Below are 72,089 nucleotides of genomic sequence, written 5' to 3' on the forward strand. Positions count from 1 at the left end.
CCCACACAAGCCAACTGACCTGCACCCAAAAAACGAGATGAATTTAATCTAATGGTTTGGATTTGGGATTGTGTCAAAATAGACCAAAACGATGTAACATCAATGTTATCATTCAACTCTTTTGACGACGTTGCAAGTTAAAATGACTTTGACAAAGTTATTTTGACATCAACTGGTGAACTAGCTCTTACCTTTTTTTTTGGGAAGGGGTCAAATCTTCTCGTTTTGAACCACTATTTTAAATGAACCAAAAATTGAAGAAAGAAATGGACACAGAATAAGGTATGCAACTGATTTGTAAGTATAGCATTTGGAAATGAAAAAAATGATTTAACAATTTCAGCCTTCCAAAACACTCGACAGACTATTACTGCTCCCACAAAGAACACTATTATCCAACTTGTAATCAAGTTCAGAAAAAAGAAGACTAAAATAAACCCTCAATGTTGCCTTTCTTCATGCTGATTTCAGTTTCCGACTATGTCTAGTTTCTATCCTTTCGAAGAAAGATACAGAGAAAAGAGCGCCCAACAGAGCAAAGAAGAGGAACAAAAAACTACGTAAAAAGCAAGTAAGAACACATTATCCCTTCCATACACTGCAAGGAATCGAAAGACTCGGCCGATATAGAAAGACTCGGCTGATAAAGAAGCTCAGCTCAAATGTCTAATTGAATTGTCTGATGTTAAGGTGTCTTTAGCTTATTCAAGATCGACTTGTCCGATAAATTGTTACTAGATGTTAAGGTGTATTTGGCTCATTCAAGATTGACTCGTTTGATAAAGAAGCTCAGATCAAATGTAAGTTTAGCCCATATCAAATTCAAACTAAGCTTGAAATTTTCATTAGGTCAATTCATTATCAACTTATAAATGCTGGAGATAAAGAGATGCAAAATGACAAAGTTCATGTACCGTGGAGCTTGTAAACTTCAACCATATGTAGTAATCATGGGCCAAGGGTCCTTCAATAACCAAAATAAGCCAGCTAGTAAATTCACAGGAATGGCCTAATTACAGTTATGGTGTTTTGGTTACGCTCTCAACTTGGCTTAGGCTACTGTAAATTTCAGCTCGGCAGCTTTTCCTAAAATACACAATACATTCCACTCAATTGCATGACAAAGCAAAAACATTTCAACATTTACACTATACAGAAAGAGGAGCGTCCGCGAATCAGTGGCTAATAATGGGTCCTCTGGTCGCCATTAAAATGCAGGCCTTCGATACCCTTCAGAGCTGACTCCCAGTTCTTTATATTAGAGGTGATTCTACAAGAAGCACTGTGCTTGGGATCAGATGATAGAACTGAGCTTCTTTGTGCCGCACTGGAGATTTTCCTGTAGCGCTTCTGGGCTCACATCTGTGGTGCGAATGCAGGAGCGGTCAGAATCACTTCCAGCTATGACTGGGTCACGAATACTGGAAACAGCCCGGTCGCCTTGAAGATCCACTCGACCGCAAAAAGTTAGAACTAGATAACTGCACAAGCCCAACAATTATTTCAAAAATCCAGGACAATTGCATTAGTATGGTATAAAGACCGGAGAGGTCTGAACCAGTTCTACTTCAAACCGTGTCTACTTGAAGCAGTTCACTTGGGCTGATCACCAGAAAAGAAACAACTCAAGTGCATAGTGATAATTTGTTATACTGGATTGTTGGCACCATCCCGGTCCATGAGTGAAACTCCACTTGTTGTGCTATAAATACAATTTCGAAAGTGTAGAACCCCATTGCGCATACCCTGGGCAATGCAGAGAAGGGGCAGCCATTTGTTTCTAAAATAACATGGCATCATCATGGAGAGAGAGAGAGAGAGATAGGACATCACAAATGCTGCAACAAACAAAATGTAAAGAGAGGGCTATGGTCAAGCCCAACCATTACTTCAAAATCCAGGACAATTGCATTAGTATGGTATAAAGACTGGACACAATTGCATTATTTCAGAATCCCTGTTCCAACAGAGTGGAGGAGAAAAAGTGGACGAGGCATCTTGTCACGACCCAAAACCTACCTTGGAAGTCATGACCGGCCAAGCGGGTGTTAAGCCGCCGAAGGCCTACTCATAATCTAGTTTAGGGATTTCTCACATCATCGTCATTTTAAACCGTATAAGCAACGTATGCGGAACCGTAAAATAAATAACATAATCCCAGAGCTTCTAAGTGTACAAGTATAAAAATTACAAACCATTAGACTACACATGATTCCCCATGGTTTTTCTAGTACCTCATTTAGTCCACAACTTGCTATCTACCTTAACCTGAAAAATTGGAAAAGGTTTTCATAAGCCGAAGCTCGGGTGAGAAACGTATACTAAAGTTGCAAGTTTGACCATGAAAATACCCCATATTATAAAACAGTTCAAAGCAACAATCCAAATATTTCGTTTAACATCCAGTACATGCATTTTAGCCCGCAAGCTCATTTCTTTGGTCCAAGAGATGGACCTTTTCATTTCATTTTTCTTTCAACTTTTGCACTTTTGAGTGATAATATCATTCAACGGTATTTTTGCCAATCGGTTGGGGAGCGACCCCATTGAAGAGTGGTAAAATATCGTTATCCGGTGATGCCTGGCTGCATCTCCTGCCTTATTACTTCACGCCACTAGTTTCTTTACATGTCCCCTAGTGCTCGAGACACCGTTCGAATGATTCATATTATCACCAGCATGTACTAACAAGAAGTGAAATTCAAGTTCCCAAAACATATTGCCACGGTCTAGATTAACTGTAACACCAAAGATTTAATAAACAAGCCATCACATGTATTTTACTCAACATCACCAATTAAATCAAGTAAGAGGATCGAATTTCACATTTTTCAGCAAAAACAAGCAATGGCATCTCATTCCAAAATTTCAGAAAATACATGTAACTAAGGCATGCGCAACTCACCAAAAAGGATGCGTCTAACTCGGCGTGGCATCAAACTAACCCAGGGCACTGGTACCTATACAAAATGTACCACAAATTACCACCTGGTACAGTTAAACTTAGAGGTAAACTAATTTTTAAATTAGGCCACCAGTCGGCATATGAACTGTTTTTTTTTTTTTTATAGTTCTAAATTAACAGTATTATAAACTTAACCTATTACCTATTGTGAAGTTACGGGAAATACGCAGGAATTAATTAGCAGAGTCTTTTATTAGTTTAATCAAATTGCTATTCCAATCTCTTAAATCAATTTACGATGGCGAGTTTCGGAACTAAACTCTTTACCGAAAGGGGTTTCGCTTGTGTGAAAATTTCAAGGGTTCAAGTATAGTGAGTCCGAGAAGAGAGAGTTATAAGAACTTTTGCCTCAAATTTATTCCTCTATTATGAACAGTATACATATCTCTTATTACTAACTGTAGAATAGAGTAATAGGTGAGAAAGATTAGCAATAAGAGTTGTAGAAATCCTTCGGAAAACAAACGGAATCGATCGAAATCGAAAGCGGTGGGTCGATCTCGATAAAATGGAATAGGCAGTAGTCTCACTCTCGTTTTTGTTTTGTTCCTTAATTTAATATTTACCCAATATATGTATATATATATATATACTTCGGTGGAACGTTGAAGTAAACATGCAAGAGGACACCTGCCATAATCCTCATGACTCATCAAATTTCACGTCCCATTAACGCGAACTTTGATCAAACGAATTCGGATTTCAGTCTCCAAAAAATTCCAAAAATTCAACACAGACTAGTAATAATTTAAGGGTCAACGTGGCGGTGTCGGATTTTTAAGGAAAAATTCCATCGTTGCGTAACTCATACAGTGAGTGGGGTTTCTATTCGGACCACGTGATTAAACTACTACTTTTTTTTTCCTTTTAAAAAAAAGCAGGATTTTACACATCTAGTCAGCACAGAAAGGAATGTAGAACACGGGACACAACCAGAAATAATGCAAACTCCTCAGTAGATGAACATAGGGCTATTAGAGATTATCCCGCACTGATTATTTAATAACTCCAAAACTAGTATACGAATCTGGCGGTCTCTGCCCTCATTGCCTATTGTTTTTGAGTAAGATGTTTTAACTGGTACTAGAGCTAAGACTTTCAGAGGCTTTTGGAAAATTAGAATCCCTTGATTACCTCTTCAACTTTTAAATCTAGTCCGCATACGAGGGGGAGTCTAGAGCATGTCCCGCGTTGATTATTTATTAATTCCAAAACTATTTCCTGGGCCTGACCACGTTTCACAGTTTCAAGGTCCAAATCAAACATACCAACTCATTTTGTATAAAGCCATACATAGCTAATTTATTTTGGCAGTTCGGCGGCTTGAACAATGTTGAAATAAAATAAAGAAGGGAGAAAATGTGTATTGAATTCAATAATAAACTATACAATGAGGTCCCTATTTATACAAGGTGAGGAAACCTAACTATGGAAGGAAAATCAAACTAATTACAATCAAATCATAATCAATTACAATAATAAGAGATTAAGAGAATCATATAATATCATAATCATATCATATCAGGATATGATTACGATATTATATGTTTTGATATTCTAACATCCCCCCTCAAACTCAAGGTGGTAGTACAGACACCAGCTTGAGTTTGGACACCAAGTCATGAAAATGTCCAAGAGGATGAGCCTTTGTGAAGATGTCCGCAGTTTGATCGGATGAGGAAACTGAGAGAAGGCAAATGCTATCCCGAACAACATGTTGTCGAATAAAGTGGCAGTCGATCTCAATATGTTTGGTGCGATCGTGGAACACATCATTGCGGGCAATCTGAACAACACTCTGATTATCACAACAAAGTGTAATAGCAGTGGAATGAATAACACCCATATCACTGAGGAGCCAGCGAAGCCATATCAACTCTTGAGTAGTGTCAGCAATAGCAAGATACTTCGCCTCAGTACTAGAACGAGAAACAAGAGATTGCTTCTTACTTCGCCAAGAGATGAAAGAGTCACCAAAAAAGAAGCAGTAAACTGTGGTAGAGCGACGATCAGTGGGGTCACCAGCCCAATCAGCATCGGAATATGCACATAACTCAACGGAGGAATGTGCTGAAGAGTAGAGGCCATGAAATAGCGTGCCTTTGACATAGCGAAGAATTCGAAGAACAGCCTAAAAATGAGTCGATCGAGGAGCAGACATGAACTGGCTAACTATGTGAACGGCATAGGCAATGTCAGGCCTGGTGACAGTAAGATACACAAGACTACCAACCAATTGGCGATAAAGAGTGGCATCAGGGAGTGGTGCGCCATCCAGAGGAGTGAGTCGAGTGGTTGGCTCAAGTGGTGTAGATGCAGTCTTGTTGTCAGTGATACCAGCACGACTAAGAAGATTTGAGGCATACGTAGCTTGAGTGAGATAGTAGCCATCGGATGTAGATGAGATCTCAAGACCTAAGAAATAGCTCATATTACCCAGATCCTTCATCTGAAATAGCTTGCTGAGGAATGCTTTGAGATCAGAAATACCAACATTTTCATCGCCAGTAATAATCATGTCATCAACATAGAGAAGAAGAAAAATAATACCACGTGCAGACTTTCGGATAAAAAGTGCAAAATCATACTAGCTAGAAGAGAATCCAAAATTTTGAATAGTGGTGCTGAATTTGGCAAACCAAGCACGTGGAGCTTGCTTGAGACCATAAAGTGCGCGATTAAGTTTACACACTTTGTTCGGAGGATGATTATACCCAGGTGGAGGCCACATATAGACTTCTTCGGTAAGATCACCATTGAGAAAGGCATTCTTGACGTCCATCTGATTTAGATTCCACTTGCATACGGCAGCAACTGCAAGTAAACTCCGAACAGAAGTGAGACGAGCAACTGGCGCAAAAGTTTCCTCATAGTCAATACCATACTCTTGAGAAAAACCCTTTGCAACCAGACGAGCTTTGTAACGCTCTATAGAACCATCAGAGCGAGTTTTTATCTTGTAAACCCACTTAGAACCAATAGGAGTCTTGCCAGGAGGAAGGTCAACGATATCCCAAGTGTGTGTTTTATTCAAAGCTTGTAATTCTTCTACCATTGCTTGCTGCCAAAGAGGGTTAGAACTTGCCTCACGGTAGGAATGAGGTTCATGCTGAGAAAGAATAGTAGAGAAACAATGATAATCACGAAGATGAACAGGTACTTCCCTTACCCGAGTAGAGCGATGTGAAGGCTCGGGAGGAGAGGTGTAGGAGTAGGGCCAGGAGGAGCAAGAGTAGGATCATCAGACAGAATCGGTGCCTCGGGATAGACCGTAGAAGAAAGCTCGGAAGAACCTCTATCAACATCATCAAGAAATATATCTACAGAAGGGTCAGTGAAGAACGATGAAGTAGACACAGGGGGTAAGTGAAACTTGGACATAGAAGAGAACATTTTGTGTTCCCAAAATATGACATGCCGAGAAATGCGAAGGTGTTGAGAAGAGGGATCCCAACATTTGTATCCTTTATGCTCAATCGAATACCCTAAGAAGCAACAAAGATGAGCACGAGGTTCCAATTTTGTGCGCTCATAGGGTTGTAAGAGAACAAAACAAGCACATCAAAAAACCTTAAGAAGATCATAGGCGGGCAATATACCATATAATCGTTCATAAGGCGACTGATTTCAATGGTAGGGGATGGAACACGATTAATGGTATAGACAGCAGTGAGAGCAACCTCCCCCCAAAGTCGCTCAGGACAAGAGGCATCTATAAGAAAGGCACGAACAGTATCCAAAATGTGTCTATGCTTATGCTCAGCGCGACCATTTTGTTGAAATGTGCCAGAACATGACCTATGTGGCAAGGTTCCATTTTGGCGAAGATATTTTAAACCTTCTGTCTCTTTATATTCCATGGCATTATCAGCACGAAAAACTTTGATTGGGTGAGAAAATTGAGTTTGAACCATTTTGGAAAAATCATAATAAATCTGTTGTACTTCAGATCTATTCTTCATGAGATATAACCATGTAAAACGAGAATAATTATCTATGAAAACAACAAAATATTTGGAACCGCCCATGGTAGTGTTCGGTGAAGGTCCCCAAATATCAAAGTGAACTAAATCAAAGGGAGCAGAGGAGAAAGAGTCACTCGAATGAAATGGCAATGCTGGTTGTTTAGCAAGTTGACAAGAAAGACAATCCACATGTTCATCTTTTACATGTCCTAAATGTCCACTTGAAACTAGGGTACGTATTCGACCAAAAGACGCATGACCCAATCGAGAATGCCAAATACCAAGAGAATTAGAAGAATTAGACGTAACGGAACATTTTGATTGACTCACTGAATGAGTGGGAGGTGCAATGGACTAGGATGGAATATGAAGATTGATGAGCTCATACAGGCGTCCAACCTTAAGGCCTATCCCAAGAGTTTTACCTGTCCGAGGATCCTGCACATGACAACCAGTAGCAGAAAAGATTACGGTAAGCCCAAGTTCACACAATTGACCAACAGAGATTAAATTCAATATAAGTTTAGGGATCATATATGTATCAGATAGAGATATCGTGGAAGCAGAGATATGACCAACATGACTAGCATGCATGTGAGAACCATCAGCTGTTTGGATGGCTAGAGTGTGAGAGGCATGTGACTTGGAGGAAAAAATGGTTGGATCAAATGTCATATGGTTACAACAAGCTGAATCAAAGAACCATGAGAATGTACCTATGGCAGCAGACAATGCAATAGAATTCTTACCAGAGTCGGATAAAATACCACATTGTGAGAGAATGTCCACAAAAACATATGGCAGTTCACTTTTGGTAAACTGAGTTGATGGAGGGTATTGTTTGAGAGCTTCCAAGATGACCCGAAAGTATGGCGCCATGACAGATTGCTCCATAATTAGAGAGCACAAAGTGAATCAACACACCGAAGATCTGATGCAAAATACCGGAGAATAACCGGAAAAGGAGGTAGAGAACAAGTCAAAAAATAATAATAATAATAATAATAAAGGGTGCAGGGTCAGTTTGATGTTAAACCGAGACAGTAATTGGAGGTCATGAATAAATATGGGAAGCCAAAATGGAAAGCTGAAATTAGGGAACGAATCTGTAGTGATGGAGGCTGATATTTGGTTGGACAATAAAAAGAAAATGAAAAAGGACAATTGAAGGTGGTATATATATGGTGTTGATATATAGGTGACTGGTTGCACGTGGATGGTAGTAGCTGATGGTAAGGCGATGACAAAAAAAAAAGATGACAAATTATGACTTGGTTTTGGCGTGAAGGCTAGGCTTGGAAAAATTTCTGGCGGTGGATTTGAGTGGTGGTCGGCAGTGGAGATTGAAAGGAGATTATGATATTGAATTTCTAGCCGTGGATATGATATTAAAGATGAACTGATTGTGCAGAAGCCCACAGCGGAAGCTAGGTTAAGAACCGTAGCTCTGATACCATGTTGAAATAAAATAAAGAAGGGAGAAAATGTGTATTAAATTCAATAATAAACTGCACAATGAAGTCCATATTTATACAAGGTGAGAAAACCTAACTATGGAAGGAAAATCAACCTAATTACAATCAAATCATAATCAATTACAATAATAAGAGATTAAGAGAATCATATAATATCATAATCATATCACATTAGGATATGATTACGATATTATATGTTTTGATATTCTAACAAACAGGTTTGTTAACACTATATCTGCTGCAAGTCAAACCATAAGCACGCCCCAGAACAAGTAATTTCACAGAAAAATTAAAATAACAGAGAATTTGGAAATAACCATAGGGTCTTTGGTTGTCTGTGAAACATTTGAGACTGGACTTTTTTTGTTTATACAAGCCTCCAACATCTGCAGGTAGCCCAGTGTTCAATAACTCGCAAAATTTGAGGATCATTGATTATTGGGAGCCTACAAAATCCTCCGTATTATAAAAAAGTTGTCACTGTAGAAGACATACTAGAGACTTTTGTACTGAGTTGGATGAAGAAATATCAAATTTTAACCAAATTTGACAGGGCATAACACGTTGAATAATTTTCTTCAGAATTAGAAAACACGTGACTGATTGGACTCAATAGATTTAAATCTAACAATGAAAGACAAAATATGTACAACTAAATATTGAGTGACGAAGTAAACAAATTTGGAATAGTTAGGCTTTTTTTTTTTTTTGACAAACAAAATCATCGCCAAATTTTTATAGATACCAAATAAAACAGTACAGTCGATTATACACTATACAAAATAGCCCATACATCAACCGAAACAAGTTAGGCATTTAAAGTGAGGAATCCTTTGTCTAATTTAACCTTTTGTTATCCTCTCCTGTTTTGATTTAATCGTAATTAGATTGGTTGAAACAACATTTCAAAAAAAAAAAAGATTGGTTGAAACAACGTTATGCTGAAGACTTGTGCGCGAAAAGGAATTTTATGCTCATGGAACAATCTAATCAACTCCAACATTTGTTTTTGATCTTGTTCCAATCGAAGGGTTGTTTTTCTCAATGGACAAATCGGCCATCAGCTTGGTCATGAATGCGTACATACCACTTTATTTTTATTTTTTACACCGTAAGTTAAGTTGTTCAACTCATACAAGAAGGAGATGTAGCAAGTGTGTCATCAATCATGGGCACATAAACATAAAAAGCTTTGCAGGGGTTGACAGAATTCCAGAAAACATATTGTACAAGGAGAGAAAGTAGGTTAATCAATATGAACAATTTCCATAAGCTATAATGAGATCATGCTATATAGGAGTAATTTTTATTTTTTTTTGGTATATAGGATTAATTACATACAACAGCATCACACTTCATGTATAATGAATGGGACCTCAACACACCCCCACTAAAACAAATAACACAACCCTTAAGAAAACAGATTAAGCTCAGAAAAAAGGTAGCAACAAAATCTAGAAACGTCCAGAAAATCTAAATTTATAAACGAGAATAGGGCCAAAAAGAAAAAAAATCCCAGGAAATGTTACGATGGAGGCATTATGACTCGTGGAGGTAGCGATGAATGCTTCTTTGTTAGTCTCCCTTTCAATTGCCTGATCTTTGCATCTACCCTCGCAGTAAACCCAATTTTCGTCTCTTGTCTTGCTTTGGACCGCTCTCTAGTCCACATATGTTGATCCTCAACATCTTTCTTGAGGTACTTTATCTCTTGGATGATGTGATGATCCATTGGATGGAAACACCTTTGGAATGATATATGAGCCAAATATGGAAGGTTGCAAGCGATGGTTACTAAAAGAGTGGCGCACCAGTACATAGGAGCAGGAGTGAGGGCTTCAACAAGGAGTTGGAAGGCATTCTTAGAATAGACCGGTGGCATTATTCCGTAGCCTAAGAGGAATAGGTACCATGTGGCGACGCTGCCCCATATTAAGAGGTGTTGGATCCAGGTGAAGTGACTCATAGTGAGTGCAATCTGGTAGTTGACTGCCCAAACGATGCACGTGAACATGGTGGTCCTTATGGCTGACATGTCAGCAGTTTGGCCTTCAGATCGGAAGGGTTGGTCATAGAAGATGATTAAGTTGAGGAAGAGTATCATGACGGAAGAATAAAGTCCATTCCCCATCCACCCAAATATTCGGTACCAATCGAAGAACAAGTTTTTTGGGCCTTGTTGATAAAGGGCTGGGAACTACAAAAGTGCAAGGGGAATGTGTTCATGGGATAATACTTGAAAACAAGACAAAGAATGTTTAAAATAAGGGTGTTCTTGTTGAACTACCTGTAAGCAGATCTCAGATGAAACATCTTGTTCGAATACTCCAAGTGAAATGACAGGTAGTGAGGTCAGAATGACATTGAATAGCAACATGTACCAATCGTCATAAATTGATTGCCCAGAAAAGCTGGCGAACGCCTCGAAGTAGAAGAGTGTGAGGCCGAAGGCTATGTTCTTGTAGAAGAAATAACATATCTGAATGCAAAGGATTAAAGTTTGTAAACAGTAGCATCAAGGCACCTAACTATGCAATGCATGTAGAACATGCAAGGGCAGAAACAGGAAATTTTTATTGGAGTGGTTATGTTGTAAAACTTCTTAGGAAACATTAACAGAATAGCATTACATGGCCAATTAAAAAAACAAAAACAGAATAGCATTACGTTTTTCCCTAACAAGCCATTGAAAAGAAAAACGAAGACAATAGTCCCCAAACATTTACCGACGTAATTTCTCTGTTCAATTAACAAAAGTCTATTGTATTGGTTTTGCTTCTCTATGAGTTTCGGTGCTCACGGAAATTAACGAAGAAGTAATATGACCCCATTATAAAGTCAATTCATTTTTCTTATTTCCTATCCAATGTCAGAATTGAATTAGGGAAGAAAAATAATCATCTTTAACATGTCACACCAATATCATTCTCTTGAATTATTACCATTTGAGCAATTCTTTTGTAACACCAGTGTCCATGGACAACCAGAAGTCTTTCCAGAAATCGAAACTGAGCAATAGCAAAGTCACTAGCCATCACAGCCTGCAAACGAGCTATGAATTTTGTAAGGCTTACTATAAAAAGGAAAACAAAGCACAAAAGTTAATCACCCAAACATGGTTAATGGTCCAATTCATTATTCATACTATTGCTATTGTAGAAAGCTAATGGAAAACTAAAGTGGTCCATTGAAAAAATATGTGGTAATGTCTGCTAACAGTTTCATGTGGGCAGTATGGTTAAGATATGGTCAAAGATTTATAACCATTGATATCATCACATGGCAACATCTGGGGTTTGCAGGACTAAACAACTACTATTTTTTTTACATGATAGAAAATAAATGACAGTGCCGGACCATAACAAAGAAGTTGAATGGTGAAAAAAAGACCTACTTGATTGAAAACAACAAAGGTTCCCATGGTAGTTATAGGTGGAGCTATTTCGCTATGAGTGATTTAGAGGTACCCCATTGAAAAGTCCTCCAGAAAAGTCCATGTTAAGTATAAAATCTTTAGACATGATAAGCAACCTACAAAGCTAGTACATTGCTTACCTTTCTCTTTTCACACCATTTTCTCATATAAAATAGATGACATTTTCAAGGCACCAAACAAAAAACTTCTTGATGCCCACACCTCAGACCAAGCCACAAGACAAGTCCCAGATAAAATTTACTCCAAGTTGGACTAAATGATATGTTATCTCTTGCCTTCATAAAACAAAACCGTTTCAAAAGCACCAACAACATTAAAACTCTACTAGACTCATTTTACCAACCATTTCACATATACATTATCCAAGAAGAGTCTAATAGATGCTAGGGACCTGCATTCCTTCGACACCACTGATGCCAACACCAATATCTGCTTCTTGAATCATTCCAACGTCATTTGCACCATCCCCAATTGCTAAGGTGATTTTGCCAGTTCCTTGTTTTACCAATCTTGTCACTTGGTGATGTGACCAAACAAATTAAAACAAGGCAAGCACTAAGAACACATAACGAAGAGATGGAAGTAACCTAGCAGGAAATATAAAGTCTAGTGGGCAAGCAAATCTGTTGATAAGAGAAAAAAACAGTACCATGGCTTTCTGCTTAGGAGAGACACGACAACATATGACAGATGCACAATCTACTGCTAAGTTCAAGAATTGATGCTTCAGTTCATCCTCTAAAGCATATGAAAGGGTCTTCCCATCGATAATTAATGCAAATGAGGCATGAGGATCCTTTTCGAGCTTGATCATTTGAGAGGCATTTGTAATTTGAATCACAATGTTATCTTTCACGGCCTGATGCGTTACAAAGAGCAACAAATTCTAAAATGAAAGTGTATAAAATTCCGAATATTATCCACATCCCTTAATTAAATATACCTTTCTAGAATCTTGTGCTAACGTGTCTATATTCAGGCTTGTTATGCAAATTTGCCTCATGCCATGTCGAAGCAGATTACAGGAAAATCTGCATAACGCAAACAGTAGTTTTAATTTAGTTGCAAGTTATGATGGATTATGCGGAGTTCTCTGTTTCTTAATTTGGTTATGAGTTTGATTAATAGAATACTGACCCTATGTTGATTGCTGTTTCCAACTTATCTCCTATCAGAACCCAGATTTTGAGACCTGCTTGAGCCAGTTTATCAATACATTGAGGCACCTATTGAAAATGCAGTGTTAAGTTTGGAGAGGAACACAAGAATGCAAAAAATATTATTCTTTTCTAGCAATGACTTAGAAGTACCCCTTTCTGCAGTTTGTCTTCAACAGCAGTTGCACCGACAAGGATTAAATCCTTTTCCATCAGATCAGATACCCTTTCAAGCATTGCCTCCCGATCACCACCAATGGAAGTCTTCGCTTTGATAAACTCATTGTTCCAAGCAGAATACTCTACCTTTTCAAGTTTTCGGTAAGCAAGAGCTAATGTGTGCAAACCACCTTCCCCATAGTCCTTTAGGTGTTTTGTAGTAGCTTCCTCGTACATTCTTCCATTCTTTGATAACCGATCAAAGATGATGCTGCATAACCCAAGCATAGGGGAACAATGCATCAAATTACCATGTCAACATAGCTTAAAGTCAATTAAGCAAAACGATGACCTTGAAACGTCAAAGGCAATAAGAAAAGCTCAAAGTTTATCCAAATGACATCATTATACAGCTCTAACTTCCTCCAATAATGAATATTAGGGGAAAAAATTGAAAGTTAGAAAAAGGATTTCATAAGCCAAACCTATCTGCGCCTTTACAAAAGAGAAAAAGCTGGCCATCCTCGTCCTGAGCGATAACAGACATTCTCTTCCTTTTGCTAGTAAAGTCCAACAAATTGAGAATTTTGTACCCCCTGCAAATTCTCCAGATGACACATAAGATGTGGAAAAAAATGCCCCACTAATTAACAATCTCCGATCCATGAAAGCAAATTATTCATTTGATGATCTAACCTTTCAATTGGTTCTTTAGAAGAAGGATATCTTTCACGAACAAATACATTGGATTGAGTTCTTTTACAGAACTCAAACCCAAATTCTCTTGCTGCAACAAGAAAAGGACCTTCATCTGGGGATTCTGCTTCATAAGTAAATCCACCAGTCTCTTCATTTGCTTCTGGAATTGCAGTGTGACAAATAGCTAGTATGCGAAAAAACAACAAGATGACATCTGCATTTGGCTCTTTCAACCAATTTCCATGCATGAGGCGGCTGTCCTCAAAGCTAAATCCCTTTATTGGAGGTTTCTTATACTTCTCATCTGTATAAGTAATAACAGTCTCTAGCTCAATTTTTGATACATGCATACCACTTTTAGGGGTTCATTCAGAGACTTGACCATCAACATTTATAGCCATCTGCCTTGTAGCAGCAAGTTCAACTTCACTAGAACGAGTCCCATAAGCCATACCAGCAATGGAACACTTGAGGAAATCCATCTGATTGTATGTCAAAGTGCCAGTTTTATCAGAAAGGATCGTGTCAACCTGACCCAACTCCTCATTTAGATTCGATGTCCTTGCTTGAGCAGGAGTTCCGCTTTCTTCGTCATACATATGGATGTCCTTATTAATGAACATTGCTTGGAGGACATTCACCGCTTCGATAGAAACATAGAGAGAGATGGGTATCAAATACCCATATAGAATAAGGGTAGTAATCCAATGCAAAAAGCCTGACAAGAGAGGTTTACTAGGCTTATAGAGCTCTGATGGTTTATCTCGTCGCATATACCACCATTGTGGCATTTGGAACCTTGTCTTCACACCAAATCCAAATGAGCTGATCAAGGAGATCAATACAAGAAGGCTAAAAAGAATGTAAATGATTTTGTCCATTTGTTTTTCAACCCTGCTCCTTTTCGAAGGAGATTGTGTTCCATTTTGTATGACTTTGCTATCATGACCAGTGAATATCACCACTCCATAAACATACGCCGTATTCTTAAGCTTTGAATCTCTGAGGAGAATCTGACTAGGATCTAACGAATAAACCTGACGATCATACTCGAGATTACCCACAAAAGTATAAAGGTTGGGATTTGGGTCTTCGCATGAAATTTTTCCCGTAAAATCCTTGAAAGTCATGTCGTCGTCCAATGGCAAAGTTACCTCCAAAGCTCTCTTGATTTTCAAGTTTGTCTCTCCATCTAAGTTCATAGTTTCCACGTAACAAATTCCATCCTCATAACTAGACGACACAAGTAGTAAATCCGCAGGGAAAAATTTGTCCTTCTCTGTAGGGGGATGAAAACAATTGACGCTTCGGATCAACTGGATTGCAACGGCTTATTCGTGCCTCTTCACCGGAACCCTAGCTCGACGTCTGAACCCTAATCTGCAAAATAGACAGGGGGTGAGTGCACCTTTGCCTCTCGTGGCAAAGGCCCTCCGATGCTTTTGTTAGTATCACGTACTAGAAAACTCAGCCCTAATTATCAGTAGGAAAGCAATAATAATGCAGTATTGCGTACCTCTCACCTCTAGGTTTTCCTCATATTTATAGATTTATGGATGCTTGCTGTCCAAGCATCCTTATTGCCATAGGATTCCTAACTCGTATAGGAAACCCAGGATATCAAGGAGTCTCGTTTCCTTTATCAGTTTATGGAAAAGAGTCCTTTTAGGATTCTTTTCCTTTAAGAGCCGAACATCCCATACTCGTTGGGTATCTTTCTCAGATCCTATATTCTTGGGATCTTTATCCCTATATGAGACATGACTATTCTGGAATCTTCCAGAGTATTCTCTCTGCTCCTACTCTCGATTGGAGTTCCATCTTTGTTCGGCCGTCTCATAGCCGAACAGACGTCTTGGACCAGTTAACTCACATGTAACTGGTCCTTGAGCCCGTACAACCTTCCTGGACCATTGACTTCTCATGTCACTGGTCCATATTGCCGAACACTTGTTTAGCATGATGACTGTCCTGTCTATATTCAAACTATGGTCCCACGTACCATTTATTCGGATATCGATTGCATTGCTTTCAACCCGTGATCACTCGTATCACGTGCTAGGTTCTTTACATCATCTGTTCGGCTGTATCATAACCGAACAGTCTATTTATAGCCATGACTTCTCATATCACTGGTCCATATCGCTGTTCACCGAACTACTCGGCGGTAAGTCTAGTCGTATTTACCACGTGTTCCTAGACATCACGTGTTCGATAACTAAATGTACCTGCTCGGGAATACCTCCCTACAATTGCTCCCCAGCTTCATATATTTACCACTGTTCGGGGGCAATATATGATGCTTAGAAACAGAATTCTATCTAGACCAAACTCTTTTGATCCCGTGCAGTAATAATTTCGATATCTTATTGATGCCTTTTGGCGCCTATGTCATTATACCATTTCGGGGTAAACGACTCCACGTGGCACGTTTCATATGCCTAGCATTAACTTCGAACTGGCGTTCTATGAAACGGCGTCAGAACGGTTTCTGCTTTCCGTTACTTTTTCCTGTAACGGCGTGAGAGGAGACGTTTCGTCTCCGTCTCTTACCCTTAAACCCCTGAAAGGGCTCTCTTTGGTTTTTCATCCAAAACATTCAAACTTTCAGTTTTTCTCCGTAAAGCTTTCCGCCATTGCCGCCGCCTGCAAACTCGATTGGATTCCAGGGAATCGTCACAATATTCTCGTAAGATTCTTGCTCTCATTCCCCTTCTTCTTCTTAGGTTTCTATCTGAGATCTCATTCTCAGATTTGGTGGGTCATTTCTTAGGGTTTCAATTCGTACCCATTTCCATCTTTTCTTCTTTTCTGAATATACTCATGGCGGACGACAACCCTCCTAGACCCAGCAAGTTTAGGAAACTTTGTGATACCCCTGCTGCCATGGCGGCATTTAGAGAGAAATACAATATCCCTGAAAACGTAGGGCTTGAACTCGCTCCATTAGGAGCGGATAGGGATGCTGGATCGTGGGATAGAATGTGTATCCCAATCGTGTCCATTGTCGAAGGCGGGGTCCGTTTCCCCCTTCATCCACTCCTCCGCCAGATTTTAAGCTGGTACCGTCTTACACCCATGCAAGTTTCTACGAACGTTTTTAGACTGATAATGGGGACTATAGCCCTAAATGGGATTCTAGAAACCAATTTAGGAATCTGGGACATCCAGTGGTGGTATAGTATAGTACTAAACCCTGAGTACAATACTTACTACTTCAAAGTTAGGAGGGCAGAGAAGCGCTTCGTGCTCAATCTGCCAGATTCTGCTCGTGACCATGAGATCGACTTCCTCTATGTAACTGGAGCATTCGAGCCTTTAGGGGAAGATGGCCAAGTGCTGGGGCTCCATTGCCCCCACATATGGGGCTATCCACGTATGCTCTTGATTTTCCTCTTTTACAATTCTTCATTTACCGCTTTCTCGTAGCTTTTCGCATGGACTAAATTTGGTTTTTCAATTTGAATTTTGCAGCTGAAAACGTTAATCATCGTCCCAGACGTATACCAAGCAACATCCGAACAGAGGACATTAACAAAGTTCTGAAATATAAAGGCGTGCCTGGTACCCGAACAGCTGGTCGGGGTCGTGACGCTGACGTACTTCTGGGATACGATCCTGCATACAGAGGTGTCATCGACAGGAGGCTCGCTCATCCTAGCACCAGCGCTGCCTCTACATCGACTGCTCCTCAGCTTAGGAGCACAAGAGCTAACGCAGGAGTAACTGTAGCTGGTCAATTGGGTGAAATCCCTATTTCCGAAGGTGTTCCATTACCTCGAGTTAGAGTTCGAAGATCCAGACAGGTCATTCCTCTTCAACCCGAACAGCCAGTATTGAATCTTGACACCAGTCAATCATCCTCTTCAGGTTATTCTCAATTTTCTCCTAACTCAAGCACCATGACACGTCAGCCTTTAAACCTCAGCTCCCTCCTCACCGTCTCTTCTCGGGGACGGGGATCTGGTCGGGTAGCTTCCACAGGGAACGCCCCCCCTGCACCCCGTCGCAACGGAGGAGGTTCGAACCGCTCCACTTCATCTCGTGAAGTGGAGACTACCATAGAGGCCAGTGATGCTCACAGAGACAAACGGCCTAGATCAGAAGACCCTACTGGTACTGCGTCTCAAGCAGATACCGAAACACATCACCCCGTTTCACCAACTACCCAAGTACTTCCTCAAACATGGACTCCTCTATTCACTAGAGGAGATCGTCCCGTTCACGTCGGGGACAGTGCTAGTTCGTCTGAAACAGCACTTGCTCTGGCCCAAGGATTGTTACTCCCTGTTGACTTACAGAAAGAGTCTTCGTCTCCCCCTGATCGGCTTGTGTCCACTGGTCTCGTCAGTGGAATCAAGGTAATAGAAACTTCTCTTCTTTAAAGCTTCATCTTTATAAGTTTTAAGAAAAAAGTTACTCACGTTCTGGTATTTGCTATAGTTTATCCAAAAAATGGTCGTACTGGGCCAAAAATTCCAGGAAGCTGAAGCCGAGAGGATCAGGCTTTTAAATGACAACACCAGGTTGATCCGAACAGTCACGAGATTAGAGAGAGAGAGAGATAAAGCTAAAGCTGATTTGTCTGAGACAAAGGGCAAGCTTGTGACCACGGAGGAGAGTCTGCATCAAGTTTTGGCCGAGATGGACAGCACCAAAAAGGCATCCTTTGAAGATGGTTATCAGAAGGGGTTTGACGCCACAACATCAAGTTATGTCGAGCAGATGCCTGATATTCAAGACCAAATCTGGGTTGCTTGCTGGGAGGCGTGCCTTACAAAGGCAGGAGTTGCTGAGGATTCTCCCCTATGGGTTGAGAATGATCTGCCAAGTCGCCAAGTTGCAGCTCCAGCAGACGACGTTGATCAACAGATTGATGATTTTGCAGATGTTGATGAAGAAATACAAGTTGAAGCACAAAATGACGTTGTGCGATCATCTGTTCTGGAAGTGACCACTGAGATCGTTATCCCAGAGGTACAAACTGCTACTGCTGTTGCTGAGGCTGATGTCCCTTCTGAGGTTCAGAACTTTTAAAACAGGTATTCGGCCCTTCGTGGCATAACTTTTATGTTTTGCTCGGCGTCCATGTTTGCTGCATCTGTTCGTATGCAATTTTCAATCTAAGTAGTTCGTACTGTTTAAGCATCATTTGATTGCATAAGTATTTCGTACTTTTAGCAAATCTTTCACACAAGATTTGCTGTTCTGAATTCTAAGTTTCACGTACTAAAAAGCGTTCCACCTTGAATGGTTTTTAAGGCATATAAGTGTGCTCGCACTTAATCACACAAGTGTTTCATACTTGTGTTTAAGTGTCACGTACTCAACCGTTTGGAAATCACACAAGTGTTTCATACTTGTGTTTAAGTATCACGTACTTAATGTTTTTAAGTTTCTCGTACTTGAACATAAAGGTTTTCCTCAAGTTTCACATACTTAGGAACATCAGTTTCACGTACTTAAATGTGGCTTACATATAAGTCAAGCCAATATAGTTTCTCAAGTATCACGTACTTAAAATACCATATAAGTATCTCGTACTTTGAACGTCCATACAAGTATTTCGTACTTGTACTTTTTAAAAGAAAACATACAAGTGTTTTCATACTTGTGTTTAAATGTATACCCAAGTTTCACATACTTGAAATTCTATACAAGTGTTTCGTACTTGTATTCGTTAAGTGTCACGTACTTAAAAATGTATAATGCTTTTAAGTTTCACATACTCAAAAGGTATACCCTGCTCCCCAATACGAATAAGGAGAACCAAACTCGTAGTTCGTATTTAAATACCACAACAGTTTTTCGAAAGAAGTGATTGTATTCATAATCTGTAAAACGCAAGAGAGCGTTACTCGTACCCTTTGCAAAAACAATCAAAACTAGAACAAAGGAATTATATTCGTAATTCCCACACAATCACGTAGTGTAAATCCAAAACAGAATTTAATACTTCTAAACAAAGAACTTTCGTAAATTATGAACATTCCAAGGCCTCGGAATTGGATCACCATCCAGATCAGCCAATCGATAGGCTCCGATGCCCACGATCTCAGTTACTCTATACGGGCCTTCCCAGTTGGCCCCCAGTTTGCCCTCGTTAGCCACCTTGGTGTTGCCGAGCACTTTTCGTAGCACGAGGTCCCCAACACCAAATTCTCGAGGGTGAACATGCTTGTTGTAGCTTTTCATCAGCTGTTCTTGGTAAGAAGCAAGATGTACCAAGGCCTTTTCTCGCTTCTCCTCGGCAAGATCAAGCTCGATTTCAAGGGCCCTATCATTGCCTCCACTTTCAACCAAAGCTGTCCTGTTGGTCGGCAGACCCACTTCCAGAGGTATGACAGCCTCTGTTCCAAATGCCAACGAATAGGGGGTCTCTCCCGTAGACCTCCTGGGCGTTGTTCGGTGAGCCCACAAAACTAACGGTAACTCATCAGGCCATTTTCCCTTTGCTTTGTCCAACCTCTTCTTTATCCCATCTAGGATAGTTTTATTGGATGCCTCTGCTTGCCCATTACTCTGCGGGTAGGCTGGGGTGGAATAAAAATTTCTTATTCCATATTGGGCACAAAAAGTCTTGAATTTCTTCTGAAATTGGGATCCATTGTCTGTAATCAATGAATAAGGGACCCCAAAACGAGTGATGATGCTTTTCCACACGAACCTTTCAATCATTGGCTCAGTGATTTTGGCCAGTGGTTCTGCCTCAATCCACTTTGTAAAATAATCAGTTGCAACAAGCAGGAATTTTCGATTCCCAGTTGCTTTGTGCAATGGACCCACGATATCCATCCCCCATTGAGCAAAAGGCCAGGGACTTGTCAAAGGCACCAGATCTTCGGCTGGTGTTCGAATCATTGGTGAGAATTTTTGACACTTCTCACAAATCTTTACATACATCTTTGCATCTTCTTGCATGTGTGGCCACCAATAGCCTTGAGTAATTGCTCGGTGGGCAATAGATCTGCCTCCAGCATGGCTCCCACATGTTCCCTCGTGGATTTCATGAAGGAACTTCTGTACCATCTCAGGATGTACACATAGCAAATAGGGACCCGTAAAGGATTTCCTATACAACTTACCCTCTGGGGACAGCCAAAACCTAGCAGATTTGACTCTTATCTTGTGGGCCTCCTTTTTATCAGAAGGGAGTATCTCATCTCGTAAGAACTCCATTATTGGGTCCATCCAACTTGGTCCTTGGTTCACGTCCAAGACCAAGTCTACACTCCTCCCAATGCTCGGCTCGTTGAGGTATTCTACTGCCACCCTTCTTTTAAACTCTGTTGGTACTGCTGCAGCCAACCAAGCTAAAGAATCTGCATGAGCATTCTGTCCAGAACTTATTTGCTCAATATATACCCTCTCGAAGGTATCAAGAAGGTCCTTGGCTGCCTGCACGTAGGCCACCATCTTTTCATTTCGAGTCTCGTACTCGCCGGACAGTTGATTCACAACAAGCTGGGAATCACAATACACCCTTACCCGCTCTGCTTTAAGGTTTTTCGCACTTCTCAGTCCTGCCAAGAGTGCTTCATATTCAGCCACATTATTGGATGCACTAAATCCAAGCCGAACAGAGAGTTCAATCAGAACTCCTTGAGGAGGAAAAAGGACAATTCCAATTCCAGAACCAGTATTACATGCTGATCCATCAACGAATAGCTTCCATTCTTTAGGATCCTGTTCGGCAAAAGGTTGATCCTTCAAGGATGATGTGTTAGCCGCCTGCTCCTTTCTCGTAGGAGGCAAGGGAGCTACAGTGGGGGAAAACTCTGCCACAAAATCAGCCAACACTTGGCCTTTAATTGCTGTTCGTGGCTGATATTCGAGATCATACTGGCTCAGCTCCACAGACCATGTCGAGATCCTTCCCGAGAAATCTGCCTTTCGAAGCAGTGATTTTAATGGATACTCGGTATGAATCACAACCTTATGGCTTTGGAAGTAGTGTGGCAATTTCCTAGTTGCTGTCCTAAGTGCCAGGACAAGTTTTTCTAATGGCAGATATCTCGTCTCTGCATCCAATAATGTCTTGCTAACATAATAAATGGGGATTTGCTCGATCCCCAAATCCCTCAATAAGACTGCACTAACTGCGTGCTCGGAAACAGCCAAATACAGAATTAAGGACTCACCTGGCTGTGGAGTTGACAATAATGGGGGTTCGGCCAGGTACTTCTTCAGGTCCTGGAAAGCTTGTTCACATTCTGCTCCCCATTCAAATCCCTCCCTTTTTTTCAATAACTGAAAAAAGGGTCTGCATTTGTCGCTTGACCTGCTGATGAATCTGTTAAGTGCTGCTGCCATCCCAGTCAGCCTTTGGACTTCCTTGGTAGTTTTGGGACTCTGCAATCTTTGTAAGGCATCAATCTGATCGGGATTTGCCTCTATCCCTCTCAAAGTTACCAAATGACCCAGGAATTTTCCTGAGCCAACTCCAAACGCACACTTCGAGGCGTTGAGCTTTAATTTATACTTCCTCAGGATTTCGAACACTTCCTTTAGATCAGAAATATGCCCTCCCTTTTCTCGACTCTTTACCACAACAGTGTTGGATAACCACTCTGGGTAATAGACTTCACGTATTGCCTTGGCCTCTAATAAACGATCGACCTCTTCAATCACTGCATCTACATGCTGCGCGGCAGCCCTTCGTTTTTTCTGAATGATCGGCTTGTGTTGAGGGTCAATGTTTAAATGATGACAGATCACGTCTGCATCCACCCCTGGCATTTCCTCTGGCACCCATGCAAAAACATCAATATATTCCTTTAGAAATCTTATTGACTCAGCCTTTTCGTTTGCTGATAATGATTTCCCAATCAAAAAATATCTTTCAGGATCAATCTCGTTGATCTGAATCTTCTCTAGGCACTCAACCACTTTTTCAGCCGGGCTTCTCCCAACATCCTCGATGATTGGTTGATCTGGTACTTCTAGTGTGTGAACATGGTGGACCTTCGGGGCTGTTTTGATGATGGAAATCAAGCATTGCTGTGCCACCTTCTGGTTTCCTTTAAGGACTTCAATCCCATTTGATCCTGGAAATTTCACCATCTGGTGATAAGTCGAGGAGACTGCTCTCATTTTGTGCAACCACGTCCTCCCTATAATCGCGTTATAGGAAGATGGGACATCGACTACCAAAAAGTCTGTTCTTAACACTACTGATCCAGCCCGAACAGGTAGAGTCACCCTTCCCAGGGGCCAAACTGCTCCTGCACCGAACCCAATTAGAGGTGTTGTTGATTGTTCCAAGTCCGATTGGGCCAGGCCCAGCTTCTTGAATGCATCATAGTACAACACCTCTGTACAGCTCCCCGAGTCCACTAGAATTCTTTCGATGTCGTATTCCCCAACTCGTAGGGTTACGACCAATGCATCATTGTGGGGTATTTGGACCTCCGCCAAGTCATCGTCACTGAATGCCATGCTCTCGTTGCATGCATTAGTCTCTCGCCCTCTCTTGTTTCCCAACCGCATCACGTGCTGATCATGCTTGACTTGTCTTTGCAACAGCCTCACCTCACTCCTCGTATAAGGTGCAGCCAACCCATGTATCATATGGATCACGCCTTTAGGGTGTTGCTCGTAACCCAGTTCCATGACCTTCCCTTTCTCTTTAGGGTCCTCCTGGATAAACTCCTTGAGATAGCCTCGAGAGACCAAATCATCAAGGTGCCTCTTGTATACCTCACAATCCTCGGTCATATGGCCCCAATCCTTGTGATAACTGCAGTGCTGATTCGTAGCACGTTTTGCATCTTTATCTCCACCTAGACTTGGGGGCCATTTAAAATATGGCTGATTCTTTATTCGATAAAGAATCCTGTATATTGGCTCCTTCCAAACCGTAGTGATAGAGAAGAAGGACTTGGGGTCAGGAGCTTGCTTGTCTTTGTATGGCTCTTTCTTAGCCTGTCCGTACTCCCTTCTGTCTTTGTAAGAATTGGGTTCAGGCTTATCCACCTTTTTGGCAGGTGTCTGCTGCTGTTCGGCAACCGTCCTGCCATCCTCACGGAGTATGTCATCCTCCATTCTGGCGTGTTGCTCTATCCGTTCCATCAATTTAGCCAAGGTGGCTACTGGATGTTTATTCAATGAACGGCGCAGCTCTCCCCGAACAGGCAAACCAGTTTTGAACGTAGCAATTGCATACTCTTCACTGCAACTTTCAATCTCGTTGAAAGTTTCCCAGTACTTCTTTGCATAATCCCTGATCTGCTCGTTCTCCTCCTGCTTCATGGTAGAAAGACTCTCAAAAGTCTTTGGGGCCTTTCTGCTTGTTAAAAACCGAGCAGTGAATTCCTCCGCCAACTGCCTCCATCCTCGTATGGATCGTGGGGCCAACTTATGAAACCAGGATAAAGCCACCTTGCCAAGACTGGAGGGAAACATCTTGCACAAGATGGAATCATCCCCCTCATGCATAAACATGGCCTGTTGGTAATGTTGTATGTGAGCTACGGGATCCGTATTTGTCTCGTAAAGTACGAATGCACCGTGCTTCACTCTGCTCGGCAACCTTGCTTCTTGTAGCCTCCTTGTAAAGGGGGAGGCTGCAATATTACTCAGGGCCTTGCGTGCTGCTTCTCGTGCAGTTACTGTCCCATCCTCTTGCTCCTTTGACTTATGGGCCGAGGTCTTGACCCAATCAGCATCAGGTCTCTCGTACCTGTCTCGATGATGCTTTCTCGTGTCCTCTTCCTCGGGGGTAGAACTCCGGTCTCTGCTCTTCCTTTTTCGTGAAGAAGTCCTTCTCTCCGGTGTTCGGCTTCTACTTTTTCTTCCCCTTTTTCGTGGAGAAACTTCATGACGCCCTCTAACAGGACTTCTGCTCCCGCTTCTGCTCCTTCTTCCTCGTGAAGGAGCTTTTCTGTATGGTACCACAGCATACCTATTGCCTCTAGAATTTCTTCGAGACAGGCCAGAATCCTCCGGATGATCCCTAATTCTTTCCAATTCTCTGATCTCATGCTCTCGTTTTTTAATCAGACGAGCATACTCCTCGACTTCTTGCCTCTTCCTATCAAGAACGTCGTCACTATGGTGCACACTCCTGGAGTGCGCGATCGATTCATCCCTTTGATGGGATTTACTCCTTCTCGTGGATCTCGAAGCCGTCTCTCCATCTCCTCTATTTTTGGAGTTATGATGCACGGTAAGGGGGCGGTCCTTACTCGTGTTCCTTCTGTGCCCACCCTGGGGCTTTCTCGGAGCCCCAGGTGGTGATTTGTCCCTTCCCTCATCTAACACATCTTTTGGTTCATGCGGCGTTGCTGGAGTTACTTCCACCATGGTCGTATTTCAAAAGGGAATTCTTTCGTTTCCCACAGACGGCGCCAATTGTAGGGGGATGAAAACAATTGACGCTTCGGATCAACTGGATTGCAACGGCTTATTCGTGCCTCTTCACCGGAACCCTAGCTCGACGTCTGAACCCTAATCTGCAAAATAGACAGGGGGTGAGTGCACCTTTGCCTCTCGTGGCAAAGGCCCTCCGATGCTTTTGTTAGTATCACGTACTAGAAAACTCAGCCCTAATTATCAGTAGGAAAGCAATAATAATGCAGTATTGCGTACCTCTCACCTCTAGGTTTTCCTCATATTTATAGATTTATGGATGCTTGCTGTCCAAGCATCCTTATTGCCATAGGATTCCTAACTCGTATAGGAAACCCAGGATATCAAGGAGTCTCGTTTCCTTTATCAGTTTATGGAAAAGAGTCCTTTTAGGATTCTTTTCCTTTAAGAGCCGAACATCCCATACTCGTTGGGTATCTTTCTCAGATCCTATATTCTTGGGATCTTTATCCCTATATGAGACATGACTATTCTGGAATCTTCCAGAGTATTCTCTCTGCTCCTACTCTCGATTGGAGTTCCATCTTTGTTCGGCCGTCTCATAGCCGAACAGACGTCTTGGACCAGTTAACTCACATGTAACTGGTCCTTGAGCCCGTACAACCTTCCTGGACCATTGACTTCTCATGTCACTGGTCCATATTGCCGAACACTTGTTTAGCATGATGACTGTCCTGTCTATATTCAAACTATGGTCCCACGTACCATTTATTCGGATATCGATTGCATTGCTTTCAACCCGTGATCACTCGTATCACGTGCTAGGTTCTTTACATCATCTGTTCGGCTGTATCATAACCGAACAGTCTATTTATAGCCATGACTTCTCATATCACTGGTCCATATCGCTGTTCACCGAACTACTCGGCGGTAAGTCTAGTCGTATTTACCACGTGTTCCTAGACATCACGTGTTCGATAACTAAATGTACCTGCTCGGGAATACCTCCCTACATTCTCCACTTTCACCACATCTCCAACTCGAAGTTTCATCCATGGCTTGGGACCAAATACTCCATCCCCTTTATGCACCCTAGCTTTCCGCAATTTACTTTCATATCTTGAATAAACCTTCACCAATCTTCCATAGCCTCCTTTGCCATACTAAGACCAATCACGAAGGCTAGAGGAGCAATCATACTCACAGTTGAGAACGGAGAAACCTTTGTGATCGACAGACATGCAGCTAGTAGGAAATACAAGTTGGCAACACGACGGAATTGCTCAAAAATGGCCTTGGGTAGGAACGTGATGACGTTGTACTTTGTGGTTGAAATGTAGTTAGAGCAATATTTAAGAGGTTTCTGTACATGGCGACGTGGTTCATTGCATAATACAATTCGTGAGAATCCAGGGCCTTGGAATTGATGTGGCTCCTCTCTTTCACCGTCCTGTCGGCGAATGCATGCAAATGTGTATAGATTGCTCCGGCAGAACCTCGCTCTTATCCTTCCTCGTGTCATTTGTTTTAGGGGCTCAACTTGTTATAATTGTATTACCACGTAACCACCTCTCAGGAAATAATAACAAAAGCCCCAAAACTCTAGCCTTCATGCACCCTTGTAGCTAAAGGAGCCTCTTGTGCAATGTATCCTCCTCCAAGAATTCAACAAGCCCAGAGGAATGTTTGGTCATAAGAGAATTCACATTCTGCAAGAATGCCTAACCTGACAGACCATCAAACCCACAAATAGATACAAATTAAATTTTCTGCCAGTACATGACATCTGCATTTATAGATTGCCAACAATGACTCTAGAAGATTAACAACAATATGGGTTACTAAAGGAAAACCTACAAATCACCATTCCTAAATTCAAATTCAGGATTTCAACCCTATTCTTGATTCCTAGATTCTGGGAACAAGATAAAAAAAAAGACAAAACGGCAACCAAGAAACAATGACCCTATTTTGATTGATAAGCTGTCCAAAACAATAGAAAAACAAATTGGAGAAAAATAATGTCAAAAAAAAAAAGAACAAAAAAAGATCACCAGGCCTTTCCCAATTGAACCCACGATAAAGAATTGCTGACAATTTAAAGAATGTGCACCAAAAGCTATAATCATATTACCCAAAATCATATAGAAATTATAAGAGAAACAAATATAAATAAAAGAAAGATAACACCACCACAACATTCCCTACTAAACCCATTATAAAATGAATTTCTAACAATGTGTACCTGAAGCTAAAATCAAATTACCCAAAATAATTAATAAAACCAAAAAGAAAAAATTGAATCCGCGGTCTACAATTGACCACAATAAACAAAAATGAGGAGAGAGAAAATGAGGTTACTTGAAAACACAAGCCTCATAAATCCATTTCTAAATGGAAAAATAAAAAGACAAACCCATCAAGAAAACAATGAGATTGGAGAGAGAAATTGCAAAGATCGCAATGAGAGAGAGAGAGAGAGGTGGTTTTAGGCCAAAGAAGAAAGCCCTCTCCCTCCATTCAAACCAATGATAGGAATTTACGAGGGCGCTTTCTCTCTCTTTGTATTTATGTTTCTCTCTGGTGAATTTTGGGAATTTATTGCATTTTTCGTCTTTTTGTTAAGAAAAAAAGTATCACGCAAGGAAAATGATATGGAAAGAAAAGTGAGAAGTTTTGACTGCAATTTTGTTCGGTGAACATTACCCTCTTTTATTGGTTGAAATGATGTAAGTCTCACTCTTACAATATACTTTTTAGTAAGCATGATATCACTTTGTGATGAAATCCACACTATTTCAACCAATAGAAATGAGGATAATGTTTACTCTCTTTAAGTGTTTTTAGGTGCCGGACGGGTACCACACACGCGGTACCCTATCGGCGATTGAACAGTCCAAATTTTAATGAGGGAAAGGAGAAAAAGTGATCAAGTGAGGGAAGAGATAGGGGGAATAAATCGGATCATCAACGGTTACCGCCACAATACAGATCTGACACTAAAAATTTCTCCAGAAAAGCTGTTACTATAAATAGCCAGCTGAGCGGAGAACCAGTAGTTGCATCACCTGGAAGATGAGGGTGTGGGTCCCTTATTATCTACGTGGGCATGCCAAGGGACAAATAGGATGATTTTTTGCTGAGGGATAAATAGGATGATTTTTGTTGCTGAAATCGTGGACCCACCTCATTTCTTTGTGGGCGCCGCTATTCGCAGCCCTCTATTTACTCCCGTAGCCCACTAAATTTTGGTAAATGATTGTTGAAAATCATAAATAACATTTCGGTAAATTGCTGTTAAAAACAAGATTATATTTCGGTAACTACATGTCGAAAATATGTTCAACTTTCGATAAACAACTGCCGAACATGCATTTTCGGTAAACATCTGTTGAAAAAAATATTATATTTCGGTAATTGGACGCTGAAAATATATCTCAATTTCGGTAACTAACTGTCGAGTATAATTGAAAATTTTTAACGGGCTATGGGAGTAAATAGAGGGCTGCGAATAGCAGCGCCCTTCTTTGTCTTTGTTTTTTTTGGAAATTTCACTGATACCCCTTGAGATTTGTCTTAATGACAGACACTTTCCTTATGTATGAGAAATAACTATAAAATCTCTTTGAATTCAATGTTCATCCCACCGACAATAAACAACCAACCGTTCGACCAAATACGTAATAGAATCAGTTGAAAGTGTCTTATACGTATTAATATATTCACCTTTTTTAATAATAGAATAAACAATAAAAAAAACTCTAAATTCTTCATTTTTTTATCAAAAATAATTTTTTTTGTAATTTATGACAAAATAGTTTTTTCCGAGTAGTTAAAAAACAATAGTTATTCACAAATATTACCCTTTTGATCAAATCAGTTCCTCCAATGGATAAAAAATCATCTTGATTCAAAATACTAAATGAGAGTTAATAGTTTTTTATTGTTCCTTTTCTATTAGAAATGGTGGATTTGTCAATACAAGTCACTTTTGGCTTATTTCATCACATGTTTGGACAAATTATTATTGGTTGGGATTGGGGGATTTGGTGAAATGCACATTGAAATCACATGAAATTTGTTGTTATTTCTCACACAGAAGAGGAATATCCGTCATTAAAAAAAACTTGAGAGATATTAATGAAATCTACCTTCAATTTTTATTTTATTTTATTTAAACTGACCCACTCCACTTCATTATTACTACTACTATCCATCCTGGATGGTTGGGTGGACTATTTTTGTGGGGACACGCTCCCTCCCTATTCTATTACTTACCACTTTATATGAGAGATTGTTCAGGGAGTGTTCATTTTTCATTTTTTTGCACTCCTCAAATTACTAATCACACTTCTTAATTAGTAACTTGGGGAGTGAATCAATTTTCTAGATTAAAATGAGGTGATTTCGGATTAATGTATGATGGTGGTGGAGCTCGTAGCATCCCGTGACTGTACTCTAAAAGCATCAAATAATTTTGCTACTTTTATATTCCTCCTACCTTTGAACGGTTTTTTTTTTTTTTTTATCATCACCTTTGAACGGTTACAATTGGCCCAAACGGCTTTTTTTTTTTTCAAGCCTATAAATCTGAAAGTGTAGAGAAAAAAAATTACACCAGTTTCTTCCCTTCTCCACAAATTCCCCAAAAAAATAAAAAATTAGTGTAGTTGAAAATAATTAGGACGAAAGTTAAAAATAAAAGATTGTTTTTTTCATTTTTTAAAATTCCTCATTTGGCAGGCATTTAATTAATATTATTTTTTAATGAAAGTAGTAATTGAATTAATTTAGGAGAAAATAGGGTGGATGAAAAGTTAGTTAACTATAGGACTCTTTGCAGGGCCAGTCCAAGAGTTTTTAGTGCTCAAGGCCTAATAAAAAAAAAGTGTGCCCTTAAAGAGTTAATACTTAAAAAAATTTATAGCAACAATCACAATACAAGAAAATCAAACTAATATAAAGTTCTACTAATCATTACATACGAACACAACATACAAAGTCTCCAAATTGGCAAATACGTATTATCTCAAGAACGCATGTGTATCACTTGAATATTACTCATGTTGCATTTGTAGAAGCACTAAAAGTATCAATTGGGCATTTTTTTTTATTCTATTGCGCTTAAAAAGAGTCATATTCAAACCCAAGTAGTAATAATATTGGCGTGCCCCTAAAATTTGAAATTTTTGGGATGCCCAAGGCCCAGCCTTTTGGGCCTTATGCTTGGGCCAGCCCTGACTCTTTGGTTCTATTAGAGCATGTCAAAGCTAAGATGGACAAGTTAACGGTAATTTTTGACATCAACTTTCAATCCAACCCATCTACCTTCACTCATGCCAAAACTGATATGACTTTGATATCTCTCACTCCCATGCCTATTTTGACATCTTCCTCTCTACATGCCAAATTCAAAACTACCTTTGGAAGTTCAAAAAAAATTCTGCCATTTGAGGATTTTTTTTTTTTCCCTTTTAAGTTTGAGCTCTATTTTTTTGACACAAAAGGGTTGGAGAGAGAGAACTTGATGTCAAATTGGAAATATCAAAATGCCACATAAGCCTTCAAAAAAAATTGGCATCAACAATTTGACATCTCCAACAGAAGATGTCAAAGTTTAGGTAGACAAATTAACGGTCATTTTTGACATCAACTCACCTTCCAACTCATATGTCTTCCCTCTTGCCAAAGCTGACATGGCTTTGGCATGAACCTCCCCACCTGCCAAAATTGGTAGCTTCCTCTCCCTCTGCCAAATTTCAAAAATAACCGTGAGAAGTTTAAAAACTTCCGTTGAAAAGTAAAGAGCAACTGTTGTGAAGTTCAAACCTTTGGCAAAAGGGTTGGAGAGGAGCCTCTAATGTCAAATAGGAGATGCCAAAATGCCACATATGCCTTAAAAAAAATTTGACATCTCCGATTTGAAGTCAAGTGTTGGAGATGCTATAGAAGTCACCATTGGAGAGCGGAGAATCCTATTATTCATCCAACTAACTTTTAACCACTTTTTTTCATACTATAATAACTATCCATCTCATAATTTTCCATCCCACCATTGGACTTGTTCTTAAATGCTATCAATTTCTTTAAGATCAGAGAGCTTTGCTTCAACTTTAATTAGGCTCTTGGCAAGCGGGTGGCAGAATTGAGCCTTTAGTCGATGTGCGCGTAAGCTGGTCCAGACATCTATATATTATAAAAAAAAAGGGGTATAATTCATTGGATTGATGTGGAGCCCACTTTAAGATACTCCACTCCACATTGGGGCTAGCCAGCAACTAAATTAAACACATTTTTTTAGTACCACTTGATTTTCTTTCGATCTTCTACAATAATACTTCATCTGTCCCGATTTATTTGTCCTCTTTTTGACTTATACATGTCTCAAATTGATTGTTCAATTTCAAAATCAATGGCTCAAATTATGTAACTTCTCAAATCAATGGATTTGATTTGGTTTCCTTAATAAATTGAAAATTCGAGATTGGACAAACAAATCGGGACGGAGGCAAGAGTGTAATTAAGCTTGTCTTCTATACTTTATTCCTCTTGAGTTCTTTTAACACTTCAATCAGTGAAGAGCAAGAGTGTAATGGCATGGCAAATGGAAAACGAGATTTGAGAAATTATCTTGCCCCTGAAATGCGGCAAGGAACAAATTGTGTTAACGTCTATAAATATATATTTTTTCGTACCTAAATGTTAGTCCATATTTGAAAGTCAATGAACAAATTGTGTCACTTTTACTCTTTTACCCTTATAATCAAATATTAATTTTACAAATCAAAAGCAATCTTGATGTTTGCCATTTATCATTTAAAAATTGGAATGCTCAATTTTGAGAGGGATGGGGAGTGGCTGCAAATTGAAAAACAAATTACTTTAAGTATTTGAAGGGTAAAATTGACAAGATAAATTATTCAAAGCAATTATGATGTCTCCAAAAAGAAGTTACTAACAAACATGGACGGAGGGAGAATATTTTTTGATAAACTGAGGATAATGTCCATTAATAGTACGGACTCCCGAAGCAATGCGGCAGATCACATCTTTTCAATTACGGTCTTTACAATAAGCACACAAGAAGATAAGAAAGACTCATATTTTTTTGTACTTTTTTACACATTTTCATACATATTCACACTTTTTATTATCAGCCCATTAGGCTAATTTTAGAATTTTCCTTTCAACTATAAGATCCATTGTTATGCAAGAGAATAAGTTATTCAATGCTCATAGAGTAACGTTATGTGGTGCTCTAAGCTCCCGTTCAGCTTAACTTTTAGCACTTTTGTCTTTATTCAAATTTTTTTCGTATTTGTTAATTTAATTTTTTTTACTTAAAAGTAGTTATTTTCCAAAATATTTGGGTAAAAGTAAATCTTTTTACTTTTTTGATTCCTCTCGTAGACGAATCAATAAATCACAAATATTTGGTACAAAATTAACAAATGCGAAAAAAAAATTTAGATAAGGACAAAACCAACTCTTTTTTTCTCTTAAAAGACAAGGGGAACGGGCACTAAGAATCTAAGATTGTGCTCCGTTGGTAACAGGGGGCCTGTTGTGCCCAATAATTTTTGTTCCCAAACCATTGAGGATAATTTGCAATAGTCCAACTATCGAAGCAATGATGTCGAATCCTTCAAATGATCCGATATCTACCTAATAAACAAAAAGGTGTGGCGACCACATAAACACAAGTTGAAATAAATGCTGAGATTCATTTGATCCAAGGGTTGATGTATGCTCTCCAATTCTCTTAAAAAAAACACCCACACTCTTACAAATATATTACAAAAATGCCATTGGTTCTTTTTACCCACTGCTCGGCATTTGGCGTTGGCATAAAAAAACAAAAATATATTACAAAAATATCTGTGCCTACTGCACTACTGGGGTGCGTAGTGCCATAGGCACGGGTAGAGATGGCAAATGGACAGCTCTGGGCGTGTTTGGGCAAGTTGAAACGGAGCATGGGTCAAATATGGGTCAAAAAGTAAAGGAGTTGAAACGGGTCGGGTCGAATATGGGTCAATCCAAACCCAAACCCGCCGACCAACCTGTTTTCCTTTTCTTTTTTTCTTTTTTAAAGAAGCTAGGGAAAGTCTTCAATATACACCCCTTTAAGATGTGTACCATATGCACCTATTGTGTGGTTCATATTGTGCCACCTCATAAAAAATTACTTGTAGGACCGGTTATTCATAACATTTTATTTCGTATCGTAACTTTTATACTAAAAATTCGTAACTTTTCAACAATATGATTCGTAACTTTTTAACAATAGATTCGTAACATTTTGGGATTCATAACATTTTGGTGTATTTTAATAAGGGTGCATATGATACACATCCAAATAAGAAATGTGTATTGTAGCACTTCCCAAAAAGAAACTTTAAAAGGCTAGGTGACTTTATTTTTTATTTTTTGTCTTTTTTCAATATTTTTGAAGCAATGAAGCAGTTTTCTTTGTGTGTATGTGTCTGTGAGAGAGAGAGAGAGAGAGAGAGAGAGAGAGGGGGGGGGGGGGATGGGATTGTTTTGGTTTAATAAGTTAGATGACTTTATTTTTTTGTCTTTTTCAATATTTTTGTCATTTATTTGCTTTGCATCAAGCTTATTATTTTGCTTCATACTAGACTCCATAATTTCTTTGAAAGAGGGAAAAAAAAAAAAAAGAAGTCAAAAGGCTGCATTTTTTACTTATTTTTCCCTTTTTAAAAAAAATTATGAGTTTCGATCAATTTTTTTTTTACTTTTTCGGCTCTCTCGTCGAGACAAACCAATAAATCATAAAATTTTGGCTCAAAACTAACAAATGCAATTTTTTTCAATAAAAATGAAAAAGATTGAAACCGTTTAATTTGATTAAAACATGTTTTTAAGATATTTGTCCCTAAATTTGACAGACTAAAAACAGAACAAATTGATCGAGTTCTTATCGATATCCGAATGAATTGATTTTTTAATAAGAGTTCTTAAAAATATGTTTTAAAAACAACTCCGATTATTAGCGTATTTGGGTCAAATTTTGTGTTTAAAACTGTGTTCGATTATTCAAGTAATTAATTAACTTGCTTGTGGTTTTCCCGGGCTGCGTCTCTGACCAACAGCTAGTCGCATCCATAGCCCTACAGCTCAGAGCTGTAGCCCTACCGCCTTCACTAGCAGTCCTTTCCTAACTTCTCTCGGCGACATCCAACATGCCTATTTTTGGAACTCCTCGGTATCTCTCATACTTAACATATGAGCCAAAATTCCAACACTCTCAGTAACATGACAAAGAAAGTTGACAAAAAGTCACAAATTATAAAAAGGTAAAATGGTAAAATTAACACAAAATCACTGTAACTATGATCTTTTCTTAAAATTCTCTAACTTTTCCTCTCCCTTCTCTCCGAACTCTTTCTCTCTCAGGACCAATTTTTTAAAGCTGCCGCCTGGGGGGGGAGGCGTCCACTTTCCCTCCTCCCCCCAGGCTTCCTCCTCATTTCTCCTTTTTCTCCTAACTTTCCCTTCTTCTCCTTTCCCTTCTCTACCTCCCCTCCACCCTACTTCCGTTCGTTCTGGTTTCGACAGCGACGTTGCTAGGTACGTTGTGTTTTCTCCTAACGGCTGTCTTTCCTCTTCTGTCCAGTCAGGCTCCCATTGGCTCTCATTGTTGGATGGCGCCGGGTTGTGCTTAAACGGCATTTGTGGGGCCGCAGCGGAAGGCGATCGGGTTCTGGATCTGTCACGGATGCTATTGCTATTGGCGATGGCGTTTTCGGTGGTGATCTGGTGGTTTTGGGGCGACTGGTGGTAGTGGGAGTGATTAGGGGTTTTGTTTTGTTTTGTTTTGTTTTGCTTTGTTTTTGTTTTTTGGTTTACAGGTGGTGGCTGTTGTGGCGCTGATGTTGGTGGTGATTCGTTTTTGGGGAGTCTTGTTGGAAGTGATGATGAGTCGAAGTATAGGGATTGGCGGTGTTAGGGGTTGGGGTCTACATCAGTGGCTACAGGAGGCATGTTTTGAGGTTATGTTGGTGTAGGGTGGTGTTAGTGGCTGTGGGTGTGTTGGGGTGGGGCGGCCTGTGGTGGGGTGGTCGGGCCATTGTTCCCCAGGCTCTGGGGACGGTGGTGGCAGCAGCCTGTCTCTTTCTAAGTGGTCGAGGTTGATGGTGGGTAGGGTTGCTGTTTAGGTTGGCCCTTGTTGTCTATAGATTGGTTTCCAGCTAGACCTATGTTATTTATGGGTTATGCCTTTTAATTTTTGGGTTAGAGTTTCAGTGTTTTGAACTTAATTGTTGTATTTGGATTTTGGGTTTTTTGTGGACTTTATTGTTATATTTATACCTATTTAAACCTCTTTGGTGATCTGGGCTTGGCCCTTTGGGTGCTCCGTTGGTTTATTGCCAACTTGAGCTTTGCGTTGTAATCGTTTTTTCGTATCAATAAATTTTTTTGCTTCGCTGCTCAAAATAAAAACTATGATATTTTCTTAAATTACGTGAAGTCAAAATAGGTGCAACAAATTGGGACGGAGGAAATACAATCAATAGATATACAAGTTTTAAGTTCAAACAAGATTTGCATGAGTAGAGTATGATCAAATGATCAAACCAAGGCAAATAATGCAAGTGGGGACTAAGCAAGATATTGAACTTGAAGTCGCGTCGGCCGAACACACTTCAAATTAAACATCCAAGCTCAGTAACCCAACAGGATTGATCAAGAACTTAAAGAGAGAATATAAGACGTCGGCAATTAGGTGAACCAGTGAAAACTCAAAGGAGGCTAAATAATGGACTCAACATACGAGCCCTTCAAAATCAAGAGAATCAGAATAAGATAGATTATCCATGACCTTCCTATGGCTCCACAGAATCACAAGTCAAGCAAAAGGATTTTCTTTTTTTCCGGCGAAGGAGATATATTGCAAACGTAAAAGGTGACGCAATGTTTGAGTTTATCAGAGATCAACACCAAGGGGCTTTACTCATTCTACTAAACCCGATACTCTTGCTTTAAAATTCATATTCATGAAACACTAAAAGTTAGTATTCAAGTGTCTGTACTTTATTAACCCCGCTCATCAACTACTCCACTTATCAATATTTCAAATAAGAGAGAAATCCATATCATCAAATCAAATATATAAAGAATGTAGATGTGCTCTTCACAAAAACACCACAATTCATCAATATTTACCTATGAAAAAAAGTGCAAGTTAAAATGATATGCGCTAATAGAAAGACGAACAATTGACTAAAATTTGAAATCAAGTGGGGCTTGTTCTATCTCCAATTAAAGCTAACGTATATCAATGCTGCAAAAATCCCAGCAACAAACACAAAACCGAATTATAAAACATAGCCCTTCAACATGAGTAAAAAGACAGGATTTTGTACATTTCTTACGGTTCCCCTTTAGCACACTATAAAAGCCATTTCTAAACTCTCTGAAATCATGAGATGATGTTGAAACATTGTTCAATAAATCACAAAGGTAGATTACTTCTTTCCCTTTCGCCATGAAATATAATCCTAAAGAGTTAACCATTTTCCGGTGGCACAATACTCCTAGGGCCCGATTGGATGACGTATAAGTTTTGGGTGTACTCCCTCCGTCCCAAAATGTTTGTCCGGTCCGCAAAACGGAATGTTAAAAATAATACAATTTTTGCAAGAAAAAATCAAAAAAATTTTAACAACTTACTAGATATTAATGAGTATTTTTAATTTGTGAAAAAAGTTCGAATTTTTTCTTGAAAAAATTGTATTATTTTTATCACTCCGTTTTGCGGACCGGACAATCATTTTGGGACGGAGGGAGTATTATTTATAAAGGGGGATAAGATAGTAAGGGGTATTAGTTAATTAAGAAGGGATAACCCACATTAATGTGACATTTATGGAGGGGGGATAAAATAATACTTGATTTGGATGAAAGATAAATTGGAGGTATAAGGAAGGGTATATGATGTAAAAAGCTGTTAAATGACTCATTTGCCCTTATGTAGTATGAAATTAGGTTATTCATTATATAATAACAAAATTCAATAAAATTAATTACTTTTCACAATTTAAGGAACAATAATTTAGTTTACAAATAAAAATAAATAATTTAATATTTATAAATAATAAAAAATCAATTTCAATTGTATTTAATTCAATTTGTGGTTTGTTTAATATGAAAATGTTAAGTTGAATTAATTTTTTGTTATAAGTTATTTTATTTGTCAATTATTAGTATTATTTTTTCATAATTAAGCAATACTCCCACATGCACCAAATCATTTTTCTCTTCTTTGTTTTTATACATGGTCACAAGACTCACACATGCACCGAATCATCTTTCCTTCTCTTCTTTGTTTTTATCGCCTTTTAAAAGAGAGAGAGAGAGAGAGAGAGAGAGAGAGAGAGAGAAGAAGAAGAAGAAGAAGAAGAAGAAGAAGAAAAAGAAGAAGAAGCTGCTGCTGCTCTCCGATCATGGTGACCTCTCTCTCTCTCTCTCTCTCTCTCTCTCTCTCTCTCTCTCTCTCTCTCCAATCTGTTGTTGATGTTCATCTTCTTCTTGTTGTTTCTGTTCTCTGTTTATCTCTCTGAAATTTAGGGTTTGAAATTCAAAATTGGGGGTTTGTGGTGGTTCTGATGGTTTGTGTGTGTGTTTTTGTGTAGGTGTTGTGGTGATCTCCTCTTCTTTCTTTTTCTTCTCTTTCTTTTTTTTTTTTTTGATTAGCTTCTACTTCTTCTTCTCTGTCAACAGAGAAAGAGAGCCGTTGGGGAGGGGGATGAGGAGGGGTGTTTTGGTCAAAAAGCAGGTGTATTAGGCCGGCTAAATTATGGAGAGCTCAAGAGGTGGCAATAATTTAGCACTCCATTCACCGGATTGAGGTGTATACACGAAGAAGGGGGAGAGTCCAATACAAGTAGAAATTGGATTGTCAAAGCAAGCTAAATCAGTCTCATCATCCTTTATTCGAGTGTATTGTGGAATACACCCAGTTAAAACAACATCCAATCGAGCCCCTAGTAGATTGAATCAACCTCTAAACCCATCAACTTAAAACATACAAATGTCATTGCAATACTAGTACTAGTCATATTAAGGCTTTTTCTTTATATCAAAATATACTAGAACATAGACAAATAATTAGTTCTCATGCAACATGATAAATTGCATTTTTAAGAAACTAGTAGAAAACCCTACCTCAAGACAAGAACACCTCCAATATAATAAAATCCCAGAATATGGCCGATCGTGATTTCGCTAGGATCAATGCGTAGCCCTCTGTCTGTAGATCAATTTTTCCTCTTGCCTTGTCGCAAGATTTGCGGGTCTTAACCTTCGATTTTTGGGTTGAAGCACAAGAGTTTGTAGTGTGAGAGAGAGAGGGAGAGATGAGAGAGAAAAAGAAACTCAGGAACAAACAACCCCTTTGGATGATGAGAAATAGGCATGTGCAAAAAACTCGTGGACCCGAACCGACCCGTAGGGATGCGGACGGTTCTGATAACGAATTCAGATGGCCCTTCGGTTTCCTGGCTGCAAAATATTTGGTTTTTGGTTCGGCCTTCGGATGCAAGGAATCGCTACCCATCGAACCCAAACCGTCCGATTAAAAGGGCTATCAACACCATACACATGGCATGATCCCAACGGATGTACATTGTACACCTTATCTCCGCCCCATGACTTTTCATATTCTTGCAGAGAGCAACGTGATATTTGCAGAGTTCTCTTTTCAAAGTTATGTTTCTCTCCCACTCTCACACGTCTTCAAATTTCCCCCCTCTCTCTACCTCTCACAGGATTTCTCCCTCTCTCTCCGCCCACGTACACACCCTCAATGATTCATCCACTCCAGATCTCGAATGTCACCGCACACTCCACCGTGAGCCGCTGCACACCATCCATGCATCCACCTCTCTCTCTCACGTTCTCCCACTCGCACACCATTGGCCATCCACCGGCAGATGAAAGTTGAAGGGGAAGATCAAAGTTGAAGCCATCATACGGAACAAAGAGTTTTGATTTATCTGTCATTGTATAGTCAGCTCTTGCTCTCTCTCTCTCGTTTTTTTTTTTTTTTTTTTGGGTTTTCGTAAGATCTGATTGTGCTGTGACCAACCCGACGGGCCCGACCGACCCGAAAGAAGTACTCGATTTTGCGGACGGGTTTGCCATGTACACGGTTTGGGTAAGCCCGACCCGTTCTCACCCCTAGTGAAAGAGTGAGATAAGAAATGGAAGTCCTTTCTCACAAAATCTTACCATTTTTAGTGATATTGGGTGAGAAAAGAGAGAAGCCAATCAAAATATTTTTTATTTTTATACTTCTCTCTAATTTTCACCAAAATAGTCAATCCAAACGAGCGATTTGGCTAGAAACCAAAACACTTTCTTTTCTTTTCTCTTGAAATCATAGTTATTGATACCGTTCCGTACCGGCCGGTACGTACCGTTTTGACGAAGAACCGGTACCCTAACCCCCCAATTTCGTTCCGGTCCCAATACCGGTCGGTACCGCTTTTCGGGAAATACCGGCCGGTATCGAGATACCGAAAATTTCGGCCGAAATTTTGGAGTTTTTTTTTTTTTTTTTACACTACATTTTTTTTTCCTGGTTCCAAAAAAAAAAAAAACTTTTTCAGGCCCAAAAACGTTTTTAAAAATTTCTGGTCCCAAAAAAACAAAAAAAAAAAAAACGTTTTAAAATGTTTTTAGCAAAACATGGGCTTAACCATAGTACGTGCGCGAGGCTTAGATCCCGGATTTGCGCCCCCCCTGCGCACGATTAACCCGTGACGCGCACCCGGTTAATTGGTTTCAGAATCAGTTTTTCCAAATTGCCTTCGGCCACGGCACATTTTCCCGAGCGCGCGAGACCTCTTATTGGGTTCTCATTCACAAGTTCACTAGTGTGCAAAGTCATTTAAAGTGAAAAAGAGTTTTGTAACTAAGCAATGTGGGACTAGAGAATCTCTAGTAGAGATATTTTATGATAAATTGTATGATATGGGGAATTTTTTTGAATTATAATTATATATAATTATTATATATATTGTAGTTGCGGTAAATCCGAAACGGTACCCGGTACCTGACCAGTACCGGTACGTACCGTACTATTAAAAAAACCGATACCCTGTCCGAAACGGTATTCAGAACTATGCTTGAAATCACTCCATCCTTCCAAAGGGGCCGGAAGTGAAAAAGAAGAACGTGGTTCTCTAATGTTTTAAGCCTTCAGGGTAGAAATTGCAATAGACCCCTTTAAGTAATTAGTTATCATTTCATCTCCCACAAGTTACACATACTATTACACTGAGGCCCCCAAAACTACTAAATTAACCAAATAATCAATTATAAAGGTTTCTAACAAGTTCTAGTATGCACACGAGTCCCGACACATCCAGTCCATGACCCACAAACTCGGGCCCGATCAACTACTTACACATGTATATGCACGTACATACATAAAAAGAATCCATGGCCTTTTCTTTATTATAATAATACGTAATAACAATACCAAATAAAATAAAATAAAAATGAGCACAGGTCACTACAGTTTGGTTACTTGATTATGAACACAAATTGTAAAAGTCAGACTAAGCAGGTGTGAAAACATTTTTAAAAGATGTTCGTAAAAGCTTAGTGCAAAAACTGCAAGTCACTTGATAAAGAGCCATCATAATCAAATTTTCGCATACCTAGTTACCTGTATGAGAGAAACCTCAAAGATCTTAATGAATTTTTTGCTCCACATCTCATGAATCAGCAAATTCGAGCTTGAAAAATGAGATCAAAAGTGAGGTAGCTAACTCACTATCACAACAATGTGTTCTATGTCTCAAGAGTCTGAATTCTGGTTTTTCTCAACAATCTGTTGACATTGTTTCTGCCAACTATCAGATCAAATGAAAGATTATTCGTTAGTGTAATTTCAAAGCCTAATTCTGTACACATTGAGTTCTTTTAATAAACAATCAATCGCTTTAGAAGAACTAAAAAAGGCGAGGAAAAAAAGTTTTGAAAAAGAAAGAAGAGAAAAGGTCCATTGTGGCTCTTTTAAATCCCATTTACTCGGTTAATATCTGTTTCTAGTCGATTCTTGATGTGGAGCTGTTCTTCCACTGTCTTAATGCTGATCGAAAAAGGAGAAAAAGGTGTGTACCTTTCTATCACTATGCTAGTAGCAGCTCCACTAAAGGCCTTGGAGTGGGGAGTGAAGCTCCATGGTGAATGTTACAAGCACCCCACCGGTTGTGAAAATTGTCAAAAAGAGACCCAAGCCTCTTCTTGAAACTGAAAAACAAAAAAATCATTATACTACATCCTTGCAGGTTTGGAGATGTAACTACAACAAAGAAGAAAAAGATCAAAAAAACATAGTCGACAAACCACCATCAGATTTATTTAGCTAACAAATCAGACACCAAGATAAACTTTGATTATATACATGAACTATTTTAATCCATAAAATAGATTATGTAACTTCCAGATAATACCATCTGAAAATGTATGTTTATCAACATATTCTACAGCCACGTTCCAAATAATAAAAACACCTATTTCATCATTTCTTTTGGCATGCCCATAAGTACAATAACCTCCTAATGGGGTAACATTTTGAGGCCCTAAAATACATGCTTACAGCAAGCAGTCAGAAATGGTACGAACTTTAGGTCGGGCATGAACTTGCAACAACATTTATGCCAAATTCCAGAGCACATGCTTGTCCAAGTGGAAATAAATACTGTAATAGGAAAGCAAGGACATATTCATGGAAAACGTTACCCAAGGAGATCAAAAATTTATTTCTTTGCTAATATGCAAACCTGCAAGAAGAGGATATTGACTCCAAACGATTAGTCTTTATACCTCTTCTCTCTTCATTCACCTCCAATTTCGATCCGGAAACAACTTCTCTGTTTCTGCTCCAATTTCACATTTTAGTTGAAAGAAAAATTAGAGCAATAAAGAGTAGATAGATAAATCTAAGACAAATAAAAAGCATTCCATACCATAAACATGGAATCAAAAAGCTATCTGTAAAAACTTCACACTTTCGCACATGATGCACAAAGAGAAGATAGATTGATTACTTGGATAAATTGGATTCCAAGACTGATTGGAACTGAATTAGTATTGTATTTGGAGTTAAAAACCTGAAAAAATCCCTACAGCTTGGACTATGGCCGGCATCTTTCACCGATTAACTGGTTTTCATGGATGGATGACCAAAAGAAATTTTTTAGTATTTCTGAACTAAAAATTTGTTTCTTTCATGGATGTAGAAAGGGGTAACAACAGAGACCTTGTGAGCATCTTCAAGCTGCCAATCTCAGGAGGAATTGGCCCTACGCCATTCGCAAAGCCCCCAATACAGACTGTTGATAGAAAGCATAACAAAACCAATAAAAATTTTGCAATTTTGGTTGTGCCGGTGAAATATGAAATCTACTTTACAAAAACAAAATAGAGTAAATAATTGCACAAGTCATCATTTCCTTTGGGAATCTTTAACAAGGAAGAATGAAGAGAAATTATAGGAAGTGTAAAACTTATCATATTAAGAAGCCGAAGAGCAGGTTTATAGAAACTAGCCCATTGCATCTGCACAGGTACAATGCTGACCACTTCTGTAGATGTGATATAAGTAAAATAGAAACTAGCCCATTGCATTTGCGCATGTACAATGCTGACCACCTCCTGGAAGAAGAGGTCCTTCCGAGCATTTACATGAAATCACAAATTTGGGCAGTTTGGCAACCAAGATACTGGAACAATAGTAATGCCAGCGTAACTTAAGGAGGAAGGCAATGATGCCCGTCATAGCAAATTATTTATCTCCGAAATTTCAGTGAGAGAAAAATCTTGATGTAAAGAGGTTAAAGATTGAAGTCATGGCCACTCAACAGCGACCAACATGAGTAAGCTTACAATGGCAACGTAATAACCATTATGGTAGCAAGTTTATGCACCAACCCATTTACTACCAGGAAATCTCTTTTGTAAGACCTTTGTGCAGTCCTGCAAAGGAAAAGGAAAATCATGTTACAGACTGCATCATCCATAGATGAAGCGCACATAGAGATAGCACAAGCCTTACGAAAATAATGAGAAAAGCCAACATGCTATTGTTTCTTAGTTTGCCAGCTGAAAAAAAAAGACCATAACTACCAATGGGCTGCAACCCAGGTATAGACACTGTGTAGAAGAAGCAGGAAAATCGAAGAAAGCATTACATCACTACGATCTCGTACATATGAAAAGAATTAAAATCCCTAAAAGTGAAAGCACGTCCTTGATAGCGTAGATTCAATTGCTTCCACTTCTCCAATCCTACTTCCTCACACTATATGAGTGACTATTCAGTATTCAGTATTTCCCTCCTTTCAAATGCTATACCATAACAAATAATGCCACCTCACACACTGGTCTAACCCCGAATAACTCCATATTCCCTCTCCAACAGCTGATCTACATAAAATTACTTACCCCACCAGAAAAAAATATTAAAAAAAAGATCTAGCCAAAACCCTGTGTGAAAACAGCAAGAAGAGAAGGGACCAAATGTCCTCCTTCCACAGCAGTGGACGAAAGAAACTGTAAACTTGTAAGGAAGAGAGAGACGTGGATTGGGAACCCAAATAATTAGGGTTATTTTTCTCATTATGTTAGAGTTATACTAGATTAAGAGAATAATTACACTGAGACCCTTAACTCCTAATCTAATTACACAAGGGTTCAATTACACGCTAATTAAATATACACTCATAACTTAACACTCCCCCTCAAGTTGGTGCGAAGATATCAGTCAAGCCCAACTTGAAGACAGCGGAGTGGAAACTCTTGCTACCAAGCCCTTTTGTGAATATGTCAGCTAATTGATCCTTCGATTTCACAAAAGGCATACATATCAACCCATCACTCAGCTTTTCCTTGATGAAGTGTCTGTCAATCTCTATGTGCTTTGTTTTGTCATGTTGAACAGGATTATGAGCAATGTTGATGGCAGCTTTATTGTCACAGTAGAGTTTCATAGGACCACTATCAGAAATTCCCAAATCACGTAACAAGGTTTGAAGCCACAAGAGCTCACAAACACCATGAGCCATAGCTCTATACTCTGCTTCTGCGCTTGATCTGGCAACCACTGATTGCTTCTTACTTCGCCAAGTAACCAAATTCCCTCCAAGGAAAGTACAATAGCCCGAAGTAGAGCGTCTATCATCCACAGATCCAGCCCAGTCAGCATCAATGAAAATCTCCAACCGCAGGTGACCATGATTAGAGAACATAATTCCTTTCCCTGGAGCTGGCTTGAGATACCTCAAGATACGATAAACTGCATCCAGATGTAGAGTACAAGGATCATGCATAAACTGACTAACAACACCAACTGCATAAGTAACATCCGGTCAAGTGTGAGCTAAGTATATCAATCGACCCATCAGTCGTTGATACCTCTCCTTATCAGTGTGCTCCCCCACATCTCCACTAAAATGATGATTCGCCTCAATAGAAGAATTCGCAGGTCTGCAACCCAACATACCTGTTTTTTTCCAAAAGATCAAGTATATACTTTCGTTGGGAGATAAAAATACCTCTGTCAGACCTCGCCACCTCCATCTCTAGAAAGTATCTCAATGATCCCAAATCCTTAATCTCAAACTCTTGAGCCAGATTAGACTTAAGATTAAGAATCTCATCCACATCATTGCCTGTCATTATTACATCATCAACATAGACAATAAGGACAGCAATCTAACTGGCAGCCCCCTTGATGAACATAAAATGATCTGCATGGCTCTGTTTGTATCCAAACCTCAACATAGCCTTCGAAAATCTGCCAAACTAAGCTCTAGGTGACTGCTTCAACCCATAGAGAGCCTTCTTCAACCTACAAACCTTTCCTTCAATCTCAAAGGAAGAAAAACCTGGAGGTATATCCATATACACCTCTTCCTCTAATTCACCATGAAGAAATGCATTCTTCACATCAAACTGTTGTAGGGGCCAATTCAAATTTGCAGCACAAGATAGTAGTGCTCGTACAGAGTTCATCTTTGCTACGGGAGCAAACGTCTCCTCATAATCAATACCATAGATTTGAGTAAAACCCTTGGCAACAAGTCTCGCCTTGTACCTCTCAACGGTACCATCAGCATTCTGCTTAATAGTGAAAATCCACTTGCATCCCACTGATTTCTTCCCTTCTGGAAGTGATACTAGCTCCCAAGTGCCATTCTTTTTCAAAGCTGTCATCTCCTCTACCATAGCTCCTTTCCACTTAGGTATCACCAGTGCATCCTGTCAATTCTGTGGACTAGATATAGAAGAAAGAGACGAAACAAAGGCATGGTACAAAAGAGATAAACGATCATAAGAAACAAACTGGGAGATAGGATGTAGGGCGCATGACCTGACACCTTTCCGAAGAGCAACAAGAAGATTATCAGAATCAATAAAAGGAGGTTCAATAGGAGAAGATTCATTACCAGATGAGTCGGCTGAGGAATCCAGAACTGGAGCAGGCAATTGTGATTGACAAAGTGGCATCACACAGGAGAGCTTTCCATTTTTTCGTCTAGTTCTAGTATAGACCTCCAAGTCAAGCATTTGCCATCGTTGTGATCTGTTCTCAATATCACCACCAATGTCATATGTTGCTCTTTCGGTAGATACTGGTTCCTCTTCAGATTTTTCCTTCTCTCCCTCACCATGATTAAAAAATAATTCCTCCCCCTGACCATGACTATAAACCTCCCTCATCTCTTCCTGCCTATGCTCCCCCTGAAGAGATGGAGCGGATGGAGAGTAAAAGGGCTCGGTTTCCCAAAAAGTGACATCCATGGAGACAAAAAATTTCCTAGAGGGAGGATCATAACACTTATAGCCATTTTGGGTAGGAGAGTACCCAATGAAAACACATTTACGGGCCTTAGAACCTAACTTGCCACCAGAGGGGTGAAGAGCGTGAACAAAATATACACAACCAAAAACTCTCGGAGGAAGAGTCGTAACATGAAAACTACCAGGAAGACACTCAATGGGAGTTTTGAAGTGAAGAACACTGGATGGCATACGGTTTATAAGGTAAGTTGCAGTCAAAATCGCTTCGCCCCATAAATATTTGGAAACATTCATGGTGAATAAAAGAGAGCGAGAAACCTCAGCAAGATGACGATTTTTGCGTTCAGCAATTCCATTTTGTTATGGAGTGTCAACACAAGTCGTCTGAAAAAGAATGTCATTTTCATCTAGAAAGGCCCTAAAAGTCCTATCGATGTACTCAGTGCCATTGTCACTACGGTGAATTTTTATATTCGCATCAAATTGGGTGCGCACCATTGCATGAAAAGATTTAAAACAAGAAAAAACTTCATTCTTTGATTTAAGTAAATACAGCCAAGTAACACGAGAATAACAGTCAATAAAAGTGACAAACCACCGAAAACCTTTAAGAGATGTAACAGGGGAAGGACCCCAAACATTAGAATGAATAACCATAAAAGGAGAGGCACTCCGTTTATTAATAGGTGCATAAAATGAACGTCTATGTTTTCCAAGCTCACAAGCTTCACAAAAAAAATGACTTCTAGAACAATGCTTAATTAAAGTAGGAAAAAGATTCTCTAAAATCCCAAAAGAGGGATGACCCAATCTACGGTGCCACTGATGTAATATAGAGAGAGCTGAACTCGTATCTGCTTGTAGAGCAAGACCACATGACATAGGTGAACGAGGTGCAGACTCCAAAAAATAGAGGCCATCCTGTGCTTTACCACTGCCAATCACTTTGCCCGTGTCCAGTTCCTGAAAAACACAATGAGTAGGAAAAAATGTCACTGAACAATTTGCAGAACGTGTAAGACTATTAACGGACAGAAGGTTAGTGGCAAAGTTTGGAATATGTAGAACTAAAGAGAGGGAAATAGAGGGAGAATAGCGAACGAAACCTTTCCCTGAAATAGTAGAGAATGATCCATCTGCTATCCTGACCTTATCCTTACCAGAACAAGTGGAGTAAGAATCAAATACAGAGGAACAACTTGTCATATGATCTGAAGCATCGGAATCTATATTCCAAGGAATAGCAGAAGAGGCAGTAAATGCACTAGCCGAAATACCTGTGTGAGCAAAATAGGATGAAGTGGGACTTGCTATAGAAGTAGGAGCTATAGTAGATGGAGAATCAGCCCGAGCCATTAGGTGCCGGAGAGCTTGCATTTCCTCCTGAGAAAAACCACTAACATGATCAGAAGACGCCTGAACCCCAGTACTGAACCCAGAATCAGGCAAGCTAGCAACCCATGTAGACTCCGAAACATGGGCCTAGGCCTGAGAACGCATGGGGCCACGACCTCGACTACCGTGTCCACCCCTTCGCTCACGAGAGGGACGGCCATGTAGCTTCCAACAGAAATCCCTGGTATGGCCGGTGTTGTGACAATGATCACATCGGAGTGACTCTTGATTAATAGGCCCACTGCTAGCACCAGACTGTGCTTTACCACTCTGTGGAACAAGCCCAACCTGAGGAATGGCAACCAAGGCAAAACGCTCAGGAGTAGGAATGTCCAACATAGCACCCCTCCTACTCTCCTCCTGCTGAACAATGGCATAGGCCTCTCCCAACGACGAAAACGAAATACGACCTAACACCTGCACGCGAATCGGATCATATTCTATATCAAGTCTAGCCAAAAAATCATAGACACGTTCCTTCTCCAATCGCTTTAACCAAGTAGCAGTATCAACAGCACAAACAGCCTGAAATCCCTGATAATAATCAAATTTCTGTCCCGCTCCATTCAAGTCAGCAAAATACACAGCAACGAAACGATGATTTTGTTCCAATGTACGGAGCCTCTTCCTCAATTCAAAATACTGTGCATCATTACCCTGCTGAGAATAGGTTTGGGCTGCAGTAATCCAAATCTTATGTGGAGTATTAAGAAGCAGAAAAGTATGACAAATATCAGCCCTCATAGAATTAAACAACCAGGTCATAACTAACGATTTTTGAGATTTAAATTTCTTCAGTGCAATAGCCTCAATAGGTTGAGTAACAGAACCCTCAATAAATTCTGACATCCCTTTGGCCTCAATAGCCAAAGTAAAAGTGCAAGACCAAATCAAATAGTTGGTACCATCCAACTTAATATGGCAAATATCCAGAGAAAAATTATCTAGAGTCCCTACACGACTCAATTCATCATTTGTACTAGCGGAAGCTTTTTGTTTTTCCTCCGACATTTTAATGAATAAATAGTAGAATGCTACCAAGACAAAATAAGCCAAACACAGTCTCCAATTTCTCCAATAGAGTTTCAAGGACCTATGAAAACCAGAATTTCCACAACTGAACAATACCAAACACAAAAAAAACAGATCCTAACAGTTCAAAAATACCTCAAACAGTGCCGAAAAAACCTTGGATGTATTGACCTAGTTTCAATCGAGAACAATCAGATCATACCCAGTCCTTTTTGAGTGAAAACCGAGGGTTGCTGGAGTGAAAGCAAGGATCCCTGAAGGTTGGAAAGTGCTTTGAGGTGGCTGTCGGTGGTCAGCAAGTGCTCTAAAAGAACTGTTGGCAGTTGTCCGGTGTTGTACGAGGTTTTTCGGTAGTAGGCGATGGCTGGAGGAGAGTGCGGGGTTGACTTACTTCGAACGTTAAGACTGAAACATAGAAAGAAGAGCCAACGAGTTGTACGGTGTCGGAAAAAAAAAAGATCGTCAGAGGACGTACAGCGTCAAACGCGAGTTGTACGGCGTCGGAAATCCACAAGGATCAACGGGTGCAAGCGAATAGAGTGATCGATGTTGATTGATGAAAGCCGACCAGTCAATGACGATGAACGAGGATGAACGGAACAGTCCCTAGGTTTATCGTCTTGCTCTGATACCATGTAAACTTGTAAGGAAGAGAGAGACGTGGATTGGGAACCCAAATAATTAGGGTTATTTTTCTCATTACGTTAGAGTTATACTAGATTAAGAGAATAATTACACTAAGACCCTTAACTCCTAATCTAATTACACAAGGGTTCAATTACACGCTAATTACATATACACTCATAACTTAACAGAAACTAACCTACATGCCTTGTCCACACCAGACATACATCCACACAAGAACAAGAACACTTGGTTCAGAGCCAGCAGTTGATAGCTCCTCCTACACCATAAAATGAGATGGATCTGTTCTCAGCTTCTGCAATCCATCTTAGCTACCAGCGAATCGAGACAGGAGTGAACGGTGGAAATGAGAGAGAAGGCGAAGTAGGGTATTGTCGTCGAGGGAGGATGCAATGTGGAGAACTGGGTGGCTGCTGTATTGTAACGTGATGGCCCAGATGGGCTCCCACGAGGGGGTGTCACTGGTGCTTGGGCAATCAATGGGTTTTCACTTTGCTTCTTCAACACCGACATTAGAATTAAACTATTCTGCATCTCTATAGCCTGCTTCGGAGGAGGGTATATTTTCAGAAAAAAAATATTAAAGTTGCCTCTCTTCTCTCTTAACATCTTAACCTTTTAGATGAGTAAGCGATCAACATTGCAACAATGCCGATGAAGCACTTCCACAACACTTTCATCGGCCAATTAAGATCTCCTATATCACTTCAAGCTTTGTCCAATGCTAGCTCCATGCGAATGAAGTTCTTTCATCGTATTACCTCGTGCCAGTCAAGATATAGTATAGCACCATGCTATGGAATATCTAGCACGTCAAGATTCCCAAAAGACATGGGTGTGTTCAACGTGCTATCCTCATTATAGTTTGGGTTTGATCTGACGTTGCCCATACAAGTGATGGAATGGCCAACAGATGCTAGCCATGCACTAATAGCCCTCATAAGCCACTCACTCATATTGTTGAATTAGTGCTCATGACCAAAGACCAAAGAACATCCAATGGCGCTTCAAAAGCAATAAAACATAGGTAAGAAAACAAAAAACAACTGCTTCAAGTTATGCTTGTTGCATAACAATAGAATGTGACACTGCCTAGTCCTAATCAAAAGGAGATTAATGGTAAGAATCTTGTCCCAAATGGTAGACCAAACAAATAAACTCAGTTACAATGAGCGAAAGATTTAATCAGATCATTCCTGTAAACCCCAGTTAAGCAAAGAGTTACCATCACATGCCGTTCACAGTTCACACCCTAAACGAAAAAGAATAAAGAACTCTACTCTAAACTTCAAACTAATACACTTCAATCGTGTCCCAAGGTAGCCAAATCTTCTGCAGATATTGGCCCAACAATGATTTAGGGTTCCCTCATTTCTGTCCTTAATAAGTAGGGTTTGTTAAAAAAAAACCAAATGGCATTTGAAGCTGCTCATGCTTCCATACAAGACCAGTATGGTTCACAGCAAATAAAAGTTCAACACATTGAAGACCATATAAAAAAATGCATCTTTCGAAAGACCCAATGAGCTGCCCATGAAGATCACCGTATACTAGTACTATATTAAAGCTCGTAGTTGAAAAAAATTACTGTGCAGATTCCAAAGTAGATCAACTAAATGCTCAATAGATAAATATCGGTAAATTTACCAAAGTTGCAGGTGCAAATTGAGAAACCGAAAGCTATTCTGGACAGCACGCAGAAAGAACTACTTTATACCTTCACAACATCAAGGCATTGGCAGTCCATAGCTGCAATAGCAACCTGTTCGTACAAAAGTCCATTCTACAGAGAGGCAAAAAAAAAAAGAGGAAAACAACAATTACTATAAGGTTCTGGATAGCAAAATAAGGGGCTTGAAGAAGGCTGGAACTTGAGGTACCATTCCCCTCTCCGTTAAATCCTCCAATAGAAAACACAGTGAATACAATCTGAGCTAGACAGATAAGATTATACACTTCTGCAACAATGACAATTGGATACCTCCAGGCCCTATCTGCCTAAGAAATCAATTAACCAGTATTGTTCAACTTTAATTGACAAGAAGTTCACCCCAAGGATATGGAACCTACAAATAGCTAACAAAGCACAATAAAAGATGTAAACATTTATAAGATGGATGTGTATTCTGTGCACAACATCCTAAAATGAAATAAGAAAGTGTAAACTTTAAACACCAATAACATTTTGAATATTAGGGTAGGCTGTAGCTTCTATTTGAAAACAAAGATAGCAATAAGAAACGAGACAGCCTAGTCATGAGGCTCACACCATTAAAGGACTTGGAAGGGCTCAGGTGTACACAACCTCAGTAAATAATTCAAACCGAATATTAAAATTTAAAGGCACATTTATTTTTACTACTTTTATGACTATCATGCATTGGATATACCAAATTAAATACACTACAGATCTGAGTGAAAGCCAGACCTACACTAGGTCGAGTGTGGGAAAAATTCCTGTGTGGGCTTTGGTCCTGGACTCGGTAATCTAACCGGATCACCAGTAACCGAGGCCTCATATCAGCACGGTCTATAGGATCATACAGGTGGGCCAGTGTATATCCTTTCATTCACTCGCTCGGTGCCAAGCCTCCTGTTGACACTTCGGTTGATTACCGAAGTGTGCATTCTGTTATGATATCTAGAAAGGATGTAACATAGCAAGAGGGGACCAAGTGCGACACGTGGCGCAAAGGTTCATCGAGGCCAGGTTTGGCCATGTGCTTCGTAACTGCCTTATCCGGTGCGTCATCTGTGATATCACCCGAGGAGGTTACCCGAGCGTATCCTTCACGCGTTAGCTTGGAGCCTAAGTAAACCTAGGTCTATAAATATAAAGGGATACTCATCTTTGAGAGGTATGCCATCTTTCCCTAACCCTAGACCTAAAACATCTCTCCTTACATCTAACTTGATCGTCGAAGGGTCACTAGGCTATTCCAGCCTTAGTGACTTGTTGCAGGTTCAGAGGCGGAGGAACAGAGCAGCGGAAGAGGAATATTAACTCAGGTCAAGGTCCCTCCTAAATCGAACCCCTACAATTGGCGACTCTGCTAGGGAACTAGCCACCCTTTCAACTTTCACCTCCCCCTTTCTGCTCCGTTCACCATCCAGAATCAAACATGGTTGAGATCGACGAAGTCCATCACGGTGGTGCCGCCCACGGGCTCGGTTCCCTCATGGACCACAGCCTGGCTTCCGGCGGGGCAACCGCCCTTGGAAAGACCCATGTATCCATCGGAGTTGGCGCCGGAGCGTCAGCTCCGGACGCAAGCCCATCCTCCGAGCTCCACTCCTACATCCGCCATCTTGAGCAGAAAATCGACGACCTCACAACGGTCATGGACCGCGACAGACACGTCCGAGACGAGTTGGCGGAAATCAAGCACCTCCTCCAAATCTCCCCATCTCATTCCTCCGGGAGTCGCGGCTGAAGGAAAAACCGTCACACCCCCCCCCCCCCCCCCCAGTCACAAAGCCGGTCACCTGCTAGAGCACAGACCCCGCCCCTCAGTCAAGGATCGTATCGAGTCACCAAGGGCGGCGGACACTCGAGCCCCAAAAGACACATCGCACAGGGACCGTTCCCGCTCCCCTGTGCAACTTCGAAGGAGGCCATCGGCCTTTGATAGGCTCGGTGGTGGGAGCGTCTCTGCCTCCTCCACCCACTCGGTCCTAGTGGGCAGGACAGGCCGGGAATCTACCCCTAGCCTCACAAGGGCAGCCAGGGGGGATGACGGCCTTGTCGAGATCCAGACTCGGGGATACCGCGAGCGCCTGAAGGGCCCCCGACCTAGAAGTCCCATCGTCTCGCACCCCGGCGGCGCACACAGCAGGAGCCCGATCACCGAGCGCCTCGAGCCCTCCGCTCGGGACAGCTACCGCCATCACCGCCAAGAGCGTTTTTCTAGAAGATCGGTTAGTATTGTTCCAAAGAGAAAGGAACACGAACGATTGGACAAACTTGTCCCCAAGAAGCGTACAGCGACTGAGTGTCCAGACGGCCCCGACCGTTCGATCCGACCTCATCGCGACGCGCGACTTACACGACTCACGACCTCTCCCTTTACGAGAGAGATCGACTCGGTTACCCCTCCCAAAGGATTCACCCAACCCAAATTTGCCAAATATGACGGCAAGACCGAGGCGTACACTCATCTGGTTCAGTATAAAACTGTCATGTCTCTATTGCTTCGGAATGAACCCTCGGACGACACCTTTTTGTGCAAAGTGTTTCCTGCAAGCCTTGGCAACCTGGGCCTCACCTAGTTCAATCAACTCCCGGCTCGGTCAATCTCCTCGTTCGATTCCCTCTGTGATGCCTTCGTGGTCCGGTTCGTAACAAGCAACAAGCACGAGAAGGAGATCGATTCCCTCTTAGCCCTCCGCAAGAGGAGCGACGAAACGCTTCGGCAGTACGCCGGCCGTTATTGGGAATTATTCAATGAGATAGAGGGTTGCGACGGCGTCATCTCTGCCCGAGGATTCAAGCTCGGTGTCACCTCCCAGGACGAGCAAGTCTGCGACGACCTCGCTCGCCATAAGCCGAACTCTATGAAGGACCTTATGACTCGAATTGAGGGCTGGTGTCAGCTCATCGAATCCAAGGCAGAAAGAGGCATCGGGAAGCCCACGAGTTCAAAGACGTTAAACACCTCAGTATCCATACCGGCTCCCGCACCTGTCCCAACAACGAAGAAACAGGTCAACACAATCAAGCAGTCACCGAGGAGGGGACTGAAGCCAAGCGATTTCAACGCTGAAAAAACCGTCTTCACCATTCCCATCTACCGGATCATTGACCAAGTGAAGGACCAGCCCTTTTTCTCCTTCCCAAATCAAAAGCTAGGAACCGAGAATGGGAAAATCAAGAATCCCATCGTTCGATGCAGCTACCACAGCGAACAAGGTCACTCACCACAACATGCAAGCCCTTCAAGGCCTACTTGGAACAGCTTGTTGCGGGAGGCCACCTCGGCAACTTCATCGATCACGAGAAGACAACGGCTCGGGCACAACGGACCGAAACAAATACTGAGGAAGAGGTCCAGACAATCCACGTCATACACGGTCCCTTGAACCCCGAGGCCGCTCGCGTCATCCGGGCCGAGTTGAATGAAGCCTCCTCCTCCAAGCAAGTCATGTTAGTCGGTCCCGAACCAAAGCGCCCCAGAACCGATGACGGTTCCAAATGGACGATAATGTTTACCGAGAAGGATCTCGACCGCGTCCAACTTCCCCACAACGACGCCCTCGTGGTCACGCTACGCATCGGAACTTTCAACGTCCGTCGCGTCCTCGTAAACCAGGGCAGCTTGGCTGAAGTCATGTACTACTCTCTGTTCAAGGATCTGAAGATTCCCGACACCGACCTCCGCCCCTCCGAAGTTCCTCTTATCGGCTTCAACGGAGCTCCTGTCTGGCCTATCGGTATGATCACTCTTCCTGTCCGCGCCGGCTCGGTTACTCTTGAAATGGAATTTGTGGTAGTTGACGTCCTAGGCCCTTACAACGCAATTGTCGGACGCACCTGGTTGCATAGGCTTAAAGCAATTGCCTCCACCTATCACCAAGTGGTCCATTTCATTGGCGCACACGGGCACCAGGAAGACTTGTACGGAGACCAGACCGCGGCCAAGCAGTGCTACGTCAACGCCGTCCGAAGCAACAAACAGACCTCCCGGGTGAATCTCATTGAAGCCCCCGAGGCCCCAGTTTTGGAGGACGTCGGTAGATCCCCCGACGACAAAACCGTTGAAGACGTGGCCACCATCCCAATAACCGAAGACGGCTCCCGTTTCTTCCTTGTCAGTTCCTCACTTAGTGACACTGATCGGAATGAGACGGTAGCTTTTCTTGACCGAAACATTGAAGTGTTCGCCTGGACCCCATATGAGATGCCCGGGCTCGACCCCACTTTCATCTGCCACGAGCTCAACATCGACAAAGCCAAATGACCGGTCGTACAGAAGGCACGACGGTCCTCTCCTATTCACTCCTAGGCCGTCATTGAAGAAGTCAACCGACTTCTGAACGCAGGGGCAATCAGAGAGGTCCAGTATCCCAAGTGGCTGGCCAACACCGTCGTAGTCAAGAAAAAGAATGGCAAATGGCGTGTCTGCGTCGACTACTCAAACCTCAATGACACCTGCCCAAAGGACTTCTTTCCTCTTCCCCGTATCGACCAGCTCGTCGACGCCACCTCCGGACATGAGCGACTCAGCTTCTTGGATGCCTACCGGGGCTATCACCTGATTGCCATGAGCGAAGGCGATATCGAGAACACCGCCTTCATTACCCCCCACGGGATCTTTGGTTACCTTGTCATGCCCTTTGGTTTAAAAAATGCCGGGGCAACTTTCCAGCGAATGATAACCAAGATGTTCGAGCGATTACTAGGGGACATTATGCTGGCGTACATTGACGACATGGTGGTCAAAAGTTTGCTCGCCGGTGATCATCTCACTCACCTCGCCGAAGTCTTTGAGATACTCAAGAACCACAAGCTCCGCCTCAATGCCGAGAAATGCGTCTTCGGTGTTAGCTTCGGCAAATTTCTTGGCCACCTCATCTCCCGACGCGGTATTGAAGCCGATCCTTCCCAGATTCGCGCTATTGATCAGCTCTCGGCTCCCCACAACAAGTGCGATGTTCAGCGGCTAACCGGCATGGCCGCAGCACTGAATCGGTTTATAAGTCGTTCCTCGGACAAATGTCAGCCATTCTTCGCACTTCTAAAGGGCAGCCGACGAAGCTTCAACTGGACAGAAGACTGTGACCGAGCCCTCCAACGACTAAAGGAGTATCTTTCCACGGCTCCTCTCCTCGTCACTCCTCAAAACCAAGAGGACTTGTTCCTTTACCTAGCTGTCTCCCCGCACGCTCTAAGCTCGGTGCTCGTCCGACAGGAGGGCCGGGAGCACCAGCCAATTTATTACTCCAGCAAAACCATGACTCCTGTCGAGACGCGTTACCTCCCCCTGGAGAAGCTCATGCTCGCCCTCATCTCAGCCTCCCGAAAGCTTGCCCCGTACTTCCAGTCGCATCGCATCATCATCCTGACCGAGTACCCCCTCAAATCTCTCCTCCGTAAGGCAGATCTCTCCAACCGAATTTCACAATGGGCCGTTGAGCTTGCCAATTTCAAAATCCACTTTCAGCCTCGGACAGCAATAAAAGGTCAGGTGCTGGCTGACTTCATCGCCGAGCTTACACCTCCCAACATATCCGCTTCGGCACCCACCCCGAGCACCGAGGCAGTACTCCAGGCCAACCCTAGCACAGCATGTCAGCTTTTTCACGGAGATGTTTGGAAAATGTACGTCGATGGTGCCTCCAACAGCCGAGGCGCAGGTGCAAGTATCGTTCTTCTCTCACCCTCCGATGTCTTGCACGAAAGCTCATTTTCCATCAACTTCCCAGCCTCTAATAACGAGGCCGAATATGAAGCATTGATCTCCGGACTCAAAACCGCCGAGGCCATTGGCATCGAAGAGCTCGTGGTTTACAGCGATTCCCAATTTGTGGTTAACCAGCTCTCTGAGGAATATGAAGCTCGGGACGACCGCATGCGTACCTACCTCAGCGCCGCAGTCCAGCTCATTCAATGATTTAAAGCAATCAGAGTCGAGCACATCTCCAGGGAACAAAACGCCCATGCCGACGCCTTTGCAGGGCTCGCTTCGGCATTTTCATATACTGGACACCATTCCATTACCTTCAATTCTATTGACAAGCCCAGTTTTGAACTTGAAGATCTACAAAAGGAAGTACTCAACATAGAGCTTGGCCCAAGCTGGATGGATGAAATCGTTCTCTACCTGCGAGATGACTCCATTCCCACCGACAAAAAGGAAGTTCACCAACTAAGAAACAGGGCCGCTCTCTTCTGGCTCAATCCAAACGGGAAGCTCTACCGAAGATCATTTACCGGTCCATATCTCCTGGTCGCACACCCACATCAAGTCTCGGGCATCATCGAGGAGCTTCATGCCGGCGACAGCGGTTGTCACTCCGGTGGATGGTCACTCGCCCACCGAGCCATCACTCAGGGGTATTGGTGGCTGACAATGAAGAAGGATTCTGAAGAGTTCGTCAAGCGTTGCAAGAGATGTCAGATGTTCGCTCCCACTATCCATCAGCTAGCCCAGGACCTTAGCTCTCTCACTAGCCCCTAGCCCTTCTCCCAATGGGGCATGGATATCGTTGGAAAGCTCCCAATCGCTCCGGGTGGATTCAAGTTCCTCTTAACCGCAACCGATTATTTCTCGAAATGGGTCGAGGCCGAGCCCCTGGTTACCATTGAAAAAACAGGCGTCATCCACTTCGTATGGCGAAACATCATCTCTCGCTTCGGTGTTCCGTTCGCCATAATTACAGACAATGGAAGTCAGTTTACAGGGCAGAAGTACCAGGCCCTGCTTGACGAATACGGTATCAAATGGGACACATCCACTTCGGCTTACCCCCAGGGTAACGGACAGGCCGAGGCTACAAACAAGGCAATTTCATCTGGACTCAAGCAACGACTCGAGTCACGACGGGGAAAGTGGGCCGAAGAGCTACCCAGTGTACTCTGGGGCTACCGTACGACGCCTCCGTGATCAACCGGTCGCACTCCTTCTCCTTGGCATTCAGAATGGAGGCGGTCATCCCTCTCCAAGTCGGACTCCCAACAATGCGTACAGAAAACTTTGATGAGTCGGTCAACAACAACATTGCTTCGGATCTCGACTTAGCCGAAGAGGAACGTGAGAATGCAAGGATTAAGCTTGCATCCTACCAACAAGAGGTTGCAAAGGGCTACAACCGAAGCGTGCGCCTGAGGTCGTTCAAGCCTGACGATCTCGTTTGGAAAAAAGTGGTGGAGAAGTCCAAAAAGAGAAAGCTAATGCCCAATTGGGAGGGTCCCTACCGAGTTCTCAAGCACCTCGGGTCGGGTAACTACAAATTGGAGAAGCTGGATGGTTCCCCCATTGCTAAGTCATGGAATGCAAACAACTTGAAGAAGTTCTACGGATAGTGCTCGGTTACCGAAGCTCGTTTGGTCTTTATTATGTTGCATTTTCTTTCAAAAAGTTTTGAAGGCAATTTGCTTATGTATTGGCAGCACTCCAGTGAGTTTTGAATGAGAATTCCTTCTTTGGCACTATTCGTACAATTTTGAGTCCGACTGTTTAATTTACTTACTCGGTCCGTTCTTGCTCGGACCGTTTTATAACGACTTCAGGGATATTGTTCACCCATAGGTGATACCCTCGGACAAAATTCCCACCAAGTCACCCAGGCCCTTTCGAACGTCTGGATTTCTGGTCACTCGCTCTAAGGATACTCGGCCTCTTCTCCGAGCCCCTTATACCGACCCACCAGAAGATTTCCACTGCTCGGACTCGCTGCGTCATGAACCTATGGCACAAAGCCATACCCCTTCGTGACCCCGGCCCACGTCCCCTAGCAGTAATACCATCTCGCGTCTACCCGCTAAGTTCATTTCTATTAATAAGCAGGGGCGTGCAAGTCAAAAATTCATTAAACAGTTGCTTCTGATTCGGTCCCTGCCGACCCTCCTATTAGCAGGGGCTTCAGATCAAATCACTTTTTCTTGATTAAACTTCTTTTTTATGCTTGGCAAAGCACTTCGGTTAACGCTTCGGTTAAACTTGTTTCTACAAACTTTTCAAGTCTCACCGAAGTAGGGCCATCATAACCCAAAAAGCAAACCAATCATACAAGCATTTCAAAGATGACATTCAAGAAAAGAAAGCATTCACTCACAAAGCATTATGAGGTTTCAGCAACAATCCATGAACAAAAAGTTACTGCTTCAATATCAAATATTTACAAACTCTGGAACGGCAAACTCCAAATGTCCGGAGCCGTCCAGTCAAAAGTTGCAGAATCAAAAGACATGAAATCTCAAAAGTAAAAGAAAAAAGAAGACTATCCTAAGAGCGAGCTAGGTGGTCAGGTTGGTCCTCGGGCGCAGGGGCATTTGGATCGGCTTGGTTCTCGGGGCCCTGGTCCTCAGACGCAGCCTCCACCACCTCCTCCTCTTCCTCTGGTAGGATGAGCTCATCGGGAGGCGCCTCGGGAAGCGTTCGGAGATCAGAATCTTCAGGGAGATTGAGCCTCATCACCAAGGCTTCATGGCCATACCGAAGGCCGTCCAAGAAACGGTCCCGGTGCAGCTCAGCCTCAATCTCCCGAACCTGCTTTTTGTACTCTACTCCGGCTGTGTCCCAACCTTCATCATAGCCTCCCTTCCTGGCGAAGTCAACCTCTGTGGCCCGGGTGACTCGCAGTGTGTTGGCATCCTCCTCGGCCTTGACGGCTCTGGTCTCTGCTTCCACCCTCTCCCTGTCGCACCGTTTGAAGTCTGCCAGGTAGAGCTCGCAAGTCTCTCGAGCCAACTTCAGGTCTTCCTCCTTCCGAGCCGGCTCCCGAGCAAGCTTCTCGGTCTTTTCCTCCTGCGCCTTGCACCGGTCGTTGATAGCCAACGCCCGAGCTCCCGCCTGCAAACAAAAAAAAAGGAGAGAAGAAATTCAACAAGTGCAAACTCAGATTGAAGAGAACGGGACTTAAACTATTAACTCACATTGAAAAGGGCCTGAGCTATCTCCGCCGTGACGTCCTCGGTCAAGCCAGAGACAGCCCGGGCATCCCTCAGAAGGATGCTTCCTCGGAGCATCCCGAAGGCCACGCCGAGGTTCTTCACGCTGTTGGCATGGTGGATCGGGCGGCCAGCGAAGTGACAGAATTCCGGAGCCCAGGGGAGCTCCCTCGGGTTAACCCACTCGCCACCCTCCTCCCCGGCGTTCCCGGTTCCTCTGCCCTGCTCCTCCTCCTCAGGGATTACGATTGTCTCCTGGCCTCCTCCTCGGCCATCCCCTCGATCCTCGAACCGCGGTCTCTTCTCTGGGGGCTATTGGGGGGAAGCGGGAGGTGCCCTCGAAGTCCCGGCACCAGGAGTACCGGGGACTGTCCCCCTGCCCCGACCAGCCGGCCTCCGGCGCCTCAGGTTCAGTACTTCGCTAGTTCCAGGGCCCACCATTTCCTCGCTCAGCCCGGTTCTCTCTGGGGTCTCACGATCAACCTCCTGGCGAATGAGTCCCCGAGGCGCTGATGTGCTGCCCTCGGCTTCGTTCTCCCCGCCTGTCCTCTCCCCTCTTCCCACACCTCTTCCGGTTCTCCCTCCTCGGCCTCGTCCCCGACCTGCCCGCGGGACCCCCTGTTGCCTCGGCTTCTTCTTCAAAAAACTCGTGTAGGTTGGGACGTACCCGAGCAGCTCTGGAGCATACTGACTGGTGATCGGGATAGCGTAGGCCGCTGTAATTCGGGCCCGGTCAGCTCTCTCCCGAAGCTGTTGAACGATTCCCTCGGCTGCAAGGCAAAATCAAAACAAGGGATCAACACGAAGTACGCAGGGCATAACGAAAACAAACGAAACATCTACTGAAAAGTAAATTCTACCAACCAGGAGCCCCGGTCCCAAATTGCACTCTGGTAGTGGTATCGGCATTCTCCCCGGGCCCGAACATAAAATTGCCGGTCACCGAGATGTAGATGTTTGCCCACTCCTCAGAGTCGGGGAGACGATCGACAAGGAACGTGTCGTACCCCGTTCTGCACGAGAGATAATATCGGTTGCTCTCTCGGTTGACTCCTAGGAGGTATACGCCGAAGAGTTCCTCGACCCCAAAGGTCAAGTTGAACTGCCTCCTCAGCTCAATAATGCTTGTGATGATTCGGTAGGAGTTTACTGTAAGCTGGGAGGAGGTAAGGGAAATGGTCCGGAGAACTCGTCGGACAAATTGATGAAGGGGGAATCTAATCCCTCCCTCAGTGATAGCCATCAAAGGAAAGATCAACTCCCCTGGTCGTTGAGGAAGGGCCTTGGGGTTGTTGTTGGGAAGCAGCCGGACCTCTACGTCCAGAGGGATGCTGTAAACCCTTCTGAACTCGGCGAGGGCAGCCGGGGTCCCGTTAAAATATTGGTTCAAATAAGGACACGGTCTCATTGGCCTCCTTCGTCCCCGAACCTCCTCGGGGGTATCGGCAAATGGGCCCGGTCCGTGGCCCGAAGTACTTGGGACTTCCATCTCCCGAAGAGCGAAGGTTGTAGCGGGGCGTGAAGCTCTAAGAGGTTCTGAAGGCTCGATGATGTCCAATGGGATTCAGTAAACGGCCTGGGCACGACACTCCTCAAAAATTTCCTCAAGATCGGCAGAAAGGGAGCTACTGGTACTGTCCAATGAGACTTCAATTACCATTCGCCCCTACCTAGCAAGAAAAGATGTGCAAAAACCCGTTAGCTATATGCTCAGGGAAAAGCAACATGACCTAGCAAACAGGGGCGAAATGGCCATCGCTCCTCGGTATGTCTCTGGGGACCTCTCCCCGAGAAAGGTCTCCGAGGCCGGTGGTTGTTTTTATGGTCTCGGGTTGAAGGTTGGCCTCGGGAAGAATGTGGGCCTCGAGTTGAATTTGGAGCTCGGGAAAACTAAGAACAGCGCTGGAAACGCCCAGCGTCGCCTTGGGACGAACAGCGGCGAGCGGCGGTACAGCCGCGACGCATGGGGAATGTGGATTAAAGGGAAGAAGAACTTCTAAAAAACGATCAAAACATGAAAACCAGCAACTGAAGATTGTCATACCTGAATTTCGTGTCGAGATCCGCGTCCAAAATGCTCGAAATCTCGATTGAAAGCTGGGAACAGACGGCGGCGGCGGTTCAACTTCAGAAGCGGAGGAAAAGGTGATGGTCTCACCTCTGTCTCTCCTATTTATAATGGGAGAGATGGAGGGCTGCGCGGGAAACGAGGCGTCATGCACCGAGCCGTTAGATCATCGACATGTGTTATCATCGGACGGCTAGTATCAAGGACCCTGCACCGAGGACAGGCGGCGGACTTTCAGACCTTAGGCGTAATGACGCGTGTCACCGAAGCAACGTTTCGTACCAATCAACTGACATGGCACGTGCCGAGACAGCCTTTCTGTTCTGAGACCTCAGCATCTGCAGATACGTGGCTCTCATCTCTGACACAGGCAAAACGGGATCTACCAAGGCAGGCTTACTCTCCGGTGGTTCTCTAAGAAAAGGTCCGAGGCCTGATATTTCGTATGATGAGGTCAAGACCCTGAAGCAGGGATACAAGGCTCCAGGGACTTGAGGGGCTATTGTGTGGGCTTCGGTCCTGGACTCGGTAATCTAACCGGATCACCAGTAACCGAGGCCTCATATCGGCACGGTCTATAGGATCATACAGGTGGGCCAGTGTATATCCTTCCATTCACTCGCTCGGTGCCAAGCCTCCTGTTGACACATTCTGTTATGATATCTGGAAAGGATGTAACATAGCAAGAGGGGACCAAGTGCGACATGTGGCTCAAAGGTTCATCGAGGCCAGGTTTGGCCATGTGCTCCGTAACTGCCTTATCCGGTGCGTCATCTGTGATGTCACCCGAGGAGATTACCTGAGCGTATCCTTCACGCGCTAGCTTGGAGCCCAAGTAAACCTAGGTTTATAAATATAAAGGGATACTCATCTTTGAGAGGTATGCCATCTTTCCCTAACCCTAGACCTAAAACATCTCTCCTTACATCTAACTTGATCGTCGGAGGGTCACTAGGCTATTCCGGCCTTAGTGACTTGTTGCAGGTTCAGAGGCGGAGGAACAGAGCAGCGGAAGAGGAATATTAACTCAGGTCAAGGTCCCTCCTAAATCGAACCCCTACAATTCCCACTTTGAAGATATAGCTCCCTAACAATTTTCACAAATGTCCAGCTAAAATCTTTAAACTTTTCCTATTAAGAACTCATGAAATATCAGTGCTATCTATGATCTCTATTCTCTTTGCCCCATAAAATGTAGTGTTTTTCACGTGAAAGTGGAGCCTAAAATCTTCTCCATAATTCTCTTAATAATGTTATTTTATACCTCTAATTTCAATTGAATTCATGATTTAAAGCATCTTATCGTCCTAGATTCAATCTGCAGTCCTAGCTTCGATTCTGTGAAAGGTCATCCCGCCCCTAGTTAAACACCCAAACACCGTGCACCTATTGACGGTTTTGGCATCATCGCCCTAAACGTCAAGCAAAACATATTCTGGAAGAATTCAGCAAACCATTACATTAAATGAAGACAAATGAAACATCGCAATATCCTCTAATTATTCCTAAATTATTCTAACCATGCCCCACGGTGCAGCTGGAACATACTAAATTCATGAACATGATTTAAAAAGCTATCCAGAAGATTTCTTTGACTGGTCCTCGAGGGACACCGAGTGTTTTGGATTGAATAGTAATCTTAAACTAAAACAAACAAATAAGAATAGTAATCTTATTACTAAACAGAAAGAAGAACATAATACTAGTAATTTTGAGAACCAAACAACGAGCCTCTCAATACAGAAGTGTAACAATCCTGCTGTGCAGGGTACACCGGAAAACTACTTTAACGAGCCTCTCAATAAATCAAACCTGGAAAATCCCAATTCGTGTCATTGCTCCAAACCTACATTCATAATTTTTTTTTTTTTTGGTAACTTGCACATTTTATAACCAACCAACACAAAAACAAGGGGAGTTAAAAACCCTCAAACAAGAACCTTTACAAAGGAAAGCCTATAACAACCCAGCTCTACACATATATTTACGCCCCTAGAATTCCTCTTGAAATATTCCAGCTACAGCATAGTCTTTGATTTTCAATAGAGTTTGGAAAATGCTCCCAAGTGCAAACCCGAAGACGCACGTTATCTTCAATACTTGCCAATACTTGAGCAGCTCCTCTATGGATCCCTCCAAAAACTCGAGAATTCCTTTCCAACCAGATGTAATAAACCCCAGCTGCTAAAACCAATTTAAGCAAGAAGACCTTGAGGCTTTCACCTCTACAATGATCGATTGCCCACATAAGTTCACTATCCCATTCGTTCGGATCCCTCTGAACTAGGAATCGATGAGGAATAACCATCCAAATATTTCTGGAAAAACTACAAGCAAAAAATAAATGTTGCAATGTTTCATCCCTTTGAGAGCATAACACACAAACTGAATCAATGGTCATACCCCATTGACAGAGTCTCTCCTTTGTAGAAAGCCTCCTTAAACAAGCAAGCCACAATATGAATGACCATTTAGAAACACTTCTAGGGAACCACACTAGAGAGGCCCACTGGACTTTCTCTCCTCTATTTCTAAGAGCCTCCCATGTATGCTTGGAATTATAAAGGCCAGTAGGTGAAATAGCCCAAATAATCTCATATTCTCTATCTGTAAAAGGTTGAAGTGAGCTAGGAATTAACCAACGAATTTGATGAATCAAAGAGGATCTTGGGCGTGGCCAGTTCCATTCCCCATTCCGAATGACCGAACTGACTTTTGCTGAACTTGACCTCCCCAGGTTAGCAAAGATCACTAAACAACTTGTATAAAGGACCACTAGGGTGCCAATTATCAAACCATAAAAAGGTACTATGTTCATTGCCAATAACATGCTTTACCCAAAGCTGACACAGCCTTCTCAACTTCATCAGTTTCCTCATAGTCCAAGAGCAATCCTGTGGTAGTTTCATAACCCAAAAATTTTGATCCTTAATAAAATAACTGTGGATCCATTTCACCCACAAGTTGTCCTCTTTTTTACACAAAGCCCACAAATGGCGCATCATTGACACTTTATTCCAAATCTGCAAGGATTTCAAACCTAAACCCCCTTCAGCTTTTGGAGTGCAAACAGCAAGCCAACTAACTTTTGCATCCACATTTGTAAGATTAAGCCCAGACCACAGAAAGGATCGAAGCATAGCTTCCACCTCTTTGATAATCTTCTGAGGTAGAATGAAAAGAGAACACCAATAGGTTTGCATACTGAAAAGAACAGACTGAATAAGTAACGCTCGACCAGCATACGTGAGAGACCTATTTGTCCAGCTCTCAGTACGTTGTTGAGTCCTCTCCTTTAATGGCATACAATCCTCATACCTCAGCCTTGTTGAAATGAGAGGCACCCTCAAATATTTGACTAGTAATGACCCTTCTGGGATAGGAAGAATATGAAGGACTTCCTACTTAACCATAGAACTTACCCCAGCAAAAAAAAAATTGGCTCCTGTCGAGATTAGGTTTCAAACCAGAGCAATGAAAGAATTCCTCCAAAGCATCTTTAATAATACAAATGGATGATGGGTCAGCTCCAGCCAAAAGAAAAAGATCATCAGCAAAAGCAAGGAAAGAAATGAAATGCAAACTGCACTTTGGATGGAAGGTAAAAGGCCCCTAAGAGATCCTTCGATGAAGAATAGAGTACAGCCTTTCCATCACCAAAAGAAAAAGATAGGGCGAGATTAGGTCTCCTTGCCTAAGCCCTTTTTCTCCTTTAAAGAAACCTTCAAGTTCACCATTAACCACAACAGAAAACATAGCAGAGGTGATACATGACCCGATCCATGAGATAAACAAAGAAGGGAATTCCATAGCAGCCATGACTTCAAACAAAAACTCCCAATCTACCAAGTCATATGCCTTCATAAGATCAATTTTAATAGCACACCTAGGCACCCCAGAATCCCTCTGGTAATTCCTAACAAGCTCTTGCATCAAGAGTATATTATCAGATATAGATCTACCCTTAACAAAGGCAGCCTGAGCTTTGTTAATGACAAAAGGGAGGACTGGTTGCAATCGTTGAGCCAACAACTTGGTAATAGTCTTATAGATTACATTGCAACATGCAATTGGATGATACTCTTTCATAGATTGGGGACAGCTGGTCTTTGGAATTAATACTAGCGCAGTTGCGTTAACATCTCGAAGTAAAGAACCAGAGTGAAAGAAAGAAAGGACAGCATCTATTACCTCTTTGCCAACCACAGCCCAATTCTTTTGAAAAAAACTGGCATTAAAGCCATCTGGACCTGGGGATTTATCACCATCAATGGAAAAAAGAGCCCTTTTGATTTCGTCAGGAGTGATAGGAGAGGTAAGGCCTTCATGAAATGAGACAGGAACTGTATTAGCAAAACAAAGTCTTTCCTCTGAAGGTCTTTTCTGATCAAACTTGGCACCCAACAATTTCTGATAGAACCTTAGAATCTCCCCTTTAACATCCTTAATATTATCCAAACGCTGACCATTCTCATCACAAATGGATAATATCTTGTTCCTCGTTCGATGACTAGCAATCTTTTTATGAAAAAATCTTGTATTACTATCCCCCAATTGTAGCCAACGAACCCTGGATTTCTGCGGACACCAAGCCTCATCAGCAACACAAAGATCATTGAAATTCAGAAGGCAAAGTCATTCATATTCCATCAGAATGGGGTCCCCAAGTAACTGAACACACCAAGTCTGAATGGTACTAAGCTCCTCCCTAGCCACCCTCACCCTATTCTGAATATCACTATAAAACTCCTTATTAAAATTCTTCAAACATGGTTTTAGTATTCTGAGCTTCTCATAAAGGAAAAACATAGGTGACCCTACTTTATCCACTGGCCTATCCCATGACTAAATAAGCAGAGGAGAGAACTGCTGATGATTCATCCAAAAATTAAAGAACTTAAAAGGTTTCCGTCCTCCCTTGTAGGGAATCACTGTCACTAGAAGTGGGCAATGATCAGATATAGCAGGAGCAAGGGCAGCAACTTCAGATTCAGTGAACTCAGACTGCCATGATGAATTAACAAGAGCTCTGTCCAGCCTACAACTATAATGCCCCACACCCACTTGCTTATTAGACCAAGTAAACCACAGGCCTTTTGAAGTAAGTTCCTCCATTTCAATATCCTCTATACAACTATTAAACTCCCCCGTAGCATTAGCATCAAAGTAACTAGAGTTAGACTTCTCATTCTGCCATCTAACTACATTGAAATCCCCCATAACAATCCAAGGTTGGTCACCAATGGAAGCAAACCCAGACCTTAGATCATCCCAAAGCTGCCTTCTAGGGCCTACTTGATTAAAACCATAAACAACATAGAGAGCAAAAAATCTATTTTCCACTTGAACAGAAAGTAACATCATTTGATCAGAGGAAGCTAACACACTGACCTTTGGACCCTAAGTATCCCACACCACAATTATCCTTGCAACATAACCTACCCCAATGTTGTGAACAAAAGCCCAACCATCAGGCAAACACTTCTTCATGGCACCTACCATATTTTCCTGTCTAATTTTCGATTCAACAATTCCCATCAAAGACAATCTATTGAAATGAATAAACTTCCTAACCTCACCTTGTTTAGTGGGATTGTTTAGACCCTTAACATTCCAGGAAGAGAACTTGATCATCGCTGCTTAGGTTTCCTCCCTCTCTTAGCTGCCCCAGGGTTCTTCCCTTTATTAAGCTTATGAATGTTCTCCATTTCCTTAGAAGTCAAAGCCTGGAATAAAGCATCAGGATCTGCCATACCCTCCCCAAGAACATCATGTAGAGTACCATCCTGAACCATCTCCATACCCTTGCTTGAACTAGGATCAAACCCATGAATAGCACCAACCAAGGAGTCCTGAAGAACTAAATCACCAGAACATAAATTCACCTCAGCAACCTCTACACCCATAACCCCTTCAGAAGTGTCAATAGTAGAGTCCCCCAACTGTAAAGCTTCAAATTGATTAGAACATGGAAGCTCCCTAACAGTTGAAGTTGGCATGATTACAGCAGGCTCAAAAACCGTCACTGGGTTTGGAACAGAGTCTCCCCCTCCTGGTTTCACAACCCACACTCTCCCTTTAGGAGCAGTCAGTCCCTTATCAGGGATGTCAACTACTTGCACAGGATGCTATAACACCTTTTGGCTGCACTCAAAATGGCTAAACACCTTACAAGAATTGCATTTTATAGACCGCCAAGGATATTTAATAGCAATGGATACCTTCTTCCCAGATGCAGTAAGAAGGTCCACTGAATGCGGTAGAGAAGCAGAGACATCAACTTCAACGCAAATTTTAGCATAGCTAATTCTCTTAGCAGTTTCAGTCAACTCATCTGCATAAAGGGGTTTACCAACAGAGCTAGCAATGTAGCTTAAGCCCTCAGCAGTCCAAAACTATAGAGGAACATCATAAAGCTGAATCCAGATAGGTAGCTTGCCAATCCCTCTTTCTGATACTCAATATCAGGATTGCCATATCTGAAGAACCATCAATCGACCACCAAAGTGCCATGGTCCTGATTCAACAATTTGTCGACAAGCACCTTCTGACCCAAATTGGAAGAAGTAGAAACCCTTGTCATTAGCAAGAACATCAACTAGACCATAATCAGCCCACTTCTTGAAAGCAACAGAACGAACAGCGAGGAAGGGGATCTTCTTATCCACAAAATGCCCAACCAAACAATCCTTCCATTTCACAGCCCCTTGTGCTTCCACAGCACTAGGTGGGGATACTGTAATCCTTTCCCCCTCCACCATAGGAGGAAAATACTGGAAATGCATTCTACTACTACTAACACCAGTAGGGGCAACTTTATCTTTCCAAGAAAGTCCCATCTCCATACCCCCAGGTAAAACAAAACCAGAACCATTCGTAGACTCAATCAATTTATTCTTTGAATCAAGTTCAGCCCTAAGTGCCCTAACCTCTGTATTCAGCTCCGTAATCTGGTTAATTGAAATAGCGTCATCCACTTGATTCGCAAGATGATCAGAGTTCGGAACAGAAACAGATTCCAAAAAATCAATCAGATTAACACGACCCACAGAACTAGAAACTCCTTGATTATCAACACTAGTACCAGAACCATTAACCATAATAGGAATCGAACCACAATGTAGAGATTTATTTGAAAGCATCGAAACCGATTTATGAGGATAACCTAACTTCGAAGCAGAGGTAGAAGAAGACAGCCCTGACGGTGGAAAAAGAGCATCGAAATTCTTACCAGAAGAAGCCATCGGGATGGAGGAGTTCGAGATGTGAAGGATGATTCAACAGAAATCAGCTAGAGAACCCTAACGAGCCTTGTCCCCCAAATCGCCCCATAATTTCTCCCAATACCACCCTATAATGTTGCCCTCTTGATTTGAATTTTTCTTGTAGGCTTAGATATTAGTGAAAATTCATACAACAATAACCAACCACCTATGAAGCACAGGTACGCCGGAAAAAGTCGCCGTAGGCGTACAGGGTACCGGTACACCTACGGTACGGCCCATTACCCCATTACAATAAACACGTACCGGGTACGATGCAGTATTTGGGGACAGCGTTGGGAAACAATGGGGACGACATCGGGTACGGGCAAATAAATGTTCTGTTCACGTGTTTACCTGAATCGATGGGTCTGCGAAGATGGTGACTAGATAGTCGATGATAGATGGAGATGCTGAATCAAGGCTTGAAGGTTCGATCGAGAGACAAATCACCTGTCTTCTTCAGATCTTAGTTTCTCTCTCTCCCCCCCTACAAATCACCGTTCCTACTCGTGAGTATGTGTATCGACGATACAGAACTGCAACTAGGGTTTTACTTCATTGTGTTCGTCAACGAGTAAACAAACAGGGATTTGAACAATACATGTAGAGAGAGAGAGAGAGAGAGACGGTGGCGCGGCTTGAATATCGCGGAGAGAGAGAGAGTTTGAATGGCCTGTTGGCGCTCCTCACTGCTCGCTCAACTTTAACTGAGCTTCTTGTACCGTTGCAACGGCACGTGTAGGGTTTGGTTCAAAATCCTAGGCCACAACAAAATAAAGAGAAGGAAGATAAAAAAAAAAAAACAAAGGAAACTAATTTTCGCGCTCCACTTTTTGAACATCGCGGAGAGAGAGAGAGAGTTTGAATGGCCTGTTGGCGCTCCTCACTGCTCGCTCAACTTTAACTGAGCTTCTTGTACCGTTGCAACGGCACGTGTAGGGTTTGGTTCAAAATCCTTGGCCACAACAAAATAAAGAGAAGGAAGATATAAAAAAAAAAACAAAGGAAACTGATTTTCGCGCTCCACTTTTTACTACTAACTTCATGAACAAAGTGGAGCGCCATCAATAAAAAGTAAAGTGCGAATATCAATTTCCAAAAGGAAAACAAAAGAAATAAAAGATCATACAAGATATTAACGAATGTCATTCACAAACTTTTTTAACTCTAAGTCCTCGTTTGATTCGCGGAATAACGATATCTAATCCTAAGTAATCAGATGGTCAAGCCTCCAACTCTCTCAATACGTGTTAACTATATCTAAGTCCTCATTAGTGTAAAAGCAATGCAACATCAATGGATGGATGTCACTCGTGCAAGCACACATATGTCATGCAAAAAAATGCAAAGATTTTGAACCCATGAGACTTTTAGTCTCTCCACGGATGCTCTGATACTAAGTTGTCACGTTTTTTATTTTCAACATATTAATGATAGGAATTCTAAATGAAATACCCATGGAACTATACATAATTATCCCCAAAAGATTCCTCCATGATCTTTCAAAAGGTACAATAGTATTTCAAAGATTACAATAAAGGCACTTCGGCCCAAATACCCACATTGATAGTGAGATAAATAATTTAAAGTTACAATTACATCTTTAAAAAATATATTCTATACAAGAGGTTAAAGTAACTTTTTAATGTCAACAGTATGACCAAACATGCACATCAAGCACGCGATATCAATGCGCTTGATTTGCACGTATAAATAATGAAAGAGTGAGCTACACTAACTCAGCAGATAATTTTTGTCCAATTTATATGCTAATGCAATGATCAATGCACTAAGGGGACTTATCAACAAAAAAAACTTCTCTAGTATATATGGAGTTGTATCTGGGAGTGAAAGTATGCCATAGTGAAGTAGTGTAAGCAAATGTCAAGTTCTCAATCATCTACAGAGTGTCATTCATTTTATTTTCGACGGGTCATGTATTTCAAGTACATTTTCCAGGTATTTGGAACTTGTGCGTCCCCTACTGGCATCACACCGAGTGGCAAATCAGTTCATTCCTTGGTATTTGGGACCAATGCATTCCTTGCCAAACGTCACATTGATTGATGGACCGAGTTCATGTTCGTTATGCCATTCTATTATTCATATTTCAATTTTCAGTCAACAACTAACCATTTCATCAAGTGTGCTTTTCAACAACTCTGTATCTTCCATATTAACATGTCACAATATTTCGCATAACTAGCTAAACACATAAATAAAGCATTGGCACAGTTCATATTAAAAAAAGAAACCGTGAATTCTAAACGACGAAAGCCAAAGGTATTGAGCTATTTTGGCATGATTGATGATTTCAAAGAGTTCCAAAAATTGAACGATTTCGTTTATCGAAGTAGACCCGAAAACAACACACAAATAGGCCAACCACGCCATCCAATCAAAGGGGCCAGAGATGAGCTATTTCCTCGACGGTGGACCTTACACCCACCAGTGGCTGCTGTCCCCGTTCAAAGTTTTTTTTTTTTTGGTAAAAAAAAAAAAAAACACTTAAGAGAATTTCAAATCCGCTAGATTGACTAGCTTCAAAAAGAAACTTGTGTAAGTTAGTCCAACATACTTTTACTTTTTCTTCTTCCTTTTTGATTGCCAAAAAAATGATCTTGGAGATTGTGTAATGCTTACTCTCAAACTTTTTGTTCCCTCTCTCGCTACCAGTTGATCCTCAGATGCTCATCTTGAATCAAAATTATGTATTTGAGAGTTCTTTCACAAAGACTTGCCATGGTAAGGTGGGTCAGTTCGTGATGTTCACATCGATCACAGCAAAACTTTCTGTTGTTCGAAAGCTTGTGACCCACCACTTAATGTTGTTCGAAATCAAATATCAAAACTTTTGGCACCTCTCATTCCAAAGTAAAATTAAGGGAACCAATAATGCCACGAAGCATTTTTTTACTGCCACGACCATTAAATGCTGTCCTTGACAAATGGACTTCCTTGTCCTTTTCTCTCAAAAGTAGTCAGAGCCTTAATTTAACATTTCCAAATTGCCCTTTCCTAATTCTAAAAATGCCTGCCATTCTTCTAGCTATACAAAACGTCAAAAG

At 41.8% G+C, this 72,089-nt stretch overlaps 2 protein-coding genes, 2 long non-coding RNA genes and 1 pseudogene across 4 annotated transcripts; all 5 read right to left on the reverse strand.

The window, feature by feature from the left end:
* Nucleotides 1–9,845: 9,845 nt before the first annotated feature.
* On the reverse strand, nt 9,846–27,704 carry LOC131325265 (probable phospholipid-transporting ATPase 4; annotated as a pseudogene).
* A 13,254-nt stretch (nt 27,705–40,958) lies between these two features.
* On the reverse strand, nt 40,959–51,511 carry LOC131325267 (uncharacterized). The gene is made up of 3 exons (XR_009199632.1): nt 50,797–51,511; nt 41,987–43,181; nt 40,959–41,453 (listed from the first exon to the last, which is right to left on the reverse strand). It is a non-coding gene; the product is annotated as an uncharacterized LOC131325267 (long non-coding RNA).
* On the reverse strand, nt 45,264–46,085 carry LOC131325264 (uncharacterized). Its single transcript, XM_058357420.1, has 2 exons — nt 45,653–46,085; nt 45,264–45,473 (listed from the first exon to the last, which is right to left on the reverse strand). Exons 1-2 carry the CDS (start codon nt 46,005–46,007, stop codon nt 45,445–45,447), a joined length of 384 nt encoding a protein of 127 aa, XP_058213403.1. The 5' UTR covers nt 46,008–46,085; the 3' UTR covers nt 45,264–45,444.
* On the reverse strand, nt 46,866–47,744 carry LOC131325266 (uncharacterized). Its single transcript, XR_009199631.1, has 2 exons — nt 47,285–47,744; nt 46,866–47,162 (listed from the first exon to the last, which is right to left on the reverse strand). It is a non-coding gene; the product is annotated as an uncharacterized LOC131325266 (long non-coding RNA).
* A 12,229-nt stretch (nt 51,512–63,740) lies between the features above and the next one.
* Nucleotides 63,741–67,390, reverse strand: LOC131327817 (uncharacterized). The gene is made up of 7 exons (XM_058360948.1): nt 67,199–67,390; nt 66,689–67,156; nt 66,479–66,601; nt 65,479–66,334; nt 65,075–65,157; nt 64,566–64,920; nt 63,741–64,363 (listed from the first exon to the last, which is right to left on the reverse strand). Exons 1-7 carry the CDS (start codon nt 67,388–67,390, stop codon nt 63,741–63,743), a joined length of 2,700 nt encoding a protein of 899 aa, XP_058216931.1.
* Between the last annotated feature and the right edge of the window lie 4,699 nt (nt 67,391–72,089).

This window comes from Rhododendron vialii, chromosome 5a (assembly GCF_030253575.1).
Source record: "Rhododendron vialii isolate Sample 1 chromosome 5a, ASM3025357v1".
NCBI classification, from domain to species: domain Eukaryota; kingdom Viridiplantae; phylum Streptophyta; class Magnoliopsida; order Ericales; family Ericaceae; genus Rhododendron; species Rhododendron vialii.

Bases quoted from the DNA above. Each gene is read 5' to 3' on its own strand.
- LOC131325264 (XM_058357420.1), bottom strand. From the start codon at position 46,007: ATGGATGTCACTTTTTGGGAAACCGAGCCCTTTTACTCTCCATCCGCT. The intron at 45,474-45,652 runs GTAATGAATCTT...TCTAGTCCACAG, and splicing joins TTCCTCAGCCGACTCATCTG to AATTGACAGGATGCACTGGT.
- LOC131327817 (XM_058360948.1), bottom strand. From the start codon at position 67,390: ATGATCAAGTTCTCTTCCTGGAATGTTAAGGGTCTAAACAATCCCACT. The intron at 66,602-66,688 runs GTGATTCCCTAC...CTGCTTATTTAG, and splicing joins ATTGCCCACTTCTAGTGACA to TCATGGGATAGGCCAGTGGA. The intron at 64,364-64,565 runs GTACCTTTTTAT...AACCTTTTACAG, and splicing joins TGTTATTGGCAATGAACATA to ATAGAGAATATGAGATTATT.